At 43.5% G+C, this 72,089-nt stretch overlaps 1 long non-coding RNA gene and 1 other non-coding gene across 2 annotated transcripts; one reads left to right on the forward strand and one right to left on the reverse strand.

Annotated features, from left to right (window-relative positions):
- Positions 1-32,929: 32,929 nt before the first annotated feature.
- LOC130356418 (uncharacterized) lies at positions 32,930-34,014 on the reverse strand. The gene is made up of 3 exons (XR_008888875.1): positions 33,708-34,014; positions 33,256-33,334; positions 32,930-33,000 (listed from the first exon to the last, which is right to left on the reverse strand). It is a non-coding gene; the product is annotated as an uncharacterized LOC130356418 (long non-coding RNA).
- Positions 34,015-35,924: 1,910 nt separating this feature from the next.
- On the forward strand, positions 35,925-36,111 carry LOC130359829 (U2 spliceosomal RNA). The gene has a single exon (XR_008890477.1). It is a non-coding gene; the product is annotated as a U2 spliceosomal RNA (small nuclear RNA).
- The last annotated feature ends 35,978 nt before the right edge of the window (positions 36,112-72,089 follow it).

Consider the following 72,089-nt stretch of genomic DNA (forward strand, 5'->3'; position numbering starts at 1 on the left):
AAATAAATAAGAAAAAAAGAGAGAAATAATGTCCTTAATAGCCATGCATGAGACTATGCAGTACATTGTTTATAAAGCTATTCTGAGTGTTTGTTATTCTGTTGGTAAACGTGTTATAATATTGTAATTAGTTAAATGTCTTTAGCATTATTTAGTTCTCCATAACAGCGAGAGAATGTTATATGAAAATAAATAGAAAAGTTATTGCTTCTCTTTCAGGATCCGTTATTTATTTCCGCGTTAAGTTTAAATCGTCAAAGATAATAAATCCAGACAATGGCTGATGGGGAACATGATCACTGCACAGAACAAATGGCATAAAGCCTTCTTTCCAAGATGCTGTTAACTTGTTTGCAAGATCATGTATCTCTCGCTGACAGAAGAAACTAATACATACTTATTTTCATGTTGGAGGGTCTGAGACACTCTCTGAAATTCATCACAAAAAGACGTCTTGTCATATTTCAAATGCCCCAGCACAAGCGATGGAGGCCTAGCAAGCCTGTTTACACTTGAACAACACTTACTTAACATTCTCACTCACATCTTCCGCACCAAGATTAAATTACACTCTGTTTTGACAGAATTGAAAGAACACTTTCCTTACAACGTGCAGAGTCTTTTAACATGGAGAAAGATTTGTCTTTATTAGTCAGATAATTCAAGAACTGTGAGAAGAAAGAGATCAGTAAGCAAGATGTTTTCCTTCAACTAATAACTGATAAAGTAGCTACAAGTCTTTTGTTACTTTCATTCTATCAATTACCAAGACTGAGGCCTCATGCACATTGGGAGTCATGTACGTACACAAAAAATATGTAGAGACAAATGAAATGCCCATGGTTCTGTGTTATGGATGAGAGAAATAATGGAAAATCATGGATTGTAGAGTAAAAGTATGGGTCCATATTATGGATCAGTGCAACACTATGTGGACAAAAGTATGTTAATCACTAAGATACTATAAGGACACACATCTTAATCATTTACTTCAGGGATTTTATTTAGTCCCGTTTGCAGAAATGTATTAAAGGGGTACTCCGGCCCTAAGACATCTTATCCCCTATCCAAAGGATCGCAGGGGTCCTGCTGCTGGGGGATGCCTGCTATCTCGCATGCAGCACCCACCTCTGCAGCCTTGGAGTCTACCAGGTCATGACTATGGGGCCGGAGTATCGTGACGTCAGTATCGTCTCCACCCCCGTGTGACGTCACGACCCCACAATGTAAGTCTATGGGAGGGGGCGAGATGTCTGCCACACCCCCTTTGATAGACTTGCATTGCGGGGGCGGGGCATGACATCACACGGGGGGAGTCATGACATCATGATACTCCGGCCCCGTGTCCTTTGGATAGGGGATAAGATGTCTTAGGGCCGGAGTACCCCTTTAAAGGACAACTGCAGTGAAATAAACTGATCCCTAGCCACAGTCATTCAGTGTTTCATTGCGGGGGGTCTGACCGCTGGGACCCCCCTTGATCACCCGAATGGGGCCCCGGCATTGCTGTGCTCACTGAGCTCGACAGATACTATGGGAGAAGCGGGGATGCACGAACGCTGCCTCCCCACATCTCCCATAGAACTACATGGAGGAGACATGTCGGCCGCAACGTCATGCGGCAGAGCCGGGGCCTCATGCATGAGATTGTGGGGGGTCCCAGCATTCGGACCCCCCACAATCAGACACTTATCCTCTATCCTGTGGAGAGGGGATACGTTTATTTTACTACGGTTTTCCTTTAAATCAAGCACCCACCCATGCAGTCTGCCTTTAAAACCCTTTTGTGAAATAATGGATGATTGTAAAGAGCTCACTGAATTCCTAGGTCTTCCATGAACTGTCAGTCCAATAGACAAGACAATTACGTGCTTGAATGCACTGTAAAGCTTGGTGGAAAGTTTGGTGGAATAGAGATAATGCTATACAGTTGTTTTTCAGGTGTTGGCCTAAACTGTTTATTTCCAGTGAAGGGAAATATTAATGCTTCACAACGCCAAGACATTTTGGACAATTTTACACTTTGCGGAAACTGTATTAGGAAATCCGCTTTCTGTTCCAGCATTACTGCACGCCAGTGCACAAAGCAACGTCCATAAAAAGGCCTAGTTGGGAGAACTTGGTGTAGAACAACTTGATTGGCCAGCACACAGCCTTAACCCTAACCCCATGGAACACCTTTAGGATAGATTAGAATGAAGATTGCAGGAAAGACCTTCTTGCCCAACATCAATGTCTGACCTCACAAATGCTGAATGAATGGGCTCTAATCTCCACTGGCACACTACAAAATCTTGTTCAAAGTCTTTCAGAAAAGGGGAAGATGTTATGACTGCAAATAAGATATTAACTTCCTACTAACCAATTGCTTATTAAAATCATAGTTATAGATGATCTATGAGATGGTCTATGATCTGGACAACTACTTATTTCCAATGCAAAAAGGCTCTATCTAGGATATATAAGAAGATATTTTTGACTCAATTTCTACTTTAACCGGATGAGATTGTTGTCAGGTGTTGTGGAGCAACTATCAGAACTTAAGGGGGTATTCCAGTAATTAGTTTTTTTTGACACGCTACAGGTGCTGTACAGTTAGTGTAGTCCCACAATATAGTGTCTGTATCTGTGTGTGACGGTGGTCTCACAATTCTTTGGTGATTTTTGCCCCAATATTTATTTTTAACAGCATGCAAAATTACTCAGGTCTCGGGTCTTCCCAGGTTGCAGTGCATTGAGACCTGACATCACTAGTCAGGTGATCAGAGGGAGTCTGTCCTGCTTCAATGGGTGGAGTGACCGCTGGGTGGGAGAGAGATCATTTTGCAACAGCTGGAGGCACCCTGGTTAGAAAACACTGTTTTTTTTAAAAGGATTGCAGCTTATTTGTTTTTCACAGGGTGGGTGGCTTATGTGTGGGTGGGAGGAAAGTGACCTCAAACTGACAAACATGTAACTATGGGATGTGTAGTTTGAGAACAAAATCCAACAGGAAATATTGAGTTCACAAAAAAGATAGCCACAGAGTTATGGTAATCTCACAACACAAGTCAGATAAAAAAGCTAAAAAGTTTTAGGGTGTGTTCAAACTATGCAATTCCTGCGGAATTACGTGGGCAGAATTACGCTGGCGGAATTATGCGCGGTGAACTTTCACATCACTGGGAATGGGTTTCCGCGAGACACGTTCACACTGAGCAATTTCAATGCTGGAAAATTCCGCCGCTGAAATTGTTACACACAAAGAATGAACATGTTCATTCTTTGTGCGGAACTCCGCGAGCACTGCATAGCCGCCATTGGTGATGGCACAGTGCCACGGGGTCCTGCAACCGATGGCGGCTGCCAGGCTGAATCTCCACTTGCTAAATTCAGCTGATGAATTCAGCATTCATTCCACAGTGTGAATGCACCCTTAAAGAGAAGTCTGGTCTTTTTGATCATTTTGGGAGTCTCCTTAAAATGTATATACGAATTTATATGCTCTTATAACATATAATCAATTCTATAAGAATTATATTGTTTAAAGCAATAATCATGTCTTCCACTATGGATCTCCTTATCTTTGTCTATATCCTTCACTAGTTTTCTGGAACAGAATAAAATAAAAACAAAATTAATTCTGGTCTGGAACATCCAGCAAGAGAAACATTCTATCGTACTGCAAGAGAATTGAGAAGTGATATATACAGTACCTATTTGCTGTATGTCCTGAGAATAAAATATATTGGTAATGAATCATTGATGAAAGCTATACTGACAATTTTTCTTGTTCAGTACTCTGGATCATTGAATGCAGTAAACAGTAATTGTCTGTGAGATAGCAAGTAATTACAATAAACCAGACTTTTCCTGTATAAGCATGTCCATACAAATGCCTCAGTATCAAATGGTCACATGATCTGTGCTGTCATAAAGCTCTACTGATTTGTGTAATAAGGTTGTATGTGACAAAGATAACAAAATGGTAAACCATATATTTAATTTGACTCTTCCAGAGTTTAGTTCTATCTTGTCACAATGTGTAGAAGCTGCAATACAAAATCAAATTTGTTACGATAATCTTCTTCTAAACCGTTGCACAATTTCTGAACAAAATCGTATAAAAAATATGATAACTATGTCATTTATTATACCCAGTGTACTAACAACTGACATAATATCAGCCGAAATCTTGTCATGAATACTTACCTCATTTCAGCAGTCCCTAACATATAACTCATCTTGATGTCACTTGTTCTTAACCGATTGCCGTCTAAGGAAGTGCCGGCTCATCCTGAGCCAGCACCATAACAGCTGGCTGATTCCTGTAGCTGGGGCCGGCGTTGATAGCCAACTTTGACAGCGGCATCTAAAGGGACATTTAAACCATCACTGGTGGTCCATTGGGGTGGATCGCCCCCCAGCAGCATGATCGCGCGTGCTAGGGGGGGGGGGTGATCCACTGCTGAGGTAGCCGGAGGGCTTACCTTACGTCCTATGCCAGCTGCTGCGCTATGAATGATAAAGCCTGACAGGACCAAGCTTTATCAATCGAGCGCAGAGCACACAGATCAATGTGGTTCTATGAAACCACATGAGGAATCTAATGATTCCTCCTAAAAGTCCCCTAAGGGGACTAAAAGTGTAAAAAAAAAGTTGAATAAAAAGTTTAAAAAAACACCCATTGACCCCGTCACTCCCCTTTTCCCAAATTCCATATAAAAAATGCAACATAATAAAAATAAACATATGTGGTATCACCGCATGCGTAAATGTCCGAACTATAAAAATATATCACTAATTAAACCGCACAGTCAATGGCATACATGCAAAAAAATTACAAAGTCCAAAATAGCGTATTGTTTGGTCACTTTTTACATCATGAAAAAATTAATATAAAGCGATCAAAAAGTCTGATCAATACAAAAATAGTACCACTAAAAACATCAGATCACGGTGCAAAAAAATAGCCTCATTCCCCCCCATACACATAAAAATAAAAAAGTAATAGGAGTCGGAAGATGATAATTTTAAACATTTTAATTTTCGTGCATGTAGTTATGATTTTTTCCAGAAGTAAGACAAAATCAAACCTATATAAGTAGGATATCATTTTAATCATATGGACCTACAGAATAAAGAGAAGGTGTCATTTTGACCCAAAAATGTACTGTGTAGAAACGGAAGCCCCCAAAATGGTGTTTTTTCTTTAATTTTGTTTTTCGTTTTTCCGTAGATTTTTGGGTAAAATGACTGATGTCATTACAAAGTAGAATTGGTGGAACAAAAAATAAGCCATCATATGGATTTTTAGGAGCAAAATTGAAAGGGTTATGATTTCTAAAAGGTAAGGCTGAAAAACGCTTGGTCCTTAGGGGGTTAAGCATATGGTATAGAACTTTGTCACTTAATTGAACCATAGCCCCTTTCAGGTATAGTGGTTGTTGGCTATCCTTTAAGAGGGATAACCTGTGTAGAGGAAAAATGGAGCAGTTACCCATAGCAACCAACCAGATTGCATCTTAAATTTTTATGAAGGCTTCTGTGTCTGCCATGTCACAAAATAACCTAAACACCTGCACCCCACTGTTGACATCGCAGCTCAGCTTCAGTGAATACCTTTCATTGTGCCCAAAACAGCTGAAAGAAAACAAGTGTTCATGCCACAGTAAAGATTCTTCTGACTAGTACATTTACCTCAAGAAAGACTAGAGGAGTATTTATTAATACTGTTCAGGGATCTCACAATCACTATCTTGTTTACCCAAGGGTTGCCCCTTACCACAGACTGTGCCTCCATTTGTTTTGGAATATTAATTTACCAAGCTCTCTGAATAAAGAACTGTATTACTTCTTACTCTACTTTAAGTCAGGTTGCTTGTCTGCACATTTACCAATAAGGGCACCCTAATGTTCCTGTTAAGGGACACCGCCCCAGGGTGTCCCCCAGGTGACGTTACACCATCTACACTTGCCCCCCTGTCACTGCTCCTACCCACAGAAAATGAGAGAGTGAATACCATTTTGTCAATTAAAATCATCTGTGATCTGCTGTGATCCCATCCATCCCAATGGTTCTGTCCCTTGCAACACTTTCTTTGCCTCAACATAGGGATAAACATATTGTTTGGCAATGCTTCCTTTCTTGATGTGCACACCCTATGGCATTTAATAGGGTTAACAGTGTGTCAAAATCTTCAGGGGCATGTCAGAAATTGGAACCAAAAAAATGGTACTGATTTTCAGTAAATCCCATTTAAAAACACTTTCATCTCATAATTCAGTTAGTGTTGAACATTCAAGGAGCACTTAGCCGAGAAATTAAGGGAAGCTGCATCCTAATTTGTTCCAGTAAATAATATACATTCTGTTTGGCATTCTCATTGAACAGGATATCTGCATTTACTTTGGACCTTTTTAGCATGAAAAAAGATGTCCTAGGCATTTTTAAGAACTGGATTTTAAAACACTCAGAGTAAATATACTTTACATGTATTTTCATTAAATGAACTATTTAATCATATCAGAAAACAATATAATTTATAAATCATATAATTTATAATATATAAATGTATCTTAGTCATATGGGAGGGTGTACTAAGAGTAAAAAGGCCCAATTCTCAGTATATAAGTGCCTAAGAGTATTGTACAGCCTCAGCACAATAATGGGAATAATTACCGTATATACTCGAGTATAAGCCGAGTTTTTCAGCACGATTTTTCGTGCTGAAAACACCCCCCTCGGCTTATACTCGAGTGAACTCCCCCACCCGCAGTGGTCTTCAACCTGCGGACCTCCAGAGGTTTCAAAACTACAACTCCCAGCAAGCCCGGGCAGCCATCGGCTGTCCGGGCTTGCTGGGAGTTGTAGTTTTGAAACCTCCGGAGGTCCGCAGGTTGAAGACCACTGCGGCCTTCAACATCATCCAGCCCCCTCTCACCCCCTTTAGTTCTGAGTACTCACCTCCGCTCGGCGCTGGTCCGGTCCTGCAGGGCTGTCCGGAGAGGAGGTGGTCCGGTGGCATAGTGGTTCCGGGCTGCTATCTTCACCGGGGGCGCCTCTTCTAAGCGCTTCGGGCCCGGCCTCAGAATAGTCACGTTGCCGTGACAACGACGCAGAGGTGCGTTCATTGCCAACGTACTTCTGCGTCATTGTCAAGGCAACGCCTCTATTCCGGGCCGAAAGCGCAGAGAAGAGGCGCCCCCGGTGAAGATAGCAGCCCGGACCACCTCCTCACCGGACCACCTCCTCACCGGACAGCCCTGCAGGACCGGACCAGCGCCGAGCGGAGGTGAGTACTCAGAACTAAAGGGGGTGAGAGGGGGGCTGGATGATGTTGAAGGCCGCAGTGGTCTTCAACCTGCGGACCTCCGGAGGTTTCAAAACTACAACTCCCAGCAAGCCTGGACAGCCGATGGCTGCCCGGGCTTGCTGGGAGTTGTAGTTTTGAAACCTCTGGAGGTCCGCAGGTTGAAGACCACTGAGGGCGAATGATGAGAAGAGGATGATGTAGGGGGGGGTGTGGGGATGATGAAGGGGGGTGGGGATGATGAAGGGGGGGGTGTGGGATGATTACAAGGGGATGATGAAGGGGGGATGTGTGGGATGATAAGGGGATGATGAAGGGGGGATGTGCGGGATGATAAGGGGATGATGAAGGGGGAATCTGTGGGATGATGACAAGGGGATGATGAAGGGGGGATGTGTGGGATGATAAGGGGATGATGAAGGGGGGATGTGTGGGATGATAAGGGGATGATGAAGGGGGGATGTGTGGGATGATGACAAGGGGATGATGAAGGGGGGATGTGTGGGATGATAAGGGGATGATGAAGGGGGGATGTGCGGGATGATAAGGGGATGATGAAGGGGGGATGTGTGGGATGATGACAAGGGGATGATGAAGGGGGGATGTGTGGGATGATAAGGGGATGATGAAGGGGGGATGTGTGGGATGATGACAAGGGGATGATGATGAGGATGTTAATGACGGGTCTGAATGATGACAGGGGGGGATGATGTATTTCCCACCCTAGGCTTATACTCGAGTCAATAACTTTTCCTGGGATTTTGGGTTGAAATTAGGGGTCTCGGCTTATACTCGGGTCGGCTTATACTCGAGTATATACGGTAGGTATTATTATTATTATTAATATGTTAACCCACAAACTGATTGGCGTTGTGCTGGATTAAATCAGCCACAAAAGAATTGCCCACCACAGTACACACATACTAACAATGCAATACCCACCATGTGCACATTGTTTTAACTGCTATTAACATTTTTAATATAAAAGATAGAAAACGATTCTAAACCATCCTGTATGGATACACCAGTGTTGGTTAATTGTCTTGTGTGGACAGTATGGGACATGCTTTTATTGTGCCCAAATTATTCAAATCAATTCACTGTATCTGCCATTGTAACTGTCAGAATTTTAGAATTAGAATTTGGGGGGGGGAATTATTATAATATTATATAATTATCTATTTCGTAAAAACAAAATCTAAGGATGGCTTTGCACAAATTATTGTATACAGTAAAACCTCTCCAAAAGACCACCTCTGCAAGGTCCGCCCGAATATCCTGACCAGATTTCCTGTGACAGATCTTCAGTTCACTATGAATAACAGCAAACAGTAAGAAGATCATCAAGCGCTCTTTGCAAAATACTTTGGTCTTTATTATAACTATTTAAAAAAATAAGATCACACAGTGCTGGGAAACAGAGAGCTCTGGATGTGTTTTTGGGTGTATGAGTTTCTAGAGAGTAATAACATTACATGTTATCAATGTTAGATTTATAGGGACAGAATGACCACCCCCTCACCCTACACCCAGTATAGGGCAATTGGCATCAGCCTCATAAGAGTTTTTTGCCTTCCTCTGGATCAACATAGTAGGGACACAATAGGGATACAGGTTGAACTTGATACCCTCCGGTCTTTTTTACACCTTATGAATTATGTAAACTATGAATGTAAGTAAAACCCTGCTGCCTTGGATAATGCAGATTCATTAAAGGGGTACTGGGGGATATTTTTTTTTTTTTTTTTTTTTTTTTATCAACTAGTGCAGAAAGTTAAACAGATTTGTAAATTACTTCTATTTAAAAAACGTAATCCTTCCAGTGCTTATCAGCTGCTGTATGCTCCATAGAAATGTCTATTTCTTTCTGGAATTCTTTCTTGTCTGACCACAGTGCTCTCTGCTGACACTCTTTTTAAAATACAAAACTTATCAAATACAAAACACAAAGCAAGCTTAACCAGCTATAACATAAATAAGAAATACTCTAGAACCAGAAACTAAACCATGCTTAACTGGCCAGCCCAGCTTTACTAAGATACTAAAATACTTAGATATAAAAATATGCCCAAAATATCTAATCAAACACTCACACGCTTACCGAAAATGAACATAAAAAAAAAACACAACTTGGCTTATCAAAATATAAACATAAAAGTTATCATTATCCGGCTATAACTCAAAACCATCCATACTTTGGAACACAACAAGAAAACTAAACAGAAACGTAGCAAGCACACCTTAAAAAAAGAAAATATATACCAATTTTTTTTTAAATCTTTTTTTTATAGTTTTTTTTACATTTTTTTTATTTATTTTATTTTTTGTTTTATATATATATATATATATATATATATACATATATATACACACACACACATATATATATATATATATATATATACACACATTTTTTTTTAAATAATAGTAAAAATAATAATCAAAATAATCATATCACACATACATTCACTTACAAAATGACCAAATTAACTGAATCCTCTGTCTAATGAAAATACCAAAGAAAACATAACAAAACAGACCAAAAAACTGAAATAAACAAAATAAACCACATATCAACACAACAACTGGTCCGTCTACCTTAACGCTATAACATGAAACAATACTAAACAATATAGATATAACACAATATAGGTACAAAATCACTAAATATACTATATAAATAAAATATAATATAAATAAAATATATGCAGTACAGAAAACACCTACAAAATCAATAGAAAACCCTAGGAAAATCCCTACACTAAAGCTGTACCCTCACCCACACCACCCCTCCTGTACATGGGTCAGAGTCCATACCGTTATTAAAGTTCACAAAGTCCAGTCCTTAACTGACCCATGTCAGGTCCCCCAACGATGAACACCACCACCCACAAGCACACCCTCCCCACCTAGCACTCCTCCCAACCAACTTATACACAAACTTATACACTCTGAACCACAACCCACTTTAGGCCCAAGTTTGGTCGCCTGTAAGACCTTCATACCATATCAGCTTAAAAACAAAACAATAAGCTAGCGTGCACATGCATTAGCCCACCACCAGGAAGAAGGATGGCAGACTTGATACATTCAAAATAATTTTACACTCTTTCCCAAACTCCCCCTACAATTCTCCCTAATTCTATCCCTCCATTCAAACTAACCCTGTTCTCATCCTATGTCTATCCCTATAACACTGTCCCTAACCAAAATAAAGGTACTCTACCAAAAAGGTCTAGTACCTAGGGCACATCAAAAGAAAACCCTCTCCATAGGAGAGAAGCCCTACTGTTATGAAGACTGCCATACTCCAAAGACCTGATCTTCCTGAGGTCACTGGTGATGTTCCTACAAACCTCCACCTCGGAGAGGATTTTCTGTTGGGTGGACACTAAACACCGTGCATTCCATGCGTAGTACCTAACCACTAAACTAACTAAGAATAAAGTGCCCCGGTCACGGCCACCCAGGGTCCTGAATGCCCCATAAGCCCACTCCAGATAGGTAAGGCCGGCAAGTTGACTCCAGCCAATGGAAGCACCCACCCTGTTGTAAACCCCTGTATTAAAGGGACAATGAAGCAGGAAATGGTCCATGCTTTCCAGCGTGTCCCCGCACTCTTCTCGGGGACATCCCCGGTTATCAGAGTTCCTACACTTCAAATTGTCCCTCACATATAGCTTCCCCTGAAAGCAGCGCCAGGCCAAGTCCCAAAATTTCTGGGGGATCTTTTTCATGTTTAAAAGGTACAACGCGACCCTCAGATCCCGACCTGGGCAGTCCCTGAGCACCAGAGGCTTCTGGAAGTGGGTCAACAGAACCAGTTTGTCAAGGAACTGCCTTGACTGGGTCCTGATCTCCCACACTCCCAGACCCCACCGACGTATCACTTTCACAGTCGGGGTAGCATAAGCCGGAAGATATCCATGGGGCGTACGGAGGTCCTTCACTTGCCCTTCTGTCTCCCATTCCTGGAAGAAAGGCTGAAACCATTCCTTGCAGGAGAGTACCCACGGAGGATCCCTCTCTGACCAGAGGTTTGAGATGTTAGCCTTCAAGAAGGTGTTCATTAAGAACAACACAGGGTTTACCTTAGATAAACCCCCTAGTCTCCTCGTGCGATATGTAACCTCCCTCTTGACTAGGTTCATCCTGTTCCCCCATAACAGTTGGAAAACAGGCTGTAGATCCTAGTATAGTAAGCCTCTGGCAAGATACATACACTGCTCAGATAGATAAACAAGAGGAGCAGGTACGATTTGATCAGGTGTACCCTTTCCCTGAGGGTCATAGACCAACCCTTCCACTGGTCCACCTTCTGAGCGGCATCCTGGAGCTTACCGTCCCAGTTTTTGGAGGGATAATCATCCTGGCCAAATGTGATGCCCAAAACTTTTGCTGACTCTTGGGGCCCTGGAAGGGTGTCCAGGAGATCAAACGTGGGATCTCCCCCTCCCAGCCAGAGACTCTCACACTTATCCCGGTTGATCTTAGACCCGGATGCCTCCGAGTAGCGGTCCACTTCCGACATCACCACATCGACCTCCTCTCGCGAGGACACGAAAATGGTGACATCGTCAGCGTACGCCACCACTCTTTGGGCGACATCCAGCTCCGCCCCTGTGTATAACATAAATATGCATTGAAAGGGAGGACCAACAGGTTTGTGCGGGTAATGCTCATGAAAGATTTTCTTAAATGCATACGCATGTTAAAGCCAGGTAGAAATGCTCTATGTTGGATTAAACCCAGAAAATATATGGAAATTGTCCTCATATGCATATTTTTCTTTTACTCTCAACTCTTTTAATGTTTATTTATGTTAAACCTTGGTTGAAATACTATATGTTTGATCAATCCCAGAAAATACATGTAACTGAGCCTTAGATGCCTATTCCACATTCACTCTCAATGTTGTAAATGCATATTTATGTTAAACCCAGGCACCTACAAATTTACTAATGTTTTCACATAAAATGTGGCGGATTTGAGCTTTGGAAAACTAAACAGTTCATGGCATGTGTGAAAAAAGCAAAACATAGGAAAAAAATTGCAAAATACAAGATACAATAAGAAATACCATGCAAAAAAAAACTGTCAGAAACAAAAACCCACAAAGAAAATAACACTTCGCTCTTAGTAAATGAGTGGCTCTATGTTTGAACAAACTCAGAAAATACAGGCAACTTGGTCTAAATGCATATTGCACATTTAATCCCAATGCTATCAATGTGTATTTATGTTAAACACAGTTAGAAATGCTTTCTGTTTGATTAAGCTCAGAAAATATAGGTAACTTGGCCTAAAGTGCATATTGCACAGTAGATCTGAACACTTTCAATGTGTATTTATGTCAACAGTGAATTAAACTGTTGCAACCAGTGCAGCTGCTGCAAAGGAAATAAGATCATGGACAAATACATAGTTTTACCACTGTACAAATCACAAGTTAGACCACACATTAAATTCTGTGAACAGTACTGGGCACCAGTGTACATTAAAGACATAGTGGAGCTTGTAAGGGTTTAAAGATGATCAATAAGAGTCACAACTTGGATTAGAAAAAGCGGGCCGGCACTGCCAAGCTTCCCGTGACTCCTATGTGAACCAGGTCAGTCCCATAACAGTTAGTGGTGCTCAATTCCTTTTGAGAAAAAAGAATATCCAAAATCCAGAAATATGCAAAGAGGGAAGGAATGGCACTCACCGCTTACTGTAATTTCTTATCTTTTATTCTTTATAAAGTGCAGGTGCTATAAAGGCATTTCACCCAGCCGGGTGTGAACACCAGTGCGCGTGCTGCAGTTAACAATTGTTTCGCTCTGGCTTGAGCTTCAACAGACCTTCCATTTCCCATGCTCCTTCATTCCTTATAACACGTCATGAAGGATCCATGGGGCGTGGATTACGAGCACAGTGGAATAAAAACAGTGCAAAATACAGAAAACACACAGTTAAAACCACAAAACAAGTAACTACAAAAATAACCCTAAATCAATCCTGTCATTTAATCCTCCTAGTTCTTGTGCACCAGTTTTTAAAATCCATCTCGCTTCGATCTCGCGGAGGATTTTTTCATTATCTTTACCTTGAGTACAAATTAACCTTTTAATTCCCATAAATTTTAAAACGCTTGCATCTCCATTGTATACCGTATTAATATGTTCTATTAACCCCTTCAGGACGGAGCCCATTTTGGCCTTAAGGACCGGAGCGTTTTTTGCACATCTGACCACTGTCACTTTAAACATTAATAACTCTGGGATGCTTTTAGTTATGATTCTGATTCCGAGATTGTTTTTTCGTGACATATTCTACTTTAACATAGTGGTAAATTTTTGTCGATACTTGCATCCTTTCTTGGTGAAAAATCCGTAAATTTGATGAAAAATTAGAAGATTTTGCATTTTTCTAACTTTGAAGCTCTCTGCTTGTAAGGAAAATGGATATTACGAATACATTTTTTTTTGGTTCACATATACAATATGTGTACTTTATGTTTGCATCATAAAATTGATGAGTTTTTACTTTTGGGAGACACCAGAGGGCTTCAACGGTCAGCAGCAATTTTCCGATTTTTCACAAAATTTTCAAACTCAGTATTTTTCAGGGACCAGTTCAGGTTTGAAGTGGATTTGAAGGGTCTTCATATTAGAAATACCCCATTAATGACCCCATTATAAAAACTACACCCCCAAAGTATTCAAAATGACATTCAGTAAGTGTTTTAACCCTTTAGGTGTTTCACACGAATAGCAGCAAAGTGAAGGAGAAAATTCACAATCTTCATTTTTTACACTTACATGTTCTTGTAGACCCAATTTTTGAATTTTTACAAGGGGTAAAAGGAGAAAATGTTTACTTGTATTTGTAGCCCAATTTCTCTCGAGTCAGCACATACCTCATATGTCTATGTAAAGTGTTCGGCGGGCGCAGTAGAGGGCTCAGAAGGGAAGGAGCGACAAGGGGATTTTGGAGAGTACGTTTTTCTGAAATGGTTTTTGGGGGGCATGTCACCTTTAGGAAGCCCTTATGGTGCCAGAACAGCAAAAAAAAAACACATGGCATACCATTTTGGAAACTAGACCCCTCGGGGAATGTAACATGGGATAAAGTGAACCTTAATACCCCACAGGTGTTTCATGACTTTTGCAAATGTAAAAAAAAATAAAAATTTTTTACCTAAAATGCTTGTTTTCCCAAAAATTTCAAATTTTTAAAAAGGGTAATAGCAGAAAATACCCCTAAAAATTTGAAGCCCAATTTCTCCCGATTCAGAAAACACCCCATATGGGGGTGAAAAGTGCTCTGCTGGCGCACTACAGGTCTCGGAAGAGAAGGAGTCACATTTGGCTTTTTGAAAGCAAATTTTGCTCTGGGGGTATGTCGCATTTAGGAAGCCCCTATGGTGCCAGGACAGCAAAAAAAAAAAAAAACACATGGCATATCATTTTGGAAACTAGACCCCTCGGGGAACGTAACAAGGGGTTAAGTGAACCTTTATACCCCACAGGTGATTCACTACTTTTCCATATGTAAAAAAAAAAATTTTTTTTTTTACCTAAAATGCTTGTTTTCCCAAAAATTTTACATTTTTAAAAAGGGTAAAAGCATAAAATACCCCCCAAAATTTGAAGCCCAATTTCTCCCGAGTACGGCGATACCCCATATGTGGCCCTAAACTGTTGCCTTGAAATACGACAGGGCTCCAAAGTGAGAGCGCCATGCGCATTTGAGGCCTAAATTAGGGACTTGCATAGGGGTGGACATAGGGGAATTCTACGCCAGTGATTCCCAAACAGGGTGCCTCCAGCTGTTGCAAAACTCCCAGCATGCCTGGACAGTCAACGGCTGTCCGACAATACTGGGAGTTGTTTTGCAACAGCGGGAAGCTCCGTTCTGGAAACAGTGGCATACCAGACGTTTTTCATTTTTATTGGGGAGGGGGGCTGTGTAGGGGTATGTGTATATGTAGTGTTTTTTACTTTTTATTTTATTTTTTGTGTTAGTGTAGTGTTTTTAGGGTAGAGTCGCACGGGCGGGGGGTTCACAGTAGTTTCTCGCTGGCAGTTTGAGCTGCAGCAGAAAGTTTGCGGCAGCTCAAACTTGCAGCCAGATACTTACTGTAATCCTCCGCCCATGTGAGTGTACCCTGTACGTTCACATTGGGGGGGGGGGACATCCAGCTGTTGCATAACTACAACTCCCAGCATGCCCGTTGGCTGTCGGTGACTGCTGAGAGTTGTAGTTTTGCAACAACTGTAGGCACACTGGTTATGTATCACTGAGTTTGTGACCTAACTCAGTGTTTCACAACCAGTGTGCCTCCAGCTGTTGCAAAACTACAACTCCCAGCATGTACGGTGCATGGTGTACGGTGACTGCTGAGAGTTGTAGTTTGCAACAGCTGGAGGCACACCGGTCGTGAAACACTGAGTTAGGTAAAAAAAAACTCTGAGTTTCACAACCAGTGTGCCTTCAGCTGTTGCAAAACTACAACTCTCAGCAGTCACCGACAGCCAACGGGCATGCTGGGAGTTGTAGTTATGCAACCAGCAGATGCACCACTACAACTCCCAGCATGCACTTTAGCTGTTTGTGCAAGCTGGGAGTTGTAGTTATACAACAGCTGAAGGTACACTTTTCCATAGAAAAAATGTGCCTCCAGCTGTTGCAAAACCATAAGTCCCAGCATGCCCATAAGGGAATGCTGGGAGTTGTGGTGGTCTGCCTCTTGCTGTTGCATAACTACAGCTCCCAGCATGCCCTTTTTGCATGCTGGGAGCTGTTGCTAAGCAACAGCAGGAGGCTGTCACTCACCTCCAACGATCCACGCCGGAGAGTCAGTCCCTCGTCGTCACCGCCGCCGCCGCAGCTCCTGGGGCCCCGATCCCAACATTGACGCCGGGGATCGGGGTCCCCAGCACCCGGGGTGCACGTCCCGCACCCGCTCACGTCCTCCGGAAGAGGGGCGTAGCGGGTGCGGGAGTGACACCCGCAGCAGGTGCCCTGATTGGTCGGCCGGTAATCCGGCCAACGAATCAGGGCGATCGTGAGGTGGCACCAGTGCCACCTCACCCCTGCAGGCTCTGGCTGTTCGGGGCCGTCAGAGACGGCCCCGAACAGCCAGTAATTCCGGGTCACCGGGTCACTGGAGACCCGATTGACCCGGAATCGCCGCAGATCGCTGGACTGAATTGTCCAGCAATCTGCGTTGATCGCCTACATGGGGGGGCATAATGACCCCCCTGGGCGATATGCCGGGATGCCTGCTGAACGATTTCAGCAGGCATCCGGCTCCGGTCCCCAACCGGCTAGCGGTGGGGGCCGGAATTCCCACGGGCGTATGTGGACATACGCCCTATGTCCTGAAGAGGTTAATCTCGGGGAACCTTTGCCTGACTTAATTGACCAAGCATGTTCCCGAAACCGTGTATTTAGTGCACGAATAGTGCTTCCTACATAAAATCTCCCGCAGGTGCAAACTAATGCATACACTGCAAAGGAGGTTTTACAACAAATAAATTCAGTAATATTTTTGGTTTGGCCACCAATCGAGATGCATTTTCCTGGTTGGAATGACAGGATTGATTTAGGGTTATTTTTGTAGTAACTTGTTTTGTGGTTTTAACTGTGTGTTTTCTGTATTTTGCACTGTTTTTAATCCCCTGTGCTTGTAATCCACACCCCATGGATCCTTCATGACGTGTTATAAGGAATGAAAGAGCATGGGAAATGGAAGGTCTGTTGAAGCTCAAGCCAGAGCGAAACAATTGTTACCTGCAGCACGCGCACTGGCGTCCACACCCGGCTGGGTGAAATGCCTTTATAGCACCTGCACTTTATGAAGAATAAAAGATAAGAAATTACAGTAAGCGGTGAGTGCCATTCCTTCCCTCTTTGCATATTTCTTATCAATAAGAGGAATACATGGAATGGTAGGGATACCGTACCCTTAAAGATCAAAACTAAGGTATTTCAGTTTAGGGAAAATACAATTGAGGGGCGATCTAATAACTAAGTATAACTACTGTGGGTGAAATAAGTATTAAACATGTCAACACTTTTTCACTAAATAGCACTGTCAAGGATGGGAGCGGATAAGACCTTAAAATGTGAGTGCCGGCACAAGGAATACACACCAGACAGAATGTTGGTATAATATCTCCTTCTCAGCATACTGGCTGAGGAGCTGCCCCAAGGAGTTCTGTTTATTACATGGAAGTACATTGTGTGGTAGCCCTTGGGGGGTGTATGGTAGGGATGGTATGATGTTGGTATATGAGGGGTTAATAGTAATCCAGTCACTCGTGACGCCAGGGTGAGGGTTGGTATGCTGAATGTTCCGGCCTATCGCCGCCCTTCCCAGTAGCGATAGGTGCAATGAAATGACTGAAGGTCCACAAGCAGATTTAACTTGAGCTTGAATAACTTTACTGCAGTGCTTGCAATATCCAATGCGTAGTAACAGTCTCATATAAGTAACAGTCTCATATAACAGTTCTTAGGTTGCTTAGCGACTGGCAGAAGTTGCGGACCTTGCATTAAACGTATAGTCTCTGAATTTAGGGAGTGATGTGCAGATCCGTCCGGATTTAGGGAAAATATTGGGTCCGGTGATACTGCAGAGTGCTTAGGGGATGACACACTCTATAATTTAGATCATCCAGCCGTTGCCGCAAGGCTCAGGCCTAACTCACTGCGATTACTGCTATACAGGTCTTGCTTGCTTGCTATCCCAAGAACAAGAGAGATGTTGCTAGCTTAGCAACCAAGGAACAAGAGAGCGAAAAGATGTTAGGTGAAAGCAAATAGCAAGCTGGATATAAAGAGTAGGTAACAAATATATTTTTCAGCATTAGAAATGGCATATAAATATATAAGTATTAATATATATTGCTCAGCAGTCAGAATCATTTTAATCAACTTGTCAATTCCCCCCTAAAAAGATATTTGTTAAACGTACACGACAACATACAATATACACCTACAATATACTCTGCCTAATAGTCTCAGGCTCAGGTGGGAAAAAGAAAACAACGGTATGGGATGCTTCACTGATTTGAAATGAGTGGCTCCTTATTAACCACCCCCTTTGTTCTAAGACTGATCATTCACCTGGGACTCATTATTATTATTATTATTTTTTTATTTACTAAATGTATTACTGCAAATTTTGATTACCATGAAATTATATATTTTTTCACTTATTAAACCATGATTTCTTTAAAAAAGTTATTTTTCCAGCTTCACCGATGTGGGTGTAATATGCAAACCCTGCTGACTGGGGGTGGTATGCACAATTATTTATTATTTATATTAGGTGTTTAGAAAGGATCTTTCACCATAAGTATTAATTGATATAATTTTCATGCACATTCTAAAATGATCACAATTAATTAAGTACATTACCAAATACAAGTGAGGCCTCTAACTTTAAATAATGGGAAAAAGAAGATGCCCCTGAGCATGAAGACTCCCAATCAATATGGACATAGAGTCCATGGACATTAACCCCTTAACGACGAAGGACTTATATTTACGTTCTGCGCTGGCTACCGCAATATGCCGCGGGGTCACGCGTCATATCACGGCGGTCCCGGTGGCCATCAATGGCCGGGACCTGCGGCTAATACAGGACATCACAGATCGCGGTGATGCCCTGTATTAACCCTTCAAATGCGGTGATCAAAGCTGATCGCCGCGTCTAAAACGAAAGTGAAAATATCCCGGCGGGCTGTTCAGGACCGTCGCGGTGAAATCGCGCCGTCCCGAACAGCTTAAAGGACACCAGAAGGGACCCTACCTCCTCGTTGTCCGATCGGCGAATGACTGCTCCGTGCCTGAGATCCAGGCAGGAGCAGTTAAGCACCGCTAACACTGATCACAGGCATGCTAATACATACCAGTGATCTGTGTAAAAGATCAGTGTATGTGTCACGATGCCGGCTGGCAGGTAGTGGATCCTCTGTGCCAGAGAGGGATTGGCGTGGACCGTGCTAGTGGATCGGTTCTAAGTCACTACTGGTTTTCACCAGAGCCCGCCGCAAAGCGGGATGGTCTTGCTGCGCCGGTAGTGACCAGGTCGTATCCACTAGCAACGGCTCAACCTCTCTGACTGCTGAAGATAGGCGCGGTACAAGGGAGTAGACAGAAGCAAGGTCGGACGTAGCAGAAGGTCGGGGCAGGCAGCAAGGATCGTAGTCAGGGGCAACGGCAGGAGGTCTGGAACACAGGCTAGGAACACACAAGGAAACGCTTTCACTGGCACAATGGCAACAAGATCCGGCGAGGGAGTGCAGGGGAAGTGAGGTATAAATAGGGAGTGCACAGGCGAACACACTAATTAGAACCACTGCGCCAATCAGCGGCGCAGTGGCCCTTTAAATCGCAAAGACCCGGCGCGCGCGCGCCCTAGGGAGCGGGGCCGCGCGCGCCGGGACAGGACCGACGGAGAGCGAGTCAGGTACGGGAGCCGGGGTGCGCATCGCGAGCGGGCGCCACCCGCATCGCGAATCGCATCCCGGCTGGAGGCGGTCTCGCAGCGCCCCGGGTCAGTGGATCTGACCGGAGCGCTGCAGTGACGAGAGTGTAGCGAGCGCTCCGGGGAGGAGCGGGGACCCGGAGCGCTCGGCGTAACAGTACCCCCCCCCCTTGGGTCTCCCCCTCTTCTTAGAGCCTGAGAACCTGAGGAGCAGACTTTTGTCTAGAATATTGTCCTCAGGTTCCCAGGATCTCTCTTCTGGACCACAACCCTCCCAATCAACTAAAAAAAAAGTTTTCCCTCTGACCTTCTTGGATGCCAGAATCTCTTTGACGGAGAAGATGTCCGAGGAGCCGGAAACAGGAGTGGGGGAAACAAGTTTGGGAGAGAAACGGTTGATGATAAGTGGTTTAAGAAGAGAAACGTGAAAGGCATTAGGAATACGAAGAGAAGGAGGAAGAAGAAGTTTGTAAGAGACAGGATTAATCTGGCACAAAATTTTGAAAGGACCAAGATAGCGTGGTCCCAACTTGTAGCTAGGGACACGGAAGCGGACATATTTAGCGGAGAGCCATACCTTGTCTCCAGGAGAAAAAATGGGAGGAGCTCTTCTTTTCTTATCAGCAAACTTCTTCATGCGTGATGAAGCCTGTAAGAGAGAATTTTGGGTCTCTCTCCATATGGTGGAAAGATCACGAGAAATTTCATCCACAGCGGGCAGACCAGAGGGCAAGGGGGTAGGGAGGGGAGGAAGAGGGTGACGGCCGTACACCACGAAAAATGGGGATTTGGAGGAAGATTCAGAGACTCTGAAGTTATACGAGAATTCGGCCCATGGTAGAAGATCTGCCCAATCATCCTGGCGGGAGGAAACAAAATGTCGTAAATAATCACCCAAGACCTGGTTAATTCTTTCTACTTGTCCATTGGATTGAGGATGATATGCAGAAGAAAAGTTTAATTTAATCTTGAGTTGTTTACAGAGAGCCTTCCAGAATTTTGACACGAATTGGACGCCTCTATCCGAGACGATCTGCGTGGGCAACCCGTGAAGACGAAAAATTTGTACAAAAAATTGTTTAGCCAACTGAGGCGCTGAAGGAAGACCAGGAAGAGGGATGAAATGTGCCATTTTGGAGAATCGATCAACGACCACCCAAACAACAGTGTTGCCACGGGATGGGGGTAAGTCTGTAATAAAATCCATACCAATCAGAGACCAAGGCTGTTCGGGGACAGGCAGAGGATGAAGAAAACCAGCGGGCTTCTGGCGAGGAGTCTTATCCCGGGCACAGACAGTGCAGGCTCGCACAAAGTCCACGACATCCGTCTCCAGAGTCGGCCACCAATAGAAGCGAGAGATGAGTTGCACAGATTTCTTGATGCCTGCATGACCTGCGAGATGGGAGGAGTGACCCCATTTGAGGATTCCGAGGCGTTGGCGTGGAGAGACGAAGGTCTTTCCTGGAGGAGTTTGCCTGATGGAGGCTGGAGAAGTGGAAATCAGGCAGTCAGGAGGAATGATGTGTTGCGGAGAGAGTTCAACTTCCGAGGCATCCGAGGAACGAGAGAGAGCATCGGCCCTAATGTTCTTATCGGCAGGCCGAAAGTGAATTTCAAAATTAAATCGGGCAAAGAACAGAGACCACCTGGCCTGGCGAGGATTCAGCCGTTGGGCAGACTGGAGATAGGAGAGGTTCTTGTGATCGGTGTAAATAATAACTGGAAATCTTGATCCCTCCAGCAGATGCCTCCATTCCTCAAGTGCTAATTTAATGGCTAGAAGCTCTCGATCCCCGATGGAGTAGTTCCTCTCCGCCGGAGAGAAGGTCCTAGAAAAAAAAACACAAGTAACAGCATGCCCGGAAGAATTTTTTTGTAGAAGGACCGCTCCAGCTCCTACAGAGGAGGCATCAACCTCCAATAGGAAGGGTTTAGATGGGTCAGGTCTGGAGAGCACGGGAGCCGAAGAAAAGGCAGACTTGAGCCGTTTAAAGGCGTCTTCCGCTTGAGGAGGCCAAGACTTGGGATTGGCATTTTTTTTGGTTAAAGCCACGATAGGAGCCACAACGGTAGAAAAATGTGGAATAAATTGCCTGTAATAATTGGCGAACCCCAAAAAACGTTGGATAGCACGGAGTCCGGAGGGGCGTGGCCAATCTAAGACGGCAGAGAGTTTGTCTGGATCCATTTGTAGTCCCTGGCCAGAGACCAAGTATCCTAGGAAAGGAAGAGATTGGCATTCAAACAGACATTTCTCTATCTTGGCATAAAGTTGATTGTCACGAAGTCTCTGAAGAACCATACGGACATGCTGGCGGTGTTCTTCTAGATTGGCAGAAAAAATCAGGATATCGTCCAGATATACAACAACACAGGAGTATAAGAGATCACGAAAAATTTCATTAACAAAGTCTTGGAAGACGGCAGGGGCGTTGCACAGGCCAAAGGGCATGACCAGATACTCAAAGTGTCCATCTCTAGTGTTAAATGCCGTTTTCCATTCATCCCCCTCTCTGATGCGGATGAGATTATAAGCACCTCTTAAGTCCAGTTTGGTAAAGATGTGGGCACCTTGGAGGCGATCAAAGAGTTCAGAGATGAGAGGTAGGGGGTAGCGGTTCTTTACCGTGATTTTATTAAGACCGCGGTAGTCAATGCAAGGACGTAGAGAGCCATCTTTTTTGGACACAAAGAAAAATCCGGCTCCGGCAGGAGAGGAGGATTTACGGATAAAGCCCTTTTTTAAATTTTCCTGGATGTACTCAGACATAGCAAGAGTCTCTGGGGCGGACAGAGGATAAATTCTGCCCCGGGGTGGAGTAGTGCCCGGGAGGAGGTCAATAGGACAATCATAAGGCCTGTGAGGAGGTAGTCTCAGCTTGTTTTTTGCAAAAAACATCCGCAAAGTCCATATAGGCCTTAGGGAGACCGGTTACAGGGGGAACCACAGAGTCACGGCAAGGGGTACAGGGAACCGGTTTTAGGCAGTCCTTGAAACAAGAGGGCCCCCAACTCTTGATCTCCCCAGTGGACCAATCCAGGGTTGGGGAATGGAGTTGAAGCCAGGGTAGTCCAAGGAGAATTTCGGAAGTGCAATTGGGGAGGACCAAAAATTCAATCTTCTCGTGATGAGGTCCGATGCACATTAGAAGGGGCTCCGTGCGGAAACGTATGGTACAGTCCAATCTTTCATTGTTTACACAATTGATGTAGAGGGGTCTGGCGAGACTGGTCACCGGGATGTTGAACCTGTTGACGAGAGAGGCCAAAATAAAATTTCCTGCAGATCCGGAATCCAAGAAGGCCATAGTAGAGAAGGAGAAGGCAGAGGCAGATATCCGCACAGGCACAGTAAGACATGGAGAAGCAGAGTTGACATCAAGGACTGTCTCACCTTTGTGCGGAGTCAGCGTACGTCTTTCCAGGCGGGGAGGACGGATAGGACAATCCTTCAGGAAGTGTTCGGTACTGGCACAGTACAGGCAGAGATTCTCCATGCGGCGTTGTGTCCTCTCTTGAGGTGTCAGGCGAGACCGGTCGACCTGCATAGCCTCCACGGCGGGAGGCACAGGAACGGATTGCAGGGGACCAGAGGAGAGAGGAGCCGGGGAGAAAAAACGCCTCGTGCGAACAAAGTCCATATCCTAGCGGAGCTCCTGACGCCTTTCGGAAAAACGCATGTCAATGCGAGTGGCTAGATGAATGAGTTCATGTAGGTTAGCAGGGATTTCTCGTGCGGCCAGAACATCTTTAATGTTGCTGGATAGGCCTTTTTTAAAGGTCGCGCAGAGGGCCTCATTATTCCAGGATAGTTCTGAAGCAAGAGTACGGAATTGTACGGCGTACTCGCCAACGGAAGAATTACCCTGGACCAGGTTCAACAGGGCAGTCTCAGCAGAAGAGGCTCGGGCAGGTTCCTCAAAGACACTTCGAATTTCCGAGAAGAAGGAGTGTATAGAGGCAGTGACGGGGTCATTGCGGTCCCAGAGCGGTGTGGCCCATGACAGAGCTTTTCCAGACAGAAGGCTGACTACGAAAGCCACCTTAGACCTTTCAGTAGGAAACTGGTCCGACATCATCTCCAAGTGCAAGGAACATTGGGAAAGAAAGCCACGGCAGAATTTAGAGTCCCCATCAAATTTATCCGGCAAGGATAGTCGTAGACCAGAAGCGGCCACTCGCTGCGGAGGAGGTGCAGGAGCAGGCGGAGGAGATGATTGCTGAAGCTGTGGTAGTAGCTGCTGTAGCATCACGGTCAGTTGAGACAGCTGTTGGCCTTGTTGCGCTATCTGTTGTGACTGCTGGGCGACCACCGTGGTGAGGTCGGCGACAACTGGCAGAGGAACTTCAGCGGGATCCATGGCCGGATCTACTGTCACGATGCCGGCTGGCAGGTAGTGGATCCTCTGTGCCAGAGAGGGATTGGCGTGGACCGTGCTAGTGGATCGGTTCTAAGTCACTACTGGTTTTCACCAGAGCCCGCCGCAAAGCGGGATGGTCTTGCTGCGCCGGTAGTGACCAGGTCGTATCCACTAGCAACGGCTCAACCTCTCTGACTGCTGAAGATAGGCGCGGTACAAGGGAGTAGACAGAAGCAAGGTCGGACGTAGCAGAAGGTCGGGGCAGGCAGCAAGGATCGTAGTCAGGGGCAACGGCAGGAGGTCTGGAACACAGGCTAGGAACACACAAGGAAACGCTTTCACTGGCACAATGGCAACAAGATCCGGCGAGGGAGTGCAGGGGAAGTGAGGTATAAATAGGGAGTGCACAGGTGAACACACTAATTAGAACCCCTGCGCCAATCAGCGGCGCAGTGGCCCTTTAAATCGCAAAGACCCGGCGCGCGCGCGCCCTAGGGAGCGGGGCCGCGCGCGCCGGGACAGGACCGACGGAGAGCGAGTCAGGTACGGGAGCCGGGGTGCGCATCGCGAGCGGGCGCCACCCGCATCGCGAATCGCATCCCGGCTGGAGGCGGTATCGCAGCGCCCCGGGTCAGTGGATCTGACCGGAGCGCTGCAGTGACGAGAGTGTAGCGAGCGCTCCGGGGAGGAGCGGGGACCCGGAGCGCTCGGCGTAACAGTATGTAATGTTATAGGACCCTATGGGAGCTATAACATTGCAAAAAAAAAGTTTGAATCACCCCCCTTTTCCCATTAAAAAAAAAAAATTAAACAGTATAAATAAAAATAAACATATGTGGTATCGGCACATGCATAAATGTCTGAACTATAAAAATATATTGTTAATTAAACCGCACGGTCAATGGCGTACACGTAAAAAAAATTCCAAAGTCCAAAAAAGCTTTTTTTTGGTCACTTATTATACTATTAAAAAATTTATAAAAAGTGATCAAAAAGTCTGATCAAAACAAAAATGGTACTGATAAAAACTTCAGATCACGGCGCAAAAAATGAGCCCTCATACCACCCTGTACTAGGAAAAATAAAAAAGTTATATGTGTCAGAAGAGGACATTTTTTTTTCTTATTTATTTATTTAGATCCATACAAAATGACAATAGCATAGTAAAATTTTACAATTTTAATATAATTTTTAACCCCCTTATTGAAATCACCCCCCCCACTCCTATCTCAACCCCTCTCGCCAACCCCCCCCCCCCCCCCCCACACACACACAGATTGCCAGCTAGGTTGTTTCCTCCCATCTATCCCATTCCATCAATACCCTAGGGAAGCTCTTTTTCCCTTTGTAAAATATCAGTTCATACTTCTTCATCTGCTATTCCTCTGTTTCACATTCCTTAACTGATGGAACTTCTGGGGAGAACCATTTTCTTAATAGCAATATTTTTGCAATTACAAATATTTTTATTATAGCGTCATTCCTTGGGGTTTCCATTAAGCCAATACCCAGGATAGCTCCTCTACCATCCTTACTCAGCATTTTTTTCATCCTGTTTTCTGTTATACGGTAAATGTCCTGCCAGAATCTAGCAATCAGTGGGCATCCCCATACCATATGCATTAAATCTGCCTCTTCTCCTCTACATTTTGGACAATTCGAGTGTACCCTTTTTCCTATTTGATATAACAATTTTGGCGTGTATGGGACCCTCAGAGCAAGCTTACTCAATGAAATTCTATGATTCAGGTTCATGGAGGCACTTAGTATATTCTGAAACACAACCCTCCATTCTTGCATACTTATTATACCTACTTCTCTGGACCAATGAGACCTAGCTTTGTGTTCATTGTTTACCATATCTGCTTTTACCAGGCCGTTATATATTTTCCCCACAATCTTATTAGAGGCACTATTCATATCGAAAATAAAATCCATTAGCTCATGTGTACAGATTTCCCATCTTGGGTTTGATTTATCCTTTATGAATGCGTTCCTTACCTGAGCATATGCGAATCTACAATTATAACTAAGCTTAAATTCTACACTGTCTCCCACTCTTTAATTCTTTTCCCCTCTACTAATTGATATACTCTCGTGATTCCCTTTTTTTCCCAGTCTATGTAACCCTGTAATTTCATTATTTCTGGAAAAAAATATTTTTTTCTTAATACTCGTCTAAGATATCTCCATACTTTTGTAAACATTTTAAAAGTGTACATCCCTGAGATCCCCTCATATTTATACCCACCACCCTCAAGTATCTCTATTGGAGATCCACCTGTGCCCCCACATTTAAAGAAGTAATTTTTTTAAACTTCTTCTTCCTTACCTAGAAATTCAATTTGTGCTGCAATATAATAGAATTGTAGGTTTGGTACTCCAAACCCACCTTCACCTATTGAAGGGCTCAAGTAATTATGCTTAATGCGAACCTGTTTCTTATCCCACAAAAACCTACTAATCTCCCCCTGAATCTCTTTAAACCAGTGTTCGCTAAGCCATATTGGCGCTGCTCTAAGGATATGTAGAGCCATTGGGAATATAATCGTTATAATCAATAAGATTCTTTCAGCAAAATTCAACCTTAGTCTACCCCATACTTGAATTTTATTTTAAATTTTTTGAGCTAATGGAAGGATATTTAAACCTGCAAAGTCCTCAACGTTCCTGGAAATTTTTATACCCAGATATTCCAGTGCTTCAGCTTCCTGCAGAACATAAATTTCCCCTGGTATCGACTTTCGATCCCCTGTTAAGATCATAAGGCCTGATTTTTTCCAATTAATCTTGAGACCTGAGTAACTTCCATATTCCTTCAATATCTCCATAACTTTCGAGATTTTATTAGCTGGGTCCGTGATAAATAACACTGTATCATCGGCATATAGTAAGATTTTTTTTCTTTTTTCCCGTTTACACCGAATGCTTCAAATTCTTCTGTTTCTCTTATTATCTGAGCAAGAGGCTCTATAAAAAATAGAGAATAAGCGGGGGGATAGGGGACACCCCTTCCTGGTCCCTCTTTGTAGAGAAACAGAATTTTGAGAGATTACATTGTTTATATTTATTCTTGCACTAGGAGAGTTGTATAATGTTTTAATACCCTTCAAAAAATAATCCCCCAGGTTCATACGTTTTACTATGCTAAAGAGGAATCCCCACTCCACCCTGTCAAACGCTTTCTGCGCATCTAGTGACAGGAGGGAGTGGGGATCCGCATCTCCAGCAAGTTGCATGTTTATAAATAAATGTCTAATATTATTGTAAATGTTTCTCCCAGGGACAAAGCCCTTTTGTTCTGTACCAATAAGTTGTTTAATAACACCCTGTAAACGCAAGGCCCATATCTTTGCCAAGATCTTTTGATCAGTATTTAACAAAGATATGGGTCTGAGTGTATCCATCTCCTTACTTCCCTTGCCCTTTTTTGGAATCAAAATTATAATGGTTTCCGCCATCGATGGGGATAGCTCCCCTTTTCTTAAGGATTCATTAAATACCATATTTAGGCAAGGCAATAGTGTATCCCTGAATTTCTTATATATATCAAAAACGAACCCATCCGACCCCGGGGCCGAGTTATTGGGGAACGAGTCCAAAGCTTTTCCTATTTCTTCTAGGATATTGTTTTTTTCCAATTCACCTCTTTCTATATTGCAAATTTATTGTAGTTTAATCCGGTCAAGAAACAGGTCTATTTCTTCCTCTGTTCTAACACTTTCCTTAGTATATAAATCCGAAAGAACTGCATCGCTATCTGGGTTAGACCTTCCTGATCTCTAACTTCCCTCCCTTCTTTATCTTTTAAAATAGAAATCCTTTTCCCCTCCTTCTGATTGATAATATTCATAAATATTCTGTTGGGTCTACCTGTCTCTGTGTATTTTCTTTGGTTCTTAAAAAAGATAGAGTGTCGGGCTCTTTCCAAGAGCACCTCTTTATATTTTATTTTATTGGCTACTATACAATAAATTCCAGTTTTCCGTGCATGGATCATTAATATAACGCGATTCTGCACTTTTTATTCCATCAGCACTGTTTCTTTTTCTTTAGTTTTTTTTTTTTTGAACCTAGCAATATTCCTTATTAAGAGTCCTCTGAGGAATGCTTTAAGAGTATCCCACACTATCAATGGAGAAGTAGACCCAACATTTATGTCCCAGAATTCCCTAATTTCTTTTTCCAGTCCCGGTCTAGACGCGACCACCAATAGCAGATCGGGGGCGGGGGGGTTTACTTTCGTTTTCCCCGTCCTGCCCTCCCACAATAGGCGGGGCAGGACGGGGAAATGATGGGGACCGGCGCCGGAAATCCGGGCGAGGGAGGCTGCAGGCGATGGAGATCGGCGGGCAGCGATGACGTGCGGCTGGATCCGACGGAAGCCGATGAGTTGCCTAGCAACATCTGGAGGGTTCAGTTTGAGACCATTATACAGTGGTCTCTAACTGTAGCCCTCCAGATGTTGTAAAACTACAACTCCTAGCATGCCCAGACAGCTGTTTGGGAATGCTGGAATATGTAGTTTTGCAACAGCTGGAGGGCTACAGTTTGAGACCACTATATAGTGGTCCCTAAACTGTAGCCCCCCAGATCTTGCAAAACTACAACTCCTAGCATGCCCAAACAACTGTTTGCTGTCAGGACATGCTGGGAATTGCATTTTTGCAACAGCTGGAGGACGACAGTTTGGAGATCACTGCAGTGTTCTCTAAAACTGTAGCCCTACAGATGTTACAAAACTGCAAATCCCAGCATGTCCAAACAGCAATCAGCTGTCTCGGCATGCTAAGAGTTGTAGTTGCATACCTCCAGCTATTGCATAACTACTTCTCCCAGCATGCCTGTCGGCGATCAGTACATGCTGGGAGTTGTAGTTTTGCAACAGCTGGAGGCACACTGGTTAGAAAATACTGAGTTAGGTAATAGAACCTAACTGAAGGTTTTCCAACCAGTGTGCCTCCAGCTGTTGCAAAACTACAACTCCCAGCATGCACGGTCTGTCAGTACATGCTGGGAGTTGTAGTTTTGAAACAGCTGGAGGTTTGCCCCCCCCCCCCCCCCCATGTGAACGTACAGGGTACATTCACACGGGCAGGCTTACAGTAAGTTTCCTGCTTCAAGTTTGGGCTGTGGCAAATTTTTCGCCGCAGCTCAAACTCCTAGCGAGAAACTCACCGTAACACGTCAGTGCGAATGTACCCTAAAAACACTACACTAACACATAATAAAGAGTAAAACATTACAAATACACCCCCTTACACTGTACCCCCCAATAAAAATTAAAACCGTATTGTATGGCAGTGTTTCCAAAGCGGAGCCTCCAGCTGTTGCAAAACAACAACTCTCAGCATTTCCAGACAGCCGCTGACTGTCCAGGCATGCTGGGAATTTAGCAACAGCTGGAGGCACCCTGTTTGGGAATCACTCACGTAGAATACCCCTATGTCCACCCCTCTGCGATCCCTAATTTAGTCCTCAAATGCGCATGGCGCTCTATCACTTCGGAGCCCTGTCGTATTTCAAGGAAACAGTTTAGGGCCACATATGGGGTATCTCCGAACTCGGGAGAAATTGCACTACAAATTTTGTGGGGCTTTTCTCCTTTTACCCCTTATGAAAAGGAAAAGTTGGGGCTACACCAGCTTGTTAGTGTAAAAAAATAAAAAGATTTTACACTAACATGCTGGTGTTGCCCTATACTTTTTATTTTCACAAGCGTTAAAAGGAAAAAAAGACCCCTAAAATTTGTAACGCAATTTCTCATGAGTACAGAAATACCCCATATGTGGGCGTAATATGCTCTGCGTACGCACAACAAGGCTCAGGAGTGAGAGCGCACCATGTACATTTGAGGCCTAAATTGGTGATTTGCACAGGGGTGGCTGATTTTACAGCAGTTTTGACATAAACGCAAAAATAAAAATACCCACATGTGACCCCATTTTGGAAACTACACCCTCACATAATGTAATAAGGGGTACAGTGAATAATTACGCCCCACAGGTGTCTGACAGATTTTTGGAACGGTGGTCCCTGAAAACAGTGGGGTGTAAATTCTCACTGCACCCCTTATTAAATTCTGTGAGGGGTGTAGTTTCCAAAATAGGGTCACATGTGGGGGGGGGTGTCCACTGTTCTGGCACCTGTCATGGCCCCTGACTTCCATTCCAAAAAATTTTTTCCCAAAAGCTCAATGGCGCTCCTTCTCTTCTGAGCATTGTAGTGCGCCAGCAGAGCACTTGACGTCCACACATGGAGTATTTCCATACTCAGAAGAGATGGATTTACAAATTTTGGGGGGTCTTTTCTGCTATTAACCCTTGCAAAAATGTGAAATTTGGGGGGAAACACACATTTTTGTGAAAACTTTTATATATTTTTTCAATATGCAAAAGTCGTGAAACACCTGTGGGGTATTAAGGCTCACTTAATTCCTTGTTAAGTTCCTCAAGGGGTCTAGTTTCCAAAATGGTATGGCATGTTTTTTTTTTTTAGCTGTTCTGGCACCATAGGGGCTTCCTAAAGGCAACATGACCCCCAAAAAACATTTCAGAAAAACGTACTCTCCAAAATCCCCTTGTCGCTCCTTCGCTTCTGAGCCCTCTACTACGCCCGTCGAACACTTTACATAGACATATGAGGTATGTGCTTACTCGAGAGAAATTGGGCTACAAAGTATAAATTTTCTCCTTTTACCCCTTGTAAAAATTCAAAATTTGGGTCTACAAGAACATGCGAGTGTAAAAAATGAAGATTGTGAATTTTCTCCTTCACATTGCTGCTATTCCTGTGAAATACCTAAAGGATTAAAATGCTGACTGAATGTCATTATGAATACTTTAGGGGGTGCAGTTTTTATAATGGGGTCATTTGTGGGGTATTTCTAATATGAAAACCCTTCAAATCCACTTCAAACCTGAACTGGTCCCTGGAAAATTGTGAGTTTGAAAATTTTGTGAAAAATTGGAAAATTGCTGCTGAACTTTGAAGCCCTCTGGTGTCTTCCAAAAGTAAAAACTTGTCAATTTTATGATTCAAACATAAAGTAGACATATTGTATATGTGAATCAAAAATTTTTTTTATTTGGAATATCCATTTTCCTTACAAGCAGAGAGCTTCAAAGTTAGAAAAATGCTAAATTTTCCAAATTTTCATCAAATTTTGGGATTTTTCACCAAGAAATTATGCAAGTTACCACAAAATTTTACCACTATGTTAAAGTAGAATATGTCACGAAACAATCTCGGAATCAGAATGATAACTAAAAGCATCCCAGAGTTATTAATGTTTAAAGTGACAGTGGTCAGATGTTCAAAAAATGGCCGGGTCCTACAGTGAAAATTGGCTGATTCCTTAAAGGGTTAATATGACAGACTACCATAGCGTGGTCCGAGATACAGCGGGGTTCGTACAAGATTTTATGAATCAACGCCAATGCAGAGCTATTAGTAATTACATGATCTATGCGGGAAGCCATTTATGAGTGGCATTAAAACATGAGAAACATTTAGTATTTGGATACAGAGTACGCCAAGCATCCTCCCAAAACATTTCTTTACACCATCTGTATAAGGGGGTCTCTCCATTCCCCCTATCCTTTCCTTGCCAATCCAGTGCATTATTCATTACACAGTTCATATCTCCAAAAAGGAAAATATCCTGATATTCCCTATCTGTTATAAAGGAGACCAAAGCTTGGAGAGTTACTACTGAAAAAGGGGGAGGAATGTATACAAATGCAAGAATAGATAGCCTGCCACCCCAATTGGCATACAAGAATATAAACCTAGCCCTATGGTCCGACTGTGAATGGATAACAAGTATGTCGGCTGTTTTATGAATGTATACAGTTACTACCGATGAATATTCTGAAAACGTTGAGTGGTAGGTATCCCTAGGGAGTCACTGGTCACATGCGTTTCTAGTAGACATATTATAGCTGGAAGATATTTTTTTATCCTGTCAAAAATGGCCACCCTTTTAGATCTATTTTTTAGACCTCTAATGTTCCATATTATAATTTTCCTATTGTTATCCATCAGACTGTTGTTTTCTACCAAGATCTTTCCAATACAACCCAGCTGGCAATCTACCCTCCCTTCCTAGCTTATCCCCTCTCCCTTTCGCACACCAGTCTCACACAGTAGTATTAGAGCCTTCTTTACACCACACAAGCTGGAAGCAAAGAGGGATGATCACTGTGATGTGTACTGTGAAAAAAAACCAAAAACGAATATTCGTAATTACGAATATATAGCGCTATATTCGCGAATAAAATTTGCATTGCGAATATTCGCGAGCAACACTACTCCCTAATAATGGACACAGCACTACTGAGCGAGACGACTTTAGAGGTTAAGTCCAAAAGAGATTGATTACATTTTTCCACTCCTTTTAATATTGTTTCCAGAACGTGTGCATTTGTTTGACCACTTTCTCCCCCCCTCCTCCATTTCCTCATTCTGTAGTATAGAAAATCTGGACCCATGAGCGGTGGTCTCAATGGCTGTCTGTTTTGAGTGCGAGTCTTTATTGTATCAAGGGGAGATTCAAATATTTCTCCATTCTGGAAGCGTGTGTATGCTCATTCGCAGCGCCCCCCAATCTTCTCATGTTAGGTTTAGGTGGCATTTCAAATAGGTATATAGTAGCCTCTAGGTCATAAATATAATCATGCGCTGTCAAATATATAAAACAATATGGAGGCGTATTTTAATTGCAGCCACATCTAAAGAGAAGCGAATGTTTCCAAATCTTAGTAAAACAGAGAGGGTCACTGACTTACAGTTTTGATGTGTCTTACAGGGTTCAAGAGGGTTTCTATGAATAAAGTCAGTACCTTTCCAAACGCAGAGGCTGTGAAAGAAGTGTGCACAACATTAGCAAAGAATTCCCATCAGCGTTGGTTTATACAAGCCTTTGTTACACCTTTATCTATATTTCATTTATTAGCAGCATCTAGAGGTATTCCAAAAAAGTCTCATTTTCCTTGCATGGACATTGTTTCTCCGTCCCCCCCCCCCCCCCAAAAAAAAAAACCTTTCTAACTTTATAGATTTTATACAGTTCATACTCAGCCCGCTTATATATGTTGTTACTAAAGGGACTTACGTTTCTGATGTATCACACAGGGGGAAAGAGGGGGAAGACAGGTTATAAAAAAAGCCGGCAAAGTAGCAGGAGCACAGTTCTGTGGAATAAAAATATAAGACACCTTAGGCATTTCGTTTTCCAGTGGGCAGAACATTAACTTCTCCTATAGCCAGCATACAGCATGTTTCTTATTAGCAACTGCTGGAGGAGCTCCATGTCCTGCCCACTCCCATTTATTCATAAAGATTCTGTTTCTGCGGGGGTTAACTTTCCTCATTAACTCCCCCTAATCGCACCTCAGCTTCTGAAAGTATACCCTGATGTCAGGAGTTCCTTAAAAATACTGCACACGGTCTTCAATAGGAACAGTTCTAGTGTGCAGCCCTGATAGTAGACAAGAATCCCATAACAGTTTTTTTTTTTTCCCCATCTCTCTTCTCTCCCCTTTGTCATGCCACAGTATCACCAACCTCTGGGGCTTAACTATCGCCCAGATTTCTTCCACGGACCGCGTCCTCTGACGGGCAGGAGCCAGCCACGCGCTGGTACACGGCGTCTTCCGTGTTCTCGGGGCTGCTCACGTGAACTGCCTCTTCCCATCTTCTTATCACTCAGGAGGACCCCTTGTGCCGAAAGGGGGCCGCCCCAGCCATGCCAGCGCGAGATCGTAGCAGTTCCTGAGCACATACCCAGCCGGGGGAGAGACCCAGAGCAAGCCAATCCTGCCTCCATATCCACGAGGAGTTTCAGCTGTTCAAGCAGCGGGTCAGAGGTGAGGAGAGGGCCAGCAGGGGGGTCCATCACCGAAGCATCAGGCAGCCAGACAGGTGGGCGAGCGTCTCAGGAGCCGATGGCGTCACATCCTGCCGCCACGTGACCACCCCAAGGCATTTTTAAACGTATACATTTTCCTGCCTGTAGTTAGGATTTTTTCCAGAAGTACGACAAAAAAAAAATTCCTAAGTCCAAAATAGTGCTTTTTGGTCATTTTTTATATCATGAAAAAATGAATAAAAAGTCCTATCAATGCAAAAATGGTTCCGCTATAAACTTCAGATCCCGGTGCTAAAAATGGGCCCTCATATCACCCCATACGTGTAAAAATTAAAAAGTTATAGGGGTCAGAAGATGACAATTTTAAACGTATAAATTTTCCTGCATGTGGTTATGATTTTTTACCACAAATTCAAACCTACATAAGTAGGGTATCCTTTTAATCGTATGGACCTACAGAATAAAGATAAGGTGTCATTTTTACCAAATAATGTACTGTGTAGAAACGGAAGCCCCCAAAAGCTACAAAATGGCGTATTTTTTTTCAATTTTGTCTCACAATGATTTTTTTTCCCATTTCGCCATAGATTTTTGGGTAAAATGACTGACGTCATTACAAAGTAGAATTGGTGGTGCAAAAAATAAGCCATCATATGGATTTTTTGGTGCAAAATTGAAAGAGTTATTATAAGGAGGAAAAAACGAAAATGCAAAAACGGAAAAACCCCGGATGCTTAAGGGGTTAAATACTGTTTTTTTCCCCAAACTGGCTACTGTACCAAGGGGATATGATGTCACAATAAACATAGGCCCAGCTAAAGCTAAATTAACAACTTACTCTTTTATCCTCAGTTCCCAAGTTTATTTAGTTGAAAACTTGCAATAAATTGTGACAAACATAATTAGATTTCCTATTCAATCTACAGATGAGAGCATAATGGCAAACATTTTGCTGACACTGCAAATACAGTATTGTGAAAACTGGGAAAATGTGCATGCTGTACATTAAACATAATAAGAAATATATGGAGAAATTGTATAGTTGTTTGAAAAATTTGTTTTACACCATCCCAATTCCAATTTAGAAACAGAAGATTGATGTCCGAAAAAAACAAAAAAAACTATATATGGTCGATTTTAATCTTCCCTTATATTTTAAGGGGGGAACAAAGGGGTCTAATTACAGTCAGGGGGCACAAATGGAGATAAATACTATGTGGGAGCTAAATGGGGCACTTTTACCACTTGGGGGATTTTATTACTTGGGGCAATATAGATGGGCTGTCTGTATAGAGTTCTGGAGGCTACAGGAGTGAGGAGTGAACGCCCAAGATGTTTGTCAAACAATTCTGCAGAAAAAAGTCATGGTGTAGGAAGTTGTCATGATGTTTTAGGGTAAATGGGGGAGCAAAAGTAAAGTGATTGACTCCAATCAGTGAAGACATCACCTGTAGTTACTGGGTGCAACTGCACTGTATTCTTATATAAGTTCTGCAGAGCCTGTGCACAGCTAGTATCTTCTAATAAATTTTCATTTAGTGTTGAGCGTCATAGGCCATATTTGAATTTGCGATATTTCGCGAATATATGGACAAATATTCGTCATATATTCGCTAAATTCGCATATTCGCAATATTCGCGTTTATTTCCGCATATGCGAAAATTAGCATATGCGAAAATTAGCATATGCAAAGATTAGCATAAGCGAAAATTTGCATATGCGAAAATTAGCATATGCAAATATTCGCATATGCGAAAATTTGTATACCAGTCTCACACAGTAGTATTAGAGCCTTCTTTACACCACACAAGCTGGAAGCAGAGAGGGATGATCACTGTGATGTGTACTGTGAAGAGAAAAAAAAGAATTAGTAATTGCGAATATATGGTGCTTTATTCGTGAATATTCGCGAATCGCTTCTCGGCCTTTTGGCTAAGATCAAGTGTAGTATCTGTTCTTATCAGTTTTCATGCCGGTGGCAAACTACGCCGGTATGGGGCTGGTGGGGATGGGTGCTGCATGGAGGGTGCAGGTGTACCAGGGCTTTCCGGGGCTGGTTCTGAGGAATCAACTCGACGGCTGCCCCGATGTGACCTGTTTCCTCCGGGTCTCGCCATGAGGCTGAGAGGGTCTAGAGCCGAGGTACTTTTGTGCCTCGGGGAGTGGTGACCCCGAGGTGCCGAAACTCACTGGGAATACTGGCTCACTGAGTTGAAGCACGGGCACCATAATCTCTTCACCTTGTGGCACTCACCTCTTGATTCCCGGCCTTATGGCTAGGATCAGAGACATTTTTATAGATCCAGCCGGATGTCCGGGCAGTATATCTGCACACATTCACTTATTTATTTTTGTCTCACTGTGTCACTTTTTGCGTGTTGTGTATTCACAGGATTTGTCAGGATGCGGTAGCCCTTCTGGGTGTCCCTCCTTGCGGTCTAGGGGAGGTGTGTGTGGCCATTAGGTTCTGCACCTCCCTGCAAACACCCCGGTTACTCCTGCTTTGGCAGGGTACCTACCGTTATCGGCTCTGCGGGTAGATACCTTGGGAGCATTTGTGGTCCCCTAGTAGCTTCGGTGAAAAGGGACATCGAACCTGGAACCTCGCAGGTACCTTTTGGTCCGGAGGCAAAGGGTAAGGTTTGTTGGGGGGCCTCTCTTCTATCGGAGAAGGGCTTGCGATAGACCGCATCCTTTGTGCACGTTTTTTTAGTTTAACACGTTTGCACTTTTTCTTGCACTTTGGGTGATTCGAGAGCACGTTCCTCGGCTTTAAAAAAAAAAAAAAAGAATATTCGCAAATACGCGAATATGCGATATTCGCGAATAAAATTTGAATTGCGAATATTCGCGAGCAACACTATTTTCATTGTATGGGTGTATTATTTGTCTTTTTTTTTTTATTCAGTTTGGTGATGGTTTTCAGCCACTATGAAGGGGTAATATGAGGTTTTGGTGTATAGGCTTTGGTATACTGGAATTTGTTCTGTAACATTATAGTGATATTTTTTTTCATTTTATAACTGAGTGAATATTATTTAGAGACATCATACATAGAAATTCAACATGCACTCACGGTTACTTTGTACACGCACCACCTTCTCTAGAATTTACAGAGAAGGGTGTGAAAAAGAGAAAATATCCAGTGAGCGGCAGTTGTATGGACAAAAATGTCTTGTTGATGTCAGAGATTAGAGGAAAAAGGGCAGACTGGTTTGAGGTGAAAGAAACTGAAATAACCACTCGATAATACCATCTCTGAATGTTTATGTCTAACCTTGAAGCAGATGGGTTACAGCAGCAGAAGACCACACCGGATGCCAATCCTGTCAGCTAAGAACAGGAAGCTAAGGTTACAATTTGCATAGGCTCGCCAAAATTGAATAATTGAACACTGGAAGAATGTTGCTTTGTCTGATGAGTCTTGATTCTAGCTGTGACATTCAGATGGCAGGGTCAGAAACTGGCATAAACAGCATCAAAGCATAAATCCATCCTGCCTTGTATAAATAATTAAGGCTGGTGGTGTAATGGTGTTGTAAGCATTTTCTTGGCACATTTTGGCCCCTTAGTACCAATTGAGCATTGTTTAAATGTGACAGCCTATCTAAGTCTTGTTGCTGACCATGTCCATCGCTTTATGACTACAGTGTACCCATCTTCTGATACTTCCAACAGGATAATTCTCCATGACGCAAAGCTCATAGAATAATGCCAAACAGGTTTTTTGAACATGGTAATGAGTTCACTGCACTCCAATGGCCCCCACAGTCACTAGATCTCAATCCAATAGAGCACCATTGGGATGTGGTGGAAAGGGATATTTGCATATTTGCAGCTACCAAAGATGCCATTATATCCATATGGAGAAATATTTCTGAGGAATGTTTCCAGGACTGTGTAGAAAGTATAAAGGCAATTCTGTAGGCAAAAAGGGGTTCAACCTAATACTAGCAAGGTGTAGCTTATAATGTGGCTTGGTTAATATACACTGCTCAAAAAAATAAAGGGAACACTAAGATAACACATCCTAGATCTGAATGAATGAACCAATCATATGAAATGCTTTCGTCTTTACATAGTTGAATTTTCTGACAACAAAAATCACACAAAAATTATCAATGGAAATCAAATGTATCAACCCATGGAGGTCTGGGTATGGAGTCACACTCAAAATCAAAGTGGAAAACCACACTACAGGTTGATCCAACTTTGATGTAATGTCCTTAAAACAAGTCAAAATGAGGCTCAGTAGTGTGTGTGGCCTCCACATGCCCGTATGACCTCCCTACAACGCCTAAGCATGCTCCTGATGAGGTGGCAGGCTCCTGGACAGTCTGTGGCACAACATGGCATTGGTGGATGGAGCGAGACATGATGTCCCAGATGTGCTCAATTGGATTCAGGAATGGGCGGGCCAGTCCATAGCATAAATGCCTTCCTCTTGCAGGAATTGCTGACACACTCCAGCCACATGAGGTCTAGCATTGTCTTGCATTAGTAGGAACCCAGGGCCAACCGCACTAGCATATGGTCTCACAAAAGGGTCTGAGGATCTCATCTCGGTACCTATTCGAAGTCAGGCTTCCTCTGGCAAGCAAATGGAGGGCTGTGTGACCCCCAAAGAAATGCCACCCCACACCATTACTGACCCACCACCAAACCGGTCCTGCTGGAGGATGTTGCAGGCAGCAGAACATTCTCCAGCGCGTCTCCAGACTCAGTGTACTCAGTGTGAACCTACTTTCGTCTGTGAAGAGCACAGGGCGTCAGAGGCGACTTTCTCAATCTTGGTGTTGGGCTGTAAGCACGGTGTTGGGCTGTAAGTACAAACCCACCTGTGGATGTCGGGCCCTCATACCACTATCATGGAGTCTGTCTCTGACCATTTGAGAAGACACATGCACACTTGTGGCCTGCTGGAGGTTATTTTGCAGGGCTCTGGCAGTGCTCCTCCTGCTCCTCCTTGCACAAAGGCGGAGGTAACAGTCCTGCTGCTGGGTTGTTGCCCTCCTACGGCCTCCTCAATGTCTCCTGAAGTGCTGGCCTGTCTGCTGGTAGCGCCTCCATGCTCTGGACACTACGCTGACAGACACAGCAAACCTTCTTGCCACAGCTCGCATTGATGTGCCATCCTGGATGAGCTGCACTACCTGAGCAACTTGTGTAGGTTGTACATCTGTCAAAAGTGACCAAAACATCAGCCGGGAAGCATAGGAACTGAGAAGTGGTCTGTTGTCACCACCTGCAAAACCACTCCTTTATTGGGGGTGTCTTGCTAATTGCCTATAATTTCCACCTGTTGTCTGCTCCATTTGCGCAACAGCATGTGAAATTGATTGTCAATCAGTGTTGCTTCCTGAGTGGACAGTGTGATTGACTTGGAACATAAGTGTTCCCTTTATTTATTTGAGCAGTGCATATAGATTTCTTTCCAAATCATGTTCAATCACCTGAATTTATCGCAGGTGACTCCAATCAAGGTCTAGAAACATCTCAGAGATGATCAAGAGAAATAAGAGGCCTCCAGAGCTCCAGAGCTAAATGTCAAGAGTCATAGCAAAGGGTCTGAATACTTAAGTCCATGCAAAATGTAAGATTTTCTCTTTTAATAAATGTTACTGCAAATAGTTTTATTTTAAAACAAATACACACACATTTATATATATATATATATATATATATATATATATATATATATATAAGAAACAATCCAAGAAGCACCATGCGTGGCTGTTGCCAAGGATTCCAGATCCTGTTGGGTGCTCAGCTCCAGGGTCTGACTCAGGCCCCAAGGAATTCACCACAAAACAAAGAGAGCGGCACTCCAGATACGTATAACCCCGTGCAGGTGTATTTATTCACACATCTGTAGAAAAGTGCAATGTTTCGGCTCCTCAACAGAGCCTTTCTCAAGCAGGGTACATTCACATGGGCGTATTTACAGTGAGTTTCTTACTTCAAGTTTGAGCTGCGGCAAATTTTCTGCCGCAGCACAAACTCCTAGCGGAAAACTCACTGTAAACTCCCGCCCGTGTGAATGTACGTTAAAAGCACTGCACTAACACAAAATAAAGGGTAAAAAACTACATATACACCCCCTTACACTGTCCCCCCCTCCTCCCCCCTCCCCCAAATAAAAATGAAAAACATATCGTACGGCGCTGTTTCCAAAACGGAGCCTCCAGCTGTTGCAAAACAACAACTCCGAGCATTTAAGGACAGCTATTGACTGTTCAGGCATGCTGGGAGTTTAGAAACACCTGGAGGCACCCTGTTTGGGAATACCCCTATGTCCTCCCCTATGCAATCCCTAATTTAGTCCTCAAACGTGCATGGCGCTCTCTCACTTCGTAGCCTTGTCGTATTTCAAGGAAACAGTTTGGGGCCACATATCGGGTGTTTCCGTACTCGGGAGCAATTGCGTTACAAATTTTGGGGGGCTTTTCTCATTTTACCCCTCATGAAAAGGAAAAGTTGGGGTCTACAACAGCCTGTTTGTGTAAAAAAACATGCTGGTGTTGCCCCATACTTTTTATTTTCACAAGAGGTAAAAGGAAAAAAAGACCCCCAAAATTTGTAACGCAATTTCTCCGGAAATACGGAAATACCCTATATGTGGAGGTAAAATGCTCTGCAGGAGCACAACAAGGCTCAGGAGTGAAAGCGCACTATGTACATTTGAGGTCTATATTGGTGATTTGCACAGGGATGGCTGATTTTACAGCAGTTCTGACATAAACGCATAAAAATAAATACCACATTTTGGAAACTGCACCCCTCACGGAAGGTAACAAGGGGTATAGTGAACCATAACACCCCCAGGTGTTTGATGAATTTTCGTTAAAGTTGGATGGGAAAATGAAAATATATATATTTTTTTTTACTAAAATGCTGGTGTTATCCTACATTTTTAATTTTCACAAGGGAAAATAGGGAAAAAGAGCCCACCAAATTTGTAACCTTATTTCTTCTGAGTAAGAACATACCCCATATGTTGATGTTAAGTGCTCTGCGGGAGAACTACAATGGTGCCAGAACAATGCACCCCCTCACATGTTACCCCATTTTGGAAACTACAACGCTCAGAGAATATAATAAGGGGTGCAGTGAGAATTTAACCTCTTAAGGACGGAGGGCGTATGGATACGCATTGCATTCCGAGTCCTTAAGGACGCAGGGCGTATCCATACGCCCGTGGGAATTCCGGTCCCCACCGCTAGCCGGTTGGGGACCGGAGCCGGATGCCTGCTGAAATCGTTCAGCAGGCATCCCGGCATATCGCCCAGGGGGGTCATTATGACAATTCAGTCCAGCGATCTGTGGCGATTCCGGGTCAATCGGGTCTCCAGTGACCCGGTGACCCGGAATTACTGGCTGTTCGGGGCCGTCTCTGACTGCCCCGAACAGCCAGAGCCTGCAGGGGTGAGGTGGCACTGGTGCCACCTCACGAACGCCCTGATTACCGGCCGACCAATCAGGGCGCCTGCTGCGGGCGTCACTCCCGCACCTGCTCCGCCCCTCTTCCGGAGGACGTGAGCGTTTGCGGGAAGACGATCCCGGGTGCTGGGGACCCCGATCCCCGGCGTCCATGTTGGGATCGTGGCCCCAGGAGCGACGGCGGCGGCGAGGGACAGCCTGCGATGGAGCAGCAGCAGGAGGTGAGTTACAGCCTCCTGCTGTTGCTTAGCAACAGCTCCCAGCATGCAAAAAGGGCATGCTGGGAGCTGTAGTTATGCAACAGCAGGAGGCAGACCACCACAACTCCCAGCATTCCCTTATGGGCATGCTGGGACTTATGGTTTTGCAACAGCTGGAGGCACATTTTTTCTATGGAAAAGTGTACCTTCAGCTGTTGTATAACTACAACTCCCAGCTTGCACAAACAGCTAAAGTGCATGCTGGGAGTTGTAGTGGTGCATCTGCTGGTTGCATAACTACAACTCCCAGCATGCCCGTTGGCTGTCGGTGACTGCTGAGAGTTGTAGTTTTGCAACAGCTGAAGGCACACTGGTTGTGAAACTTAGAGTTTTTTTTTTACCTAACTCAGTGTTTCACGACCGGTGTGCCTCCAGCTGTTGCAAACTACAACTCCCAGCAGTCACCTTACACCATGCACCGTACATGCTGGGAGTTGTAGTTTTGCAACAGCTGGAGGCACACTGGTTTTGAAACACTGAGTAAGGTCACAAACTCCGTGATACATAACCAGTGTGCCTACAGCTGTTGCAAAACTAAAACTCTCAGCATGTACAGTCTGTCAGCGCATGCTGGGAGTTGTAGTTTTGCAACAGCTGGATGTCCCCCCCAATGTGAATGTACAGGGTACACTCACATGGGCGGAGGATTACAGTAAGTATCGGGCTGCAAGTTTGAGCTGCGGCAAATTTTCTGCAACAGCTCAAACTGCCAGCGAGAAACTACTGTGAACCCCCCGCCCGTGCGACTGTACCCTAAAAACACTACACTACACTAACACAAAATAAAATAAAAAGTAAAAAACACTACATATACACATACCCCTACACAGCCCCCCTCCCCAATAAAAATGAAAAACGTCTGGTACGCCACGGTTTCCAAAACGGAGCCTCCAGCTGTTGCAAAACAACAACTCCCAATATTGTCGGACAGCCGTTGACTGTCCAGGCATGCTGGGAGTTTTGCAACAGCTGGAGGCACCCTGTTTGGGAATCACTGGCGTAGAATACCCCTATGTCCACCCTATGCAATCCCTAATTTAGGCCTCAAATGCGCATGGCGCTCTCACTTTGGAGCCCTGTCGTATTTCAAGGCAACAGTTAAGGGTCACATATGGGGTATCGCCGTACTCGGGAGAAATTGGGCTTCAAATTTTGGGGGGTATTTTCTGCTTTTACCCTTTTTAAAAATGTAAAGTTTTTGGGAAAAGAAGCATTTTAGGTAAAAAAAATTTTCTTTTTTTTACATATGCAATAGTCGTGAAACGCCTGTGGGGTATAAAGGTTCACTTAACCCCTTGTTACATTCCCCGAGGGCTCTAGTTTCCAAAATGGTATGCCATGTGGGTTTTTTTTTTTGCGGTCCTGGCACCATAGGGGCTTCCTAAATGCGGCATGCCCCCAGAGCAAAATTTGCTTTCAAAAAGCCAAATGTGACTCCTTCTCTTCTGAGACCTGTAGTGCGCCAACAGAGCACTTTTAACCCCCATATGGGGTGTTTTCTGAATCGGGAGAAATTGGGCTTCAAATTTTGGGGGGTATTTTCTGCTTTAACCCTTTGTATAAATGTAAGTTTTTTGGGAAACCAAGCATTTTAGGTACATTTTTTAAATTTTTTTTTACATATGCAAAAGTCGTGAAACACCTGTAGGGTATTAAGGTTCACTTTACCCCTTGTTACGTTCCCCGAGGGGTCTAGTTTCCAAAATGATATGCCATGTGGTTTTTTTTTTTGCTGTCCTGGCACCGTAGGGGCTTCCAAAATGCGGCATGCCCCCAGAGCAAAATTTCCTTCAAAAAAGCCAAATGTGACTCCTTCTCTTCTGAGACCTGTAGTGCGCGAGCAGAGCACTTTTCACCACCATATGGGGTGTTTTCTGAATCGGGAGAAATTGGGCTTCATATTTTGGGGGGTATTTTCTGCTATTATCCTTTTTAAAAATGTTAAACTTTAGGGAAACCAAGCATTTTAGGTAAAATTTCTTCTTTTTTTTTTTACATATGCAAAAGTCATGAATCACCTGTGGGGTATTAAGGTTCACATTACCCCTTGTTACGTTCCCCGAGGGGTCTAGTTTCCAAAATGGTATGCCATGTGTTTTTTTTTTACTGTTCTGGCACCATAGGGGCTTCCTAAATGTGACATGCCTCCCAAAAACCATTTGACGCTCCTTCCCTTCTGAGCCCTCTACTGCGCCCGCCGAACACTTTACATAGACATATGAGGTATGTGCTTACTCGAGAGAAATTGGGTTTCAAATACAAGTAAAAATTTTCTCCTTTTTACCCCTTGCAAAAATTTAAAAATTGGGTCTACAAGAACATGCGAGTGTAAAAAATGAAGATTGTGAATTTTCTCCTTCACTTTGCTGCTATTCCTGTGAAACCCGCAAAGGGTTAAAACGCTTACTGAATGTAATTTTGAATACTTTAGGGGGTGCAGTTTTTATAATGGGGTCATTTATGGGGTATTTCTAATATGAAGACCCTTCAAATCCACTTCAAACCTGAACTGGTCCCTGAAAAAAAGCGAGTTTCAAAATTTTGTGAAAAATTGGAAAATTGCTGCAGAACTTTGAAGCCCTCTGGTGTCTTCCAAAAGTACAAACTCATCAATTTTATGATGCAAATATAAAGTAGACATATTGTATATGTGAATAAAAAAAGCAGAGAGCTTCAAAGTTAGAAAAATGCTAAATTTTCAAATTTTTCATCAAATTTGGGGATTTTTCACCAAGAAAGGATGCAAGTTACCAAAAAATTTTACCACTACTTTAAAGTAGAATATGTCACGAAAAAACAATCTTGGAATCAGAATGATAACTAAAAGCATTCCAGAGTTATTAATGTTTAAAGTGACAGTGGTCAGATTTGCAAAAAATGGCCGAGTCCTTAAGGTGAAAAAGGGCTCAGTCCTTAAGGGGTTAAGCCCCACAGATGAAAAAATTTTTTTTTTCATTTGCACAGCCCCCTGTTCCAAAGATCGGTAAAATGCCAGTGAGGTGGAAATGCTCACTGCACTCCTTATTAAATTCTGTGAGGTGTGTAGTTTCCAAAATGGGGGAGGGTCCTCTGTTCTGGCACCACGTGGTGCTTTGTAAACGCACATGGCCCCCGACATCCATTCAAAACTAATTCTCTCTCCAAAAGCTCAATGGCACTCCTTCTCTTCTGAGCATTGTAGTGCGCCAGCAGAGCACTTGACATCCACACATGGAGTATTTCCAAGAACAAACTGCATTTTAGTGAAAAATTTATTTCATTTACACATCCGACTTTAACAAAAAGTCGTCAAACACCTGTGGGGTGTTAAGGCAAACTTTAACCCTTGTTACATTCCTTGAGGGGTGAAGTTTCCAAAATAGCATGCCATGTCTTTTTTTTATTTTTTTTTATTTTGCTGTTCTGGCACCATAAGGGCTTCCTAAGTGTGGCATGTCTCCCCAAAAACCATTTCAGCAAAATTTGCTTTCCAAAAGTCTAATGTGACTCCTTATCTTCTGAATATTGTAGTTCGCCGGCAGAGCATTTTACATCCTAACATGGGGTATTTCCATACTCTGAAGAAATGGGGTTACAAATTTTGGGGGGAATATTTTTTTTCATTTACACATCCGACTTTAACAAAAAGTCGTCAAACACCTGTGGGGTGTTAAGGCTCACTGGACCCCTTGTTACATTTTTTCTGTTAGGGCACCATGGGGGCTTCCTAAATGTGACAGGCCCCCAAAAAGCATTTCAGCAAAATTCACTCTCCAAAATCCCATTGTCTCTCCTTCCCTTCTGAGCCCTCTAGTGCACCCACAGAGCACTTTACATCCACATATGAGGTATTTTGGGGACTTTTCCTCCTATTACCCTTTGTAAAAATTCAAAAACTGGGTCTACAAGAACATGCGAGTGTAAAAAATTCCGATTTTGAATTTTCTCCTTCACTTTGCTTCTATTGCTCTGAAACACCTAAAGGGTTAACAAACATTCTGAATGTCATTTTGAATACTTTGAGGGGTGTAGTTTCTATAGTGGGGTAATTTATGGTGTACTTCTAAAATGAAGGTCCTTCAAATCCACTTCAAAACTGAACTCCCTGAAAAATGCGAATTTTGAAAATGTCGTGAAAAATCTGAAAATTGATGCTGAACTTTGAAGCCCTCTCATGTCTTCCAAAATTAAAGACATGTCAACTTTATGATGCCAACATAAAGTACACATATTGTATATGTGAATCAATGTAAAAAACTTCAGAGAGCAGAGAGCTTCAAAGTTAGAAAAATGCTAAATTTTTCATGAAATTTTGGAATTTTTCACCAAGAAATGATGCAAGTATCGACGCAAATTTACCACTATGTTAAAGTAGAATATGTCACGAAAAAACTGTCACGGAATCCAATTCAAAAGTAAAAGCATCCCAGAGTTATTAATACTTAAAGTGACAGTGGTTAGATGAGCAAAAAATGCGCTGGTCCTTAAGGTGAAAATGGGCTTGGTCCTTAAGGGGTTAAAAATGGCTATTTGTGGCCTACAGAGAGCCTCAATAGGGGTGAAGAACACTTTGCCTTGCCGTAACACGCATAGGGAGTGTGCTGTGTTAGTGAAATAATACTGTTATTCAGTATGACATGTAGATTATAGGTGACGCTATTAGAATCACTGTCGCAGAGTGGCACAATGACAGAGCCTGGAGGTGGCATCAGTATGATGGAGACCATATAGTGACTGAATGACAAAGCGTGGAGTAGGCGGCTGCATGAGGAGACCATTTAGTGGCTGAATGATACAGCGTGGAGTTGGTGGCAGCATGAGGAGACCATATAGTGGCTGAATGACACAGTGTGGAGGTGGCGGCAGCATTAGGAGACCATATAGTGCCTGAATGACACCGCATGGAGGTGGCGGCAGCATGAGGAGACCATACAGTGGCTGAATGACCCAGCCTGGAGGTGGCAACAGTCTGACAAGACCATAGAGCCTCACAATTGAAAAGATTAAGGATCTTTTTTAACATTTAAGTTGAAGATTTCAAATAAATGAACCTAAAAAGTTTTATTTAATGTGCCAGCAGCATGAGGAGACAACATGGCGGCACAGTGACTGGAAGTAGCAGTAGCATGAGGATATCATAATCTGGCAGAATGACACAGCCTGGAGTTGGGGACAGCCAGAGGAGACCATATAGTGGAAGAATGACCAAGCCTGGAGGTGGCAGCAGGCTGACAAGACCATAGGACCTAAAAATTTAAAAGATTAAAGATATATTTTCTCATTTAAATTGAAGATTTTAAATAGATTAACATAAACATTTTTATGTAATGTGCCAGCAGCATGAGGAGACCACATGGCGGATTAATGACACAGCCTGGAGGTGGCACCGGCATAAGGAGTTCAAAATATGGCTGAATGACCAAGCCTGAAGGTGGCAGTAGGAAGAGGAGACCATATGGTAACAGAATGACACAGCCTGGAGGTGGCGGAAGCCTGACGAGACAATAGGGCCTCAAAATTGAAAAGATTAAAAATATTTTTTTAAATTGCATGTGGCCATCCTCCAGATGCTTGATGAAAAACTGCCACACTGCAGAGTAGCTGATTTTCCACCCAACAACAGTCCGCACTGATTGACTGCAAGTGCTCCCAAGTGCGATCAGCTTCATCATCATCGAGTTGTGTCTGTACGTCCCTGATAACCTCCTCAGGTTCCTCAACAGTGTGTGCGCAGCAGGTGTGTACTTTTGGCTGGCCTTTCACAGTAACTAGGCCCTTAGGACTATAACAGGAACAAAATGGTACACCACATAGATGTACGCACGTGGTATGCTCCTATGAGGGGAATACAATACGCTCCACTACACTTAAAACAGTATTTGTCTTCAACTCCAGCAGGTGTGTACTTTTGACTGGCCTTTCACAGTAACTAGGACCTTAAGACTTTAACAGGAACAAAATGGTACACCACGTAGATGTATGTACGTGGTATGCACTTACGAGGGGAGTACAATATGCTCCACTACACTTAAAATAACATTTGTCTAGAACAACAGCAGGTGTTTACTTTTGGCTGGCTTTTCCCAGTAATTAGGCCCTTAGGACTTTAACAGGAAAAAAATGGTACACCCTGTAGATGTACGTGTGTGGTATTCACTTATGAGGGGAGTACAATACGCTCCACTGTGCTTAAAACAGTATTTGTCTACATCACCAGCAGGTGTTTACTTTTGGCCGGCCTTTCAAAGTAACTAGGACTATAAGACTTTAACAGGAACAAAATTGTACACCACCTATGTACACACAGGTTACACTTAATAGAGGACAATGCGCTCTGCTACGCAACCTGTATTGGGCACTTGGGCACTAATAGCAGGTGATTATGGCTTTTAGTGCTCTACTCACCCTAACTGGCTGGCTACTATTAGCTTTTCAGTTGTTGTACACACCACCGCTGCAGCACACAGTCGCTGTGTAGTACACCCAAAATTGCACTTTCTCTCTCAATCTCTCTCCCTTCCCTATCAGTGCTTTTAGGCTGATAGGGCTTGAGGTGAATCGCTGCTGTAAAAATGCTTTCCGTGCAACACACTGCTCTCTGTCCCTCTCTCTCTCTGCAATAAAACACTGACGTGACTGGCCGCAAGATGGCTGCCGATTATATAGGGCTGTGACATCACAGGTGTGGCTGGCTGTTGATAGGCTGCATGCTGCATGTGATTCAGAGTCATCCCGCCTACCCGTCTTCCCGCCTTTCCAGAGTTCGTTGCCCCATGTCCTTACTTGTGGAGCTGCCCTTTTAGATGCCCTGGACCGCACTAAATGGAGTTTAATGAATCACGTCGATATTCGGATTCGTTGCGAAGCGAATTTTTCCTGAAATTCATAACAAATTCAGATTAGTCAGATTCTATTCGCTTACATAAATAAATATATATATATATATATATATATATATATTTATACTGTATTTATCGGCGTATAACATGCATTGATGTATAACACGCACCCTCATTTTAACAGGAAAATTTGAGGAAAGGAAATAAATGTAAAATAAATTTCTTGGAAGCTCTGAACTAAATGCGTCATCATTCCCCCAACTTTGATTCCTGCTACTCCTCAGTTTGGTGTGTGTCCCCATGCCACATTATTCCTCCCCTTTTATCAGCCCCTGTGCCACATTTACCCCTCTGATCCCCTGTGTGCCTCCTTTCCCCTGTGATTCCCCCTGCTCATCACTCCCCCCTTCTCATCTTTCCCCCTGCTCATCATCCCCCCTCATTCATAGTTCCCCCCTGCTCATTATTTCCCCTCTTGCTCATAATCCCCCCTGCTCATCATTACCCCCTCTGCCTCATCATCCCCCCTGCTCATCATTACCCACCTCTGCCTCATGATCCCCCCTGCTTATCATTACCCCATCTGCCTCATCATCCCCCTGCTCATTATTTCCCCCCTGCACATTATTTCCCCCCTTGCTCATTATTTACCCCCTTGATCATTATTCCCCCCCCCTCTCCCCCTCTCTGCTTTTAATATTTTTTTCATAATCCCTTACACGGCCATGCTCCGGCAGGCTCAGGTTAGGCGGTGGGTCTCGTGGGCTGTGGGGATAGTAAAGTATGACAGCATCAGGGACGTCACTCCTCATTCGCTGCAGCCGCCGCTGGTCCAAGTGGCCGCAGCGCTGGCTGCTTGTTAAAGTTCAGCAGCATGGCCGCTGTCACTTCAGAACAGTCCCCCGCAGCGGCAGCAGGGAATGAGGAGTGACATCCCTGACGCCGTGCAGAGGAGTCGGCAGGGGACATCACTCGTCATACTTTACTATGTGCGTGCTGTATGCCGATAAATACGGTATATATACAAATACAAATATTTACCAATTGTATATTCAAAATGTGATATAGACTAAGCCTAATATGCATTCTCTCCCTGCATGTGGTTACAGTACATAGATTTAATCTTATGTGTCAGTTATACTTGATGTTAGGCCTTTTGTGATTTTGAGTTTTTTTCCCATGATGAATATGATGGCATTCAATATATGAATGTAAAAGTTATATTTTAGAGACTGGATTTAATACTTATAAAGTGTTAGCTGAGTTATTTGGTCCCTGCATATTTCCTTTTTAGTGGGCTGTGAAATTTTGTGAATTTATTATTAAATTGAAGCCATCTTATTACCCCATGTCACATTCTATTATTTTTTAGGTAAAGGGAATAATTTTCCTGCCTCAAATAAGCATATCTATAATTATCGAAATAACATTCAATAAGTTTTAGAGTTCAAATAAATTGTGACAAGAAAATGGAGAATGGCATAAAGAAGACAGAAAGGTGCACAGTAATAAGTACCAAAGCTGACAACTGTCCATAAATTACCGGACAATGAGTAAAAAATTTGACTTTTTCTCCAGTGTCTATAAAATTAATATAAATTACTTTTATTTATTTATTTTTTTACATATGATAGAGCAGGTAATAAATAAGATTTGTAATTCACTCCCTTTAAAAAAAAAATATATATATATATATATATATATAATAATTATAAATTTGGCCACTAGGGGTCTCCCTTCTGGTCCAGACGGAATTCTGTTTGCTCAAAAGCACAGACATTGGTCTCCTGCTGGACTGACAGGAGACCAAACTCAGGATGTGCAGTCTGGCCATAGGCAGTGAGTAGTACTCGCTCTCCCAGCAGGAGTCCAAAGTCTGTGCTCTTGAGCTGGTGGAATTCCGTCTGGACCAGAAGGTAGACCTTTAGTGGCCAGATTTATAAGGCCATGAAAGTGACATAAAAAAAAAAAAAATTCACGGGGAGTAAATTACAAACCTTATTTATCTTACCTGCTCTGTCATTTGCTAAAAATAACTTTAACCCCTTAAGGACTCGGGGTTTTTCAGTTTTTGCACTTTCGTTTTTTCCTCTTTACCTGTTAAAAATCATAACCCTTTCAATTTTCCACCTAAAAATCCATTTTATGGCTTATTTTTTGCGTCACCAATTCTACTTTGCAGTGACATTAATCATTTTACCCAAATATTCACGGCGAAACGGAAAAAAAAATCAATGTGTGACAAAATCGAAAAAAATTTGTAGCTTTTGGGGGCTTCCGTTTTTACGCAGTGCATATTTCGGTAAAAATTACACCTTATCATTATTTTGTAGGTCCATACGGTTAAAATGATACCCTACTTATATAGGTTTGATTTTGTAGTACTTCTGGAAAAAATCATAACTACATGCAGGAAAATGTATTCGTTTAAAAATGTCATCTTCTGACCCTTATAACTTTTTTATTTTTCCATGTACAGGGCGGTATGAGGACTAATTTTTTGCGCCGTGATCTGAAATTTTTTATTTTTTATTCATTTTTGAATGGTATAACAAGTGACCAAAAATACGCTTTTTTTTACTTTGGAATTTTTTTGCGCGTACGCCATTGAACGTGCGGTTTAATTAATGATATATGATTATATATTTTTATAGTTCAGACATTTACGCACACGGCGATACCACATATGTTTATTTTTTTTTTTACACTGTTTTATTTTTTTTTATGGGAAAAGGGGGGTGATTCAAACTTTTATTAGGGAAGGGGTTAAATGACCTTTATTAACACTTTTTTTAACTTTTTTTTGCATTGTTATAGGTCCCATAGGGGCTATAACACTGCACACACTGATCTCTTGCACAGATCACTGGCGTGTATTAACACGCCTGTGATCAGTGTTATCGGCGCTTGACTGCTCCTGCCTGGATCTCAGGCACGGAGCAGTCATTCGTCGATCGGACACCGAGGAGGCAGGTAAGGGCCCTCTGGGTGTCCTGTAAGCTGTTCGGGATGCCGCGATTTCACAGCGGCGGTCCCGAACAGCCCGACTGAGCAGCCGGGTCACTTTCACTTTCACTTTAGAAGCGGCGGTCAGCTTCTAAAGGGTTAATACCGCACATCGCCGCGATTGGTGATGTGTGGTATTAGCCACGGGTCCCGGCCGTTGATGAGTGCCGGGACCGACGCGATATGATGCGGGATCGCAGTGCGATCCAGCTTCATATCGCGGGAGCCGATGCAGGATGTAAATATACGTCCTGCGTCGTTAAGGGTTAATTATAGTGCCCGAGGCTGGAAGAAGCACGCACTCATGTGCGAAACTGCTGACGTAGCCTCCGAGCGCCACCCTTCACCAGCGGCTATGCTGTGACCCAGTATCCCACCACCGGAATTTTATACCCGACAGTCTCTGCTTTGCGGTGAGTGCACTTATGTTTTCTTTGGTTCTTTGGTTAATTACAGTGCCCATTTAAGCTTTTGTAATTCTTTTTAGCTGATGGGACTTGTGCAACTTATTGTAAATTGCAATGGCAATGACACTATTATAAGAGAAGAGATGAGGAACACATGGCGTTTTGCACCTATTCTAACCTCTTCCCGCTATGGGACTTATGCATACGTCCCAGAACCCGACATGTTTGCGTGCTGGGACATATACATACGTCCCCGCGATCTCCTGCATTGCCGCGGGCATCTCAGGGGATCGCCAGGGGGACCCAGCTGTCATTCACAGCCAGGGACATGCCGGAGCTACCAGGTCTAGGCAGCATTAACCTCATAGATGCCATAGGTGTTCACCAACAGCGGCACCATGATATGATTGCAGATTGTTGTTGGTTGCCATGGCAGCAGGAGGTCACATGATGGCCTCCTGTCTGCCAGCTACGGAAGCCTGTGGGATCCAGCCACAGGCTGGAACGCACAGGCTGCAGCATGTGCAGCAAATTAAACCATACTGTGCTGCAGTACAAATGTATTGCAGCATAGTATACCCCGTAAAAATTGAAAAAATAATAAAATAAAGTGTTCTTCAATAAAAGTATAAAGTGTAGAAAAATGCCCCTTTCCCACTAAATTGCCCTGTATTGTCATTAAACAAAAACACAAAACATATACATATTAGGTATTGCCACGTCCGTAATGACATGTACTATAAAGCTATAATGTAAATTATCCCACATGGTGAGTTCCATAAATAAATAAATAAATAAAAAATTCACCAATTTTGGTGCTAATAGCGGAATAAAAATAATCAAAAGGTAGCATGTATCGCGAAAATGATACCAATACCAAAAAGTAAAGCTTGTCCTGCAAAAAATAAGCCCTCATTCAATGGCATCGGACGAAAAATAAAAAAGTTACAGCTGTCAGAGCATAGCACAAAAAAGGGGAAAAAGAACATAAAAATCTGTATAAAATGGATATCACATAATCATACAGCCTCACAGAATACATTTAACATCACTTTTACCGCATATTGAACACTATAAAAAAAATTTTAACACCAGAAATTTTCCAGTTTTTCACAATATTTTGGAGTTTTTCACAAAAATTCTTCATATATATATTTTTTTTAAATCAACTGGTGCCAGAAAGTTTAACACATTTGTAAATTACTTCTATTAAAAAATCTTAATCCTTTCTGCACTTCTCAGTTGTTGTATGCTCCACAGGAGGTTATTTTCTGTTTGAATTTCCTTTCTGTCTGACCACAGTGCTCTCTGCTGACATTTCTGTCCATTTTAGGAACTGTCCGGAGCAGGAGAGGCTTGCTATGGGGATTTGCTCCTACTCTGGACTGTTGCTAAAATGGAAAGAGGTGTAAGCAGAGAGCACTGTGATCAGACAGAAAGGAAATTCAAAAAGAAAAAGAACTTCCAGTGGAGCATACAGCAACTGATAAGTACAGTAAGGATTATGATTTTTATAATAAGTATTTTACAAATCTGTTTAACTTTCTTCCACCAGTTGATTTAGAAAAAATGTTTTTCAGGGGTGTTCCCCTTTCATGTGTCAACAAAAATGCACCACTTAAAGGCTGTTTCCACTTGTTGTTTTTTTCTCTGGCAGTTTTTTTCTCTGGCAGTTTTTGGAAAACTGCCACTGCAGTTTTTGAGCCAAAGCCAGAAGTGTATTCAAAAGGAATAGGACATGTAAAGGAAGGACTTACACTTCTCCTCCCTTATGGATCCACTTCTGACTTTGGATCAAAAACTGCAGTGGCAGTTTTCCAAAAACTGCAGTGGCAGTTTTCCAAAAACTGCCAGAAAAGTGGAAAACAGCCATATAAAGTGCAATATGTCACAAAAAAACAATCTCAGAATCGCTCCAATCAGAAAAAGTGTTCTAAAGTTATTACAATTTAAAGAGACACGTGTCAAATTTAAAAAAAAAAGAGCCTGGTCCGTCCTTAAAGGAGTAGTCCAGTGCTGAAAAACTTTTTTCCTTTCCTAAGGATAGGGGATAAGTTTCAGATCACGGTTGGTCCTACCACTGGGGCCCCCGCGATCTCCTGTACGGGGCACTGGCTTGCTGGCCAGATAATTGGTGTCAACCACCACACAAAGCGCTCTAGATCTGCCATAGAGTTGTATTGAGGGGGCGTGCCAGCCACCGCTTTGTGCAGTGGTCAACACGCCCCCTTGCCGCGGGCTGCTGAGGCCCCGTATAGGAGATCGCGGGGGGCCCCAGCGGTCCGACCCCCCCCTCCTTAGGATAGGGGATACGTTTTTCAGCACTGGTTATCTCGTTTAAGGGGTCAAAATTAGGAAGTAGCAACACTCAGATTACATCAGAGTAGCCCAAAATACTTTGCAACTCGCAGAAGACCAGATGGCTAAAGGTTAGCCAGTCATTGCTTGTATACAGGATCCCAGGCCAATCAAGAGACAGCATAGAGATGGGTCTAAAAGGGCTGATAAAATTCTGTGCACTGCTTTTCTGCCACCATCCAGAAGAGACAAACTAAGCAGTGAGCACACAAAGAGCAACTCACTGAGGAACTTTGAAGCCATAGAAAGATTTTACGCTACAACACAGAAAGCATTGTACAGCACAAAACAAAATGCATTGTACAGTGGGCTGACCTGCAGTATTTCTGCAGCACAGATCCCAGCAATGTGACTGCACCACTAACTGATCCCAGCCATATAAAGTTTTCTGTACACAAAAAAGCATTGTATAGCACAAAGCAATAACTGTGCAGTGGGTTGACCTGAATTACTCAATTACAGTGATTCTGTACAGTGATCCTGCTCACCTACAGATCACAGAAGTGTGACTACACTAGCCAGCCCAGACATAAAAGTATTTCACGCTGTCTACAACACAAAGCACTGTATTGTAGCAGTTCAATTATGCAGTAGGCTGACCTGTATTATAACTGTATTTTCTAGGTCTAAAAAATTACAGAGCATTACTAGTTGGTTTCAACAAAAAATAAAGAGTGAAAGTTGACAGGGTCTATTGAGACACTTTTCCTGTATTTTCTAGGTTTAAGGGAAAAAACCTGAGCATTGCTAGTTGGTTTAACAGAAAATAAATTAATAAAAAATAAATAAATAAAAACACTTTTAGCTGTATTCTAAAACTTGACTGCACCTTTGAGACACTTTAGTTTTTGGTTTTAACAAAACACTTAGCATTTTTAACTGGGTTTAAAACAGAGCATTTCTAGGTGTGAGAGTAAAATTTGCTTAGCAATAAAGGAATGGTTGAACAAGTACAGGGTAGAGAAAAGAATACCCCTGCCATGTTCTTTGCCAGTTAGCATGGTGGTTACAGTACCAGCACTGTGGACACCAGTACAGGTAGCAGCAGCAGCCAGGTGCCTGGTAGTAGTAGCAGCAGCATCAGTAAGCAAAAGCGATCAAAGTGATAGTTGGGGTAGGACCACAACATCCGTCAAATGTACCACATGTAGGCCTGCTCTTATTATCAGCAGGTGATAGCAATGTTGCTGCATCTGTAGGCCCTTCCAGGTGAGGGGCACAGTCAGGTCATAGTGTACCTTCGGTATTCTGCTATTTGAAAATTATTTTCTCCCTTACCTAATAGGAAATACCAGACATGGTGCCCTCTCTGCAAATAGAAAGCAAGGCATGGCCAAAACCCAAATTTAGGAACTGCAACTATTTGAAAGCACATGGAGCGGCATCACGAAGCCTGGCTACAATTATCACTAGTCCACCACTGCTTGCCATCCACTGGCTACAACAACAACTAATCCATCACCCCTGCTATCCTCCGGATACTAAAACTACCATCAGTCCACCACCCCTGCTATCCGCTGGATACTACAATTTCTACCAGTCTATCACCCTGCAATCCGCTGACTACTTAAACTACCACCAGTTCACCACTTCTACTGCCCACTGCCTACTACCATTACCACCAGTTCATCACCCCGGCTGTCCACTGGCTACTACAATAATCACTAGTCCACCACTGCCTGCTGTCCGCTGACTGCGGCTACCACTGGTCAACTAATTCCTGCTGTTCGCTGGCTACAGCTACAAACCAGTCCACTAATGCCTTCTGTCTGCTGGCTTCAGCTACCACTAGTCCACCAATGTCTGCTATCTGCTGGCTACAGCAACCACTAGGTCACCAACACCTGCTGTCCATTGGCTACAGCTATCTTTAGTCCAACAATGCCTGCTGTCCGCTGGCTACTACAGCTATAACCAGTCCACCACCCTTGCTGCTACTACCAGCCAGGCCTGCACATACACAACCCATGATCTATAAAAAAAAAGGATTGATTTTTCCCACTTTTCATACAAAAGCTATAGTTTCTTCACCATTTTTGAAACTTCAAAGATGTTGCAACTCCCAAGAAGAGATGTTTTAATAATTTGTCCTACTTTTTAATGTTTTAATGTTTACGATGTTTACAATATTTTTTTCAACTCTTCATTGTTTACATAAGCGTGTTTTTCTTGACTAGTTTGGGATGCATATCATGTTGCAACACAGAAATGGGATAATTGTTGGAATGCTTGGACAAAGCTATTGCATCTTCCAATACCTCAGTGTGCATTTTAACACCAGCAGGCATCTTCCAACAAAAAAGGATACTTTTTGCACCTTTATTTTATTATTACTTTATTTTAATGTTAAGAAGTATACAAAATCCACTACTTCAGTGTGTTTTTAAACAAGTTGTTAGTTACCATGAGTTACCTACCACATTTTGCAATAACTTTGAGATTAACATAGCCTTAAAACCGCTTTAAAACTACTTAAATACATTCCTAGGTGACCCTAACAGTTACGCCGAGCGCTCTGGGTCTCTGCTCCTCCCCGGAGCGCTCGCGGCATTCTTTTGTGTGCAGCACCCCGGTCAGACTCGCTGACCGGGAGCACTGCACTGTTATCGCCGGCGGGGATGCGATCCGCGTAGCGGGAAGTTCCCTCCCGCGGGTCGCATCCCAATCATCTCACCTGTCCCGTTCCCCTGCTGTCATGTCCCGGCGCACGCGTCCCCGCTCTCTAGGGCGCATGCGCGCCGGATCTCTGAAATTTAAAGGGCCAGTGCACCACTAATTGGTGCCTGGCCCAATCAGTGGTAATCACTCCCAAACATATATAAACCCACTTCCCCTTCCTGTCCTTGCCGGATCTTGTTGCCTTGTGCCCTGTGAAAGCGTTATAGTGTGTTCCCAAGCCTGTGTATCCAGACCGTCTGCTGTTGCCCCTGACTACAAACCTCGCTGCCTGCCCTGAATTCTTCTGCTATGTCTGACCTCGCCTCTGTCTATTCCTTGTGTACCGTGCCTGTTTCAGCTGTAAGTGAGGTTGAGTCGCTATCGGGTGGAACGACCTGGGGGTTACCTGCCGCTGCAAGTCCATCCCGCTTTGCGGCGGGCTCTGGTAAAAACCAGTAACCTCTTAGACTCTGTTCCCCTGGTACGGCCCACGCCATCACCTCACTGACACAGAGGATCCACCACCAGTGTCCTCTCCACATACCAGTCCGGATCCTGACAGTAGATCCGGCCATGGATCCCAAAGAGCAATCGCCCAGCAATCACAGCAGATCGCGCTACAAGGACAGCAGTTGACTCAGTTGACCGCTATGCTGCAACAGCTTCTGCCGCAACAACAGCAACCATCTCCTCCGCCAGCTCCTGCATCTCCTCCACAGTGAGTGGCGGCTCCCAGCTTCCGCCTGTCTCTACCGGACAAGTTTGATGGGGACTCTAAACAGTGCCGTGGATTCCTGTCCCAGTGTTCCCTACACCTGGAGATGATGTCAGATCAATTCCCTACAGAACGGTCTATGGTGGCGTTTGTGGTCAGCGTCCTGTCTGGAAAGGCCTTGTCATGGGACACACCGCTTTGGGACCGCAATGATCCTGCCACTGCTACAATCCAGTCCTTCTTCTCTGAAGTACGTAGTGTATTTGAGGAGCCAGCCCGGGCTACCTCAGCCGAGAATGCTTTGCTGAAGCTTGTCCAAGGGAGTTCTTCTGTGGGCGAATACGCCATCCAGTTCCGCACCCTCGCCTCAGAGCTATCCTGGAATATGAGGCCCTCTGCGCGACCTTCAAGAAAGGCTTATCCAGTAACATCAAAGATGTCCTGGCCGCACGAGAAATTCCTACTAATCTGTCTGAACTCATCCATTTGGCCACCCGCATCGACATGCCTTTCTCGGAAAGATGCCAGGAACTTCGTCAGGAAAAGGATCTTGTTCGCACCAGGCGGTTTTTCTCCCAGGCTCCTCTCTTCCAATGTCCTTTGCAATCTGTTCCTGTGCCTTCCGCCGAGGAGGCTATGCAAGTGGATCGGTTTCACCTGACCCTACAAGAGAGGACTCCCCGCCGAAACGAGAATTTATGCCTGTACTGTGCTGGTACCGAATATTTCCTAAAAGACTGTCCTATCCGCCCTCCGCACGCACCTAGTTCACGAGGGTGAAACGACACTTGGTGTAAATTCGGCCTCTCAACGTCTGACTGTACCTGTGCGGATTTGTCCTTCCGCCAACTCCTCCTTCTCAGCAGTGGCCTTCTTGGACTCTTTCGTTAATAGGTTCAGTATTCCAGTAACCCGTCTCGTCCAGCTGCTCTTCATCTCTTCAGTAAACGGAGAGAAATTGGACTGCACTGTGCGCTACCACACTTAACCCCTGCCCATGAGCATTGGACTTCACCATGAAAAAATAGAATTTTTCGTTCTGCCTAACTGCACCTCTGAAGTTCTTCTCGGCTTGCCGTGGCTCCAGCGTCATGCTCCTACCCTCAACTGGACCACCGGGGAGATCAAAGGTTGGGGTCCTTTTTGTCACAAGCGATGTCTCACATCTGCTTCCACTAGTTAAACCCCTGAGGCTTCTTCTTTACCGGGCCTTCCCAAGGCTTACCAGGACTATTCAGATGTATTCTGCAAAAAGCAAGCAGAGGTCTTACCTCCACATAGACCTGATTGTCCCATTGACCTTCTTCCTGGTACCACTCCGCCCCATGGAAGGATTTACCCTCTGTCAGCCCCAGAGACTCAAGCCATGACGGAGTATATCCAGGAGAACTTAAAAAGGGGTTTTATTCGGAAATCCTCATCCCCTGCCGGAGCGGGGTTCTTCTTTGTTTCTAAAAAGGATGGATCCTTACGCCCATGTATTGACTACCGCGGTTTAAACAAGATTACCATCAAAAACCGCTATCCCCTGCCTTTGATCTCCGAACTCTTTGACCGTCTACGCGGAGCAAGTATCTTCACCAAACTGGACTTAAGGGGCGCGTATAATCTTATTCGCATCCGTAAAGGTGATGAGTGGAAAACCACTTTCAATACCAGAGATGGACATTTTGAATATCTAGTCATGCCCTTTGGGCTCTGCAATGCCCCTGCAGTCTTCCAGGACTTTGTTAATGAGATCTTTCGGGACTTATTGTATACCTGTGTTGTGGTCTACTTGGATGACATCTTGATTTTTACCTCTAACTTAGAGGAACACCGTCGTCATGTCCGTCAAGTGCTCCAAAGACTCTGTGAAAACCACCTGTACGCTAAATTTGAAAAATGTCTCTTTGAATGCAACAGTCTTCCTTTCCTAGGTTATCTAGTCTCTGGCCAAGGGCTTCAAATGGATCCAGATAAACAGTCGGCGGTTTTGGATTGGCCACGCCCTTCTGGACTCCATGCTATCCAACGCTTCCTGGGATTCGCCAACTATTATCGACAGTTTATTCCCCACTTCTCCACCATTGTGGCCCCTATTGTGGCTCTGACTAAGAAGAATGCTAATCCAAAGTCGTGGCCTCCACAAGCGGATGAGGCCTTCAAACGTCTCAAAGCTGCCTTCGCCTCTGCACCAGTTTTGTCCAGACCAGATCCGTTGAAACCATTCTTCCTGGAAGTAGATGCTTCCTCAGTCGGAGCCGGAGCCATACTTCTGCAAAAAAAAGGCTACCGGACGTAACATTACTTGTGGTTTTTTTCTCAAAGACTTTCTCTCCGACAGAAAAGAACTACTCTATTGGAGATCGTGAACTCCTGGCCATCAAGTTAGCACTCAAGGAGTGGAGACATCTTTTGGAGGGTTCCAAACACCCCATTGTCATTTACACTGACCACAAGAATTTGTCTTACCTCCAGTCCGCTCAGTGTCTGAATCCTCGCCAGGCTAGATGGTCGTTGTTTCTTGCTCGCTTCAACTTTGAGATACACTTCCGTCCCGCTGACAAGAATGTCAGAGCTGATGCCCTTTCTCGTTCCTCTGATGCCTCCGAGTCTGAAGCCCCTCTGCAGCATATTATACCACCTTAGTGCCTGGTCTCCTCTGCTCCAGCCTCACTGAGGCAAACCCCCCCTGGAAAGACTTTTGTTCCTCCATGCCTTCGCCTCAGGATCCTCAAATGGGGGCATTCTTCTCACCTGGCTGGTCATGCTGGCATTAAAAAGTCCATTCAGCTAATCTCCCGTCTGTATTGGTGGCCTACACTGGAGGGTGACGTTACTGATTTTGTTCGGGCTTGTACTGTTTGTGCCCGGGATAAAACTCCTCGCCAGAAGCCTGCTGGACTCCTCCATCCTTTGCCCGTCCCTGAGCAACCATGGTCCCAAATTGCCATGGATTTCATTTCAGATCTTCCCGTATCCCATGGCAACACCGTCATCTGGGTGGTCATTGATAGTTTTTCCAAAATGGATCACTTTGTTCCGCTTCCAGGCCTTCCTTCTGCGCCACAGTTGGCGAAGCAATTTTTTCTGCAGATTTTTCGTCTTCACGGGCTTCCCACGCATATCGTCTCGGATAGAGGCGTTCAATTTGTGTCAAAATTTTGGAGAGCTCTCTGTAATCAATTAAAGATCAAATTAAATTTCTCGTCCTCCTATCACCCCCAATCCAATGGACAAGTGGAAAGAGTAAACCAGATTCTTGGTGACTACTTGTGACATTTTGTCTCCTCACGTCAAGATGATTGGGTCGACCTTCTGCCCTGGGCTGAATTCTCGTACAATTTCAAAAATTCTGAATCCTCCGCCGAATCCCTATTCTTTGTGGTGTACGGCCGTCACCCTCTGCCCCCCCTCCCCATTCCCACTTCTTGTGGAGTTCCTGCCGTGGATGAAGTAACCCGGGACTTCTCCGCTATCTGGAAGGAGACTCAAAAGTCGCTCCTACTGGCCTCGTCTCGAATGAAGAGACATGCAGATAAAAAGAAAATAACTCCTCCTGTCTTTCTCCCTGGGGACAAGGTGTGGCTCTCTGCCAAATACATACGCTTTCCTGTCCCTAGCCACAAGTTGGGTCCTCGCTACCTCGGTCCTTTTAAAATCCAGAATCAAATTAATTCTCTCTCTTAGAAACTTCATCTTCCTTCTTCTCTTCGCATTCCTAACTCTTTCCATGTGTCTCTTCTCAAACCTCTTGTGCTTAACCGCAAGGTTACTGTTCCCGCTCCTGTTTCTGGCTCCTCTGATGTCTTCGCTGTCAAAGAGATCCTTGCCTCCAAGATATTAATTGATTGGGAGAATTGTGGCCCTGAAGAGAGGTCCTGGGAACCTGAGGCCAACATTTTTGACAAGGAGCTTGTCCGCAGATTCCTGGGCTTCAAAAAGAGGGGGAGACCTAAGGGAGGGGTACTGTTACGCCAAGCGCTCCGGGTCCCTGCTCCTCCCTGGAGCACTCGCGGTGTTCTTCTGTGTGCAGTGCCCCGGTCAGACCCGCTGACCGGGAGCGCTGCACTGTTATCGCCGGCGGGGATGCGATCCGCGTAGCCCGCCCGAGGGTCGCATCCCAATCATCTCACCTGTCCTGTTCCCCTGCTGTCATGTCCCGGCGCGCGTGGCCCCGCTCTCTAGGGCGCTCTGAAATTTAAAGGGCCAGTGCACCACTAATTGGTGCCTGGCCAATCAGTGGTAATCACTCCCAAACATATATAAACCCACTTCCCCTTCCTGTCCTTGCCGGATCTTGTTGCCTTGTGCCCTGTGAAAGCGTTATAGTGTGTTCCCAAGCCTGTGTACCCAGACCGTCTGCTGCTGCCCCTGACTACGAACCTCGCTGCCTGCCCTGACCTTCTGCTACGTCTGACCTCGCCTCCGTCTAGTCCTTGTGTACCGCGCCTTTCTCAGCTGTCATTGAGGTTGAGTCGCTATCGGGTGGAACGACCTGGGGGTTACCTGCCGCTGTAAGTCCATCCCGCTTTGCGGCGGGCTCTGGTAAAAAACAGTAACCTCTTAGACTCTGTTCCCCTGGTACGGCCCACGCCATCACCTCACTGACACAGAGGATCCACCACCAGTGTCCTCTCCGCATACCAGTCCGGATCCTGACACTAACGGTGTTATACAGGGCTTTAGAACTTTTAAGCAGTGTTATATATGAGTTTGAATTGAGGGTTTAGTTAGAACTTCTTTGCTACAAACCCAACTAGCATGTTAGCATGCTTATATTAGTAGCTGAGCTCTAGACATATATTTCTGTTTCATTTTGATTTTGTAATATGTGTTTTTCTAGTTTGGAAAAACATTGGATAAACTGTTTTTGTTTTGCCCGTAAAAACCTATCACAGCACAGTTTTCATTTTACAATTAAAATATGAAAGCTGAGCTGTGGGCAAATTACACAATTTTTTCTCACTCATATTAATATATTTGGGCCATTGTGTTTTTCATTATCTTATGGGCTCTACTGGTGGTACTATTACTGTATAGGTACTGTGTTTGGTATGATTAACTGGGAACTACTGATGGTATTATATATAGTCAGTAAATTATACGGGCATGACTGATGGTAACTTTATATATTTAATGAGGCTAGTTCTATTATCCGAGTAATATGGGTGGTGTCATACAGTATGCACACAAAGTGATGCCTCCCTCAGCTTTTTTTGTGACCTGTGCGGAAGTTATTGTGGAGGGGAATACTGAGCTCTGAACACAATCTATTGTGGTTCTGATTTATCTATATGCTGTTTTTTTCCTTATACTGTGCTCCTGTGGTTGCAAATCTATCTGCCAAAATTGCATTGTTTTTTGTTTTGTTTTTGTACCCCACACATTTTTTTTCCAGTTTGGACATACATATTGGCCCTTATTTACTAAGAGTGGAGTGTAGGTTTCTTTGTGCGTTTTAATTCCCTACAATTTATTTTCCATGGTATTTACTAAGGTTTCCCTGCATTTTCCACTTTCCCTACACTTTGCTTTTTTTACACATCCTCTGATCTGTCTACTTTTCCTCAGCTCAAATCCACCCCATTTTATGTGGAAACCTTAGTAAATATGTAGTTTTTTTGTGTGAAAATGTCGGGAACACGCCCCTTTTTGGAGAACATGCCCCCTTTTCCCAGCAGCCACGCCCCTTTTTCAGGTTTTCTTTGCAAAATGGAGAGATAGTCTGGGTTTTTTCAAATTCTGGTGCAAATTCTGGCGTAAAATCTGGTGCAGACAGAATTTGTGGCACAATGCGACAGAATCTGGCGCACAACCCGACAAAACATGTCGGGTTTGCAATAGTAAATGAGGGCCATTATGGTACAAAAGGTGGCATAAGAAAGTACATAAAGTTGATGGAAAAATAAGAAACTTATGGCTTGTAGAAAATGAGGAGGATAAATGAAACTGCAAAAATGAAAATTGACTCAGTCATTAAGGAGTTAAGGGGTTAAGCTAATAGGCTAGCTATTTAAAGGCCAACAAAAGAACTGTCTGGCACTGAAAATGTGTAATGTGGTAATAGAGTCCAATTAAGTTATAACAGGCATAACAGCATACGTATCTGTCCAGTAATAGCAATGGTAGTGAAGGTGCTCTTATCCATAAGATCCATACACGGCAACACATAGAATCAATAGAAGGCAGAAGATAACACACTCACCACAGGTACCGATGCACAAGTTCTGGCTTTATTTCATAACTGAAGCAGACAGCTTCAAAGGATGGATAGACAAACAGGGAGCGAATGTGATGCAGGTGAGGTGGGGACGTAACACAGGGGTGGCAACTAGTTTTGCACTCGACGGCGCTTCCTCTGACCCATACTGACGTAGAACGTCAAGGTGAGGTTTTGATACAGTGACCTGATGGGTGTTGCTATGGAAACCGAACATCAGTGCAAAGATACAAAAAGTGAACGTAAGTAAATATAAAAACAGCACCTACTTTAAAACATTTACACAGTTGGGAGGCTTTAGTGGAAAAATGCACCCATCTCGTTTCTATCATTCAATCCCAGTGGACCGAGCACGTTGGCGCGGATTATCCACCGGGCTTCTTTTTCCATAGTGCCTATCTCCACCTCTAGAGGGAGTATCAACTTTCTCGATACCAGCAAACCTTTTACAGGACACATAGCTGTGGTGGACTTCTCGGACATGGGTAATAAACCGCGTGGCCCCAACTCCTGTACGGACAGAGCAAAAATGCTCCTTCACACGTATTAGGAGTTTCCTTTAAGTTTTGCCTATGTAGTAATGTCCACATGGACAGATTAGACAATATACTACATAGGCAGTCTGGCAAGCTGTGAGTTGTTTTACTGTAACAGCATAATCTCCTAACCTAAACCAGCTCTTTGACAAATTCTGTCTGCAAACAGTGCAATTATGGCATTCATAATTTCCTTTAGGAACCATTTCAGATAACCAATTCTGTTTAGTTTTTCTTTTTTATTCACATTTTTTGAGAGTTTTCAGGAATGAACCTAATGTCTGATTGCGCTTCTGAGTGATTATTGGCTTCATGGCAGTGAAGGATTTCAGATCACTATCCTCCTGAAGAATAGACCAATTCTTCTCAATAACATTATTGATTGTACGGTTCATAGAATAATTTCTAAAGGAGAACATACACCTGGAATCCCTGGAATTCATTTTTTCATTACTTGGAACAGTTAAAATCTGTTCCATCGTACCTAGCCGACACTAAGGAGCTACTAAAAACGATGGAAGATGGGATGTGGCAGGGTGAATACTCCCTAGCCACTATTGATGTGGTCATGTACCCGTATACGCCATGAATGCATTAATGCAGTTCACATGTTCCTTAAACAAGCAGGCAAGGATTAAACATGTATAGAGTTTATGTGAGGCTCTGTTGTTCATCTTAGAACATAGCGCCTTTTGGTTTGGTGCCACCTGGTATGCCCAACAGGCGGGCACAGTGATGGGCACGCCAGTGGCACCAACTTATTTCATTATCTTTTTGGCATTGTGGGAGGAGCACATCATCTATGATCCTCTGAATCAATATTCAAAATATATCCGCCATTGGATGAGGAATATAGACGATGTGCTCCTTTCATGAACAGGCACACAAAAACAGTTTGATGAACCTAACTGAAGCGACTCAGCATCGCCCCATAGTGTCCTTTAGAAGAACAAAGAACTTAAGGGATGAGCTGGTAAAAAGTGGATTGTCAGAAGGGATCAGTAGGTTGCAATGGGGCTTGCCTAAAGTCAACTTCTGCTGCAAAAACTGCTCATTCTGTGCTCAAATGTATACCTCTAGGGTTACACAGGCAGGTCCGGTGAAACATTTAGTCTCAGATTTCATCACAAGCCAATCAGACTTTGTTGTCACCATGTGCCCTTGTTATTAGAATTACATTGGTAAAACTATTCGTCCACTCTTTCATAGGATCAGAGAACATCTCTATTTGTTACGCACTGGCAAGAGATGCCCCCGCTTTATTGCACATATGAATAACCATCATGCAGGGGATACTAGAAATATACAATCCATGGGTCTGCCACATATACTGTACATCAAACTGACAATGGAATAGGAGGACATACTAGATTGCTACAATCAGAAGCAATCTGGATTCTACGCAAAAAAGCCACCGGTATCTTCGGTCTTAATGATCGTAATGACCTGTCCTCATTTTTGTAGATTTAACTTATATGGTCTTTATATGAAGAAAAATATGTATGTATTATAGTAATTGTAACATGATTCTCTGTGTAGACCTTCTTTTTAAATTAAAATTTTTTGATAATGTGTAATTTTACTATGTTCTATGTATGTGCACAAAGACTTAATCTTGTGCTGATGGGAGTGGTATCCAGTGGGTTAAATTGGTTGTCTCCCATTACCCACACTACCTTGAGAAAGCGTTCTTTGAGATGTGAAACTGTTGGTTGGGATCCTCTCTTTCTGGGACCTGCTATGAGGTAATAAAGAAGTTGATTTTACCTGCAAGATCCTTGAGTGCAGCCTGCTATTTGCTTCAATTCTTATATTACTTGGAACAGTGTTCATTTTGTTTAAAAATTCAGACCGTGTTTTTGTTTCCACCTTAGTGAATGCATGGGTGACTATTTTTTCATGGTATCCTCGAGCTACCAATCAGTTGGATAACTCTTCTAGGTACTTGTCGTTATTGTTGTTGATGTGTTTAATTCAAACAAATTAGCTATATCGGATACTTTTTTTTAGTATGTAGCGGGTTGAAACTGAAAATGTAAAAGGGCATTACGGTAAATACTTTTGCGGAATGAAGTGGTGATAAGGGTATCATCAGTAGCTACTATCTGAATGTCAGAGAACTCCAGCTGCTTTCCCCCAAAATGATGGGTGAAAAGCATGTTGACATCATTAGTGACGTTCAGATATTGAACAAATCTAGCAAATTCATCTTCACCTCTCTCCCATACTACAAAAATATAATCTACGAATCTTAGAAATAGTTTGCTGTACTTAACAAAAGGGTTACTGGAGGTGAAGATGAATTTGCTTTCAAACATGGCCAAAAATACATTAGCATAAATGCAGGAGACTGGAGTCCCCATTGCCGTCCCTTGTCGTTGTATAAACCACCTGTTCTCATACTGAAAAGCATTGTTGGTTAAAACGAATTCCAATACTTCACAGTAAAAGAAGATGAAATTTATGATTTATTAGTGTATTTCAGGCACTCCTCCATAGGCTGCATAACCGCACCGTGTGGGATGCGGGTATACAAACTTTTGACATTTCTAGAGGTTAGGGAATACTCACTTCTCCATTCAAACTTTTTCAAGCATTTAATTAAGTCACCTGTGTCCCTTAAGAAAGAGGGATTTCTTGTAAAATAGGAGACATTAACCGAGAAGCTGGAGACCGCCTCAGTCACTAAGCCGACCCCGGCCACAATAGGGCGACCTGGGGGTCAGCTCAGTAACTTATTGAGGCAAAATGTACCAGTAGGGGAACTTAGGCTGGGAGGGGTTGAGTTTTTCAGCCATTTTCTCAGATATGCCCCCTTTGTCAACATGTTTACATAGAAGTGACCATAGCTTCTCCTTTTTTTATAAGTAAGATTTGAAGGTAAAATTTCATATACTACATTGCTGCTAAGTTGTTTCTCTACTTCTGAGTCATGGATGTTTTGATACCAAATAACTACAGCTCCTCCTTTGTCGGCTTTCAATACTAAAATGTCGTTGTTTGACATTAAGTCTTAGGGATGGATGCAGCATAGATTAGTGCCCAAAATGTGCAAGGGGCTGCCAGGAACAATGGAAGGGTTAAAGAAGATTTATTACCTAAAAAAGGAGGATGGCTGCTGTGGCATCCTGGATTTCCCAGGGAGGGGAAAACCGCGCCCGACAACTCAACAAGCGCACGGGTACAGTCAACCTCATATTGAGTGAACTCTTTAACAATAGTAAATCCCAAGGGACCAATTTTGCAAAGAGTATCACATTCACTAACTGCTGCACACACAATTTTATTTGCATTAGCAAAGAATTTTGAGATTAATTCTCCTAATACAACAGTGCAAAGGTACTGCTCTATCCCCGTATCCTGGCTTCTGTGCTGCAGACCGGCAGGGTGGCGTTCCCTTCCATGTGCAAACAGTAGAAAACGGAAGACATCCAGCACCATGAAGGCAGGTAAAACCGTGTTTATTGAGGTACAAAAAATAACAAACAGCATATAGAGGAGCGTAGAGCCTACGCGTTTCAGGCTAAAGAGCCCTTAGTCATGCCATGACTAAGGGCTCTTTAGCCTGAAACGCGTAGGCTCTACGCTCCTCTATATGCTGTTTGTTATTTTTTGTACCTCAATAAACACGGTTTTACCTGCCTTCCTGTGCTGGATATCTTCAGTTTTCTACTAATTCTCCTAATAGCCTTAAAGAAGTCTATTTCAAAATCTTCATAACTGAACGGCATGGGGGAGACAAAAACGACATCCATTAAGTTCACTATTAAAGGCTCAGGTTCTAGTAGTTCCAGGCCACACTTTTCTTTCTCTTGATTTTCCATGGAGGATTTCTCATTTTCCTCTCTTCTGCACTTTCTTCTTTTGCAGCCTCCACGCCTCTTCCTCCTCCTAAAAAACTGGGGCCAGTAGCAGCTTGGGCTGAAACAGTAGTATTAGGGACTGTGCATTACTGTGTTCGTCAGATCTGCTGGAGTCGGACTCTGTGGTTAGAAAATCTGTAGTGGATTTCTTCTTATTAGGATATGAACTTATATGACCCTTATTCACATGAGACTTCTTTCCAGAGGGGTTTTTCATTATTAGCCTCATTTCCCAGATTTGACTTAGCCCATGTAAAGATGGTATTGGTTTCAAAGTCTTTCTTGTCCTGCATATATTTGTCACGTTTGACTTCTTTCAATACGGTTTGTAACTGTAAAATTCTTTTTTACAGATTTTGTGTGAAGTTAGTAAACTGCTCTTCTGTCAGCCGAGTTCTTAATTCGATTTTTGCCTTGCACAACTCTGTGGTTACTGCTTCATATTCCTTTTGATTCTGTAAGAGAATACATTGCTGCAAATTGAGTGAATGTAAAACATGGACTCCATCCCATGCTGCCATGAAATCCGGATTATTTCCAAACTGTGAGGGGGATTTATACACCTGAAGCCCTCTCGGTGTCCTTTTGCATTCAGCATATGCAGTTAATGACTGGATGGTCCAGAATAATCTGGTTTCCTTCTCTGCAAGTGTTTGAACCCTATATTGTAGGGGTTTCCTGCTTAATACTTAATACTGATAGCTTCTTCCACGGATGCAGCTGGCATCTTCAAATCCTTATTAACAGAGTTCTCTACATTGCATGCCTCAGACATAATTGTAGATTCAGTGAAATACTCAAAAACCAAAGGTAGAAAGAACTGACTGTTCAATGTGGTAATAGAGTCCAGTTAAGTTATAACAGGCATAACAGAATACGTATCTGTCCAGTAATAGCAATGGTAGTGGAGGTGCTCTTATCCATAAGATCCATACACGGCAACAGATAGAATAAATATAAGGCAGAAGATAATGCACTCACCACAGGTACCGATGCACAAGTTCTGGCTTTATTTAATAACTGCAGTGGACAGCTTCAAAGCAATGGACAGACACACGGGGAGTGAAGGTGATGCAGGTGAGGCGAGGGTGTAACACAGGGGTGGCAACTAGTTTTGCGCTCGACTGTGCCCCCAGGTCGCCCTATTGTGGCCGAGGTCGGCTCAGTGACTGAGGCGGTGTCCAGCTTATTGGATTGGTTAATGTCTCCTATTTTACAAGAAATACCCTCTTTCTTAAGGGACACAGGCAACTTGATTAAATGCTTGGGATAGTTTGAATGGAGAAAGGGCAGATGTCGAAAGTTTGTATACCCGCATCCCACACGGTGCAGGTATACAAGCTATGGAGTAGTGCCTGAAATACACTAATAAATCTGGAATTCGTGAAACATTGGAATTTGTTTTAATCAACAATGCTTTTCAGTATGAGAATAGGTGGTTTATACAACTACAAGGGACGGCAATGGGCATGCTGGTCTCCTACATGTATTCTAATGTATTTTTGGCCATTTTTTAAAGCAAATTCATCTTCCCCTCCAGTAACCTTTTTTGTTAAGTACATCAAACTATTTCTTAGATTTGTAGATTATATTTTTGTAGTATGGGACGAAGGGGAAGATGAATTTGCTAGATTTGTTCAATATCTAAACGTCACTAATGATGTCAACATGCTTTTCAGCCATCATTTTGGGGGAAAGCAGCTGGAGTTCATGGACGTTCAGATAGTAGCTACTGATGATACCCTTATCACCACTTCATTCCGCAAAAGTATTTACCGTAATGCCCTTTCACATTTTCAGAGATCCCACCCGCAACATACTTAAAAAAAATATCTCATATAGCCAATTGGCTCGGATTAAACACATCAACAACAATCACGACAAGTACCTAGAAGAGGAAATAGAGTTATCCAACTGATTGGTAGCTCGAGGAGACCCTGAAAAAAAGTCACCAATGTATTCAATAAGGTAGAAATGAAAACACAGTCTGAATTATTAAACAAAGTGAACACTGTTCCAAGTAATGAAAAAAGGAATTCCAGGTCTATGTTCTCCTTTAGAAATTCTTCTATGAACTGTATAATCAATAATGTTATTAACCCCTTAAAGGAGTAGTACAGTGGTGACTCAGTGGTGAACAACTTATCCCCTATCCTAAGGATAGGGAATAAGTTGCAGATCGCGGGGGGTCCGACCGCTGGGGCCCCCTGCGATCTCCTGTACAGAGCCCCGACAGCCCGCGGGAAGGGGGCGTGTCGACCTCTGCACGAAGCGGCGGCCATCACGCCCCCTCAATACAACTCTATGGCAGAGCCGAATCGCTGCCTTCGGCAATCTCCGGCTCTGCCATAGAGATGTATTGAGTGGGCGTGTCGGCCGCCGCTTCGTGCGGGGGGTCAACACCCGCTATCTGGCCGGAGAGCCGGGGCCCCGTACAGAGAGATCGCGGGGGGCCCCATCGGTCGGACCCTCCGCAATCTCAAACTTATCCCCTATCCTTAGGATAGGGGATAAGTTTTTCACCACTGGACTACCCCTTTAAGGACACAACCCATTTTGACCTTAACCCCTTAAGGACCGGAGGTTTTTCCGTTTTTGCATTTTCGTTTTTTGCTCCTTGCCTTTAAAAAATCATAACTCTTTCAAATTTACACCTAAAAATCCATATGATGGCTTATTTTTTGCGCCACCAATTCTACTTTGTAATGACGTCAGTCATTTTGCCCAAAAATCTATGGTGAAGCGGGAAAAAAAATCATTGTGCGACAAAATTTTAAAAAAACGCTGTTTTGTAACTTTTGGGGGCTTCCGTTTCTACGTAGTACATTTTTCGGTAAAAATGACACCTGATATGTATTCTGTAGGTCCATACGATTAAAATGATACCCTACTTATATAGGTTTGATTTTGTCGGACTTCTGGAAAAAATCATAACTACATGCAGGAAAATTAATACGTTTAAAATTGTCATCTTCTGACCCCTATAACTTTTTTATTTTTCCGTGTATGGGGCGGTATGAGGGCTCATTTTTTGCGCCGTGATCTGAAGTTTTTAACGGTACCATTTTTGCATTGATAGGACTTATTGATCGCTTTTTATTCATTTTTTCATGATATAAAAAGTGACCAAAAATGCACTATTTTGGACTTTGGAATTTTTTTGCGCGCACGCCATTGACCGTGCGGTTTAATTAACGATATATTTTTATAATTCGGACATTTCCGCACGCGGCGATACCATTTATGTTTATTTTTATTTTTATTTACACTGTGTTTTTTCTTTTATGGGAAAAGGGGGGTGATTCAAACTTTTAATAGGGAAGGGGTTAAATGATGTTTATTCACTTTTTTTTTGCACTTTTTTTTTGCAGTGTTATAGGTCCCATAGGGACCTATAACACTGCACACACTGATCTTTTACATTGATCACTGGTTTCTCATAAGAAACCAGTGATCGATGATTCTGCCGCATGACTGCTCATGCCTGGATCTCAGGCACTGAGCAGTCATTCGGCGATCGGACAGCGAGGAGGCAGGTAGGGGCCCTCCCGCTGTCCTGTCAGCTGTTCGGGATGCCGCGATTTCACCGCGGCTATCCCGAACAGCCCACTGAGCTAGCCGGCATGCTTTCGGTTTCACTTTAGACGTGGCGTTCAACTTTGAACGCCGCGTCTAAAGGGTTAATAGCGCGCGGCACAGCGATCAATGCCGCGCGCTATTAGCCACGGGTCCCGGCCGTTGTTAGAGGCCGGGCCCGACCCGCTATGACGCGGGGCCACGCCGTGGCCCCGCGTTATAGATCGGGAGTGGA

Source organism: Hyla sarda, chromosome 2, assembly GCF_029499605.1.
Source record: "Hyla sarda isolate aHylSar1 chromosome 2, aHylSar1.hap1, whole genome shotgun sequence".
Lineage (NCBI taxonomy): Eukaryota > Metazoa > Chordata > Amphibia > Anura > Hylidae > Hyla > Hyla sarda.